This window comes from Triticum aestivum, chromosome 1A (genome assembly GCF_018294505.1).
Source record: "Triticum aestivum cultivar Chinese Spring chromosome 1A, IWGSC CS RefSeq v2.1, whole genome shotgun sequence".
Taxonomy (NCBI): domain Eukaryota; kingdom Viridiplantae; phylum Streptophyta; class Magnoliopsida; order Poales; family Poaceae; genus Triticum; species Triticum aestivum.
In genome coordinates this window covers 52,035,669-52,107,757 of record NC_057794.1, presented here as the reverse complement: position 1 = coordinate 52,107,757, position 72,089 = coordinate 52,035,669, and the positions used below count along the sequence as shown (strand labels likewise).

The following is a 72,089-nucleotide window of genomic DNA, read 5'->3' as shown; positions in this document are numbered from 1 at the left end:
ATGTGTGAGTAGTTCAGTAAGGTATGGGTTGAGGCAAGAGCCTTGCAACCCTCTATATTTGTTGTGGGGATCAATCGGAGTGCTTTGAATTAACATCCCGTATGTGTGAAATAAAATTGTTCCATAGATGTCTCTTGTCTCGTGTGCATTCTTCATCCCTGCAGGTACCCAGGATTATGGAGAGCAAGCCACGGAGAGGCTAAGGGCAGGGAGATCATGAAGTGTTATTCTGAACACCAATGGGAGAAGGGTTTAGTACGGTAACACGGATCCAATCTCTGGGGATTCAAGAGGTGTAGTCATTAAACGTCCAAAGCTTTTGTCTGATTATTTCAATATTAATTATCAAGGCAACCCCACGAGATGGATAGGCCCTTTGGTTGTAGGCCATCTAACTACTGCTATGGACCCATAGGTCTTGAAGGAACTACTCGCACATCATCATGGAAGAAGCAAGGTTGATGAAGATTGCCTCCCCAATGGTTTCCCCCTCCTGCGGAGTATCGGAGAAGGCCTCTAGATGGGATCACGGAAGAAAAGAGCTTGCAGTGGCGATAAAACCATTTTGGGTATCGCTTCGGGTGTAAGGGCATATTTATCCCTAAGGTGTTTTGGTGATTGATGACAATGCTTTTGCGGACTAATTGTGTGCCTTGAGTTTCCCAGATGTTTCATCGCTAGGCACAAGACGATTTGGGGCCCCTCAAAGACTGTTGAAGATGGCGTTTTTTCTACGTTTCTTTTTGGTGAATTTGATTCGTAGGAAAGCTGTACTATTAAGAGGGGGTCCGCATCGGAAAGGTTTTGGTGGAATCTTCACGTACACGTTTTCTTCCTTGTCCCCTCCTTTCCCCGGCACCTTAGAGCATCCTCTGTTTATCCTCTTTACCTTGTCCTGGCTGCTGTTGATGGGCTTGCCGTAGTACTGCTCCTTGTTGAGCGGTAGTACCGCAGGCACCCGTGGTAGTACCGTACTTCGGCGCGGTAGTACCGCAGGTGCCCACGGTAGTACTGCTCCTCAGGAGCTGTAGTACCGTGACCCCCCGGCCAAGTACCGCTCCTTCACGGTAGTAGGGGCGGATATAAATTTTTACACCCGCGCCACCGCAGTAGTACAGCATCCCTTGCGCGGTAGTACCGTGCGTGGCCTGGCTCAGCTGCCAGGAGGTAGTACCGCTTCTCTGTGGTAGTACTGTATCGGATTTTTGCTTCGTCCGTTTTCCAATGGAAGTAGGCACGGTTGTATTTTTATCCGCGCTCTTCCCAGGCTAGGTGTTTCCTGCCTTGCGGTAGTACCACAAGGGGGAGCGGTAGTACCGCGCCTGCGGCAGTACCGTCCTCAGCCCTTGTGCATTAGGTCTGCCCTAGCTACTGCTGCTGCGGTAGTACCGTGGTTCCTCACGGTAGTACCACATGGCCTTGCGGTAGTACCGCTGGTCTGGGGCGGTAGTACCGCTGGTCGCGGGTTGGTAGGTGGATAACGGTTTGATTTTTGTCCTAAGCTATAAAAGGGGTGTTGATGACCCACAAGTATAGGGGATCGCAACAGCTTTCGAGGGTAGAGTATTCAACCCAAATTTATTGATTCGACACAAAGGGAGCCAAAGAATATTCTCAAGTATTAGCAGCTGAGTTGTCAATTCAACCACACCTGGAAACTTAGTATCAGCAACAAAGTGTTTAGTAGCAAAGTAATATGATAGTGATGGTATCGGTAACAAAAAAGTAACGAAAGCAAAGTAATGTTTTTGGTATTTTGTAGTGATTGTAACAATAGCAACGGGAAAGTGAATAAGCGTAAACCAGTATATGGAAAGCTCGTAGGCATTGGATCAATGATGGATAATTATGCCGGATGCGGTTCATCATGTAACAGTCATAACATAGGGTGACACAGAACTAGCTCCAATTCGTCAATGTAATGTAGGCATGTATTTCGAATATAGTCATACGTGCTTATGGAAAAAAACTTGCATGGCATCTTTTGTCCTACCCTCCCGTGGCAGCGGGATCCTAATGGAAACTAAGGGATATTAAGGCCTCCTTTTAATAGAGAACCGGAACAAAGCATTAGCACATAGTGAATACATGAACTCCTCAAACTACGGTCATCACCGGTAAGTATCCCGATTATTGTCACTTCAGGGTTAACGGATCATAACACATAATAGGTGACTATAGACTTGCAAGATAGGATCTAGAACTCCCATATATTGATGAAAACATAATAGGTTCAGATCTGAAATCATGGCACTCGGGCCCTAGTGACAAGCATTAAGCATAGCAAAGTCATAGCAACATCAATCTCAGAACATAGTGGATACTAGGGATCAAACCCTAACAAAACTAACTCGATTACATGATAAATCTCATCCAACCCATCACCGTCCAGCAGGCCTACGATAGAATTACTCACGCACGGCGGTGAGCATCATGAAATTGGTGATGGAGGATAGTTGATGATGACGACGGCGACGAATCCCCCTCTCCGGAGCCCCGAACGGACTCCAGGTCAGCCCTCCTGAGAGGTTTTAGGGCTTGGCGGCGGCTCCGTATCGTAAAACGCGATGAAATCTTCTCTCCTATTTTTTTCTCCCCAAAAGCAGTTATATAGATTTGGAGTTGGAGTCGGGAGGTCTCCAGGGAGCCCACGAGGTAGGGGGCGCGCCCTAGGGAGGGCGCCCCCCACCCTCGTGGCAAGGGTGTGGGCCCCCTGGTCTTCATCTTTGGCGAGGATTTTTTATTATTTATTGTAAGATATTCCGTGGATTTTCAGGTCATTCTGAGAACTTTTGTTTTCTGCACATAAAACAACATCATGGCAATTCTGCTGAAAACATCGTCAGTCCGGGTTAGTTCCATTCAAATCATACAAGTTAGAGTCCAAAACAAGGGCAAAAGTGTTTGGAAAAGTAGATACGACGGAGACGTATCAACTCCCCCAAGCTTAAACCCTTGCTTGTCCTCAAGCAATTCAGTTGACAAACTGAAAGAGATAACGAAAAACTTTTACAAACTTTGTTTGCTCTTGTTGTTGTAAATATGTCAAGCTAGCATTCAAGTTTTCAGCAAAGATTATAACTAACCATATTTGCAATAATTCTCAGGTCTCATGATTACCCATATCAATAGCATAATCAACTAGCAAGCCATAATAATAAATCTCAGATGACAACACTTTATCAAAACAATCATAATATGATATAACAAGATGGTATCTCGCTAGCCCTTTCTGAGACCGCAAAACATAAATGCAAAGCACCTTCAAAAATCAAGGACTGACTAGACATTGTAATTCATGGTAAAAGAGATCCAATCATAGTCACACCCAATGTAAACTAACAATAATGAATGCAAATGACAGCGGTGCTCTCCAACTGGTGCTTTTTAATAAGAGGGTGATGACTCAATCATAAAAGTAAATAGATAGGCCCTCGCAGAGGTAAGCGGGGATTTGTAGAGGTGCCAGAGCTCGGTTTTGAAATAGAGGTGAATAACATTTTGAGCGGTATACTTTCATTGTCAACATAACAACCAAGAGATGGCGATATCTTCCATGCTACACACATTATAGGCGGTTCCCAAACAGAATGGTAAAGTTTATACTCCCCCTCCACCAACAAACATCAATCCATGGCTTGCTCGAAACAACGAGTGCCTCCAACATACATCAGGTCCCAGGGGGAGTTTTATTTTGCAATTATTTTGATTTAGTTTGCATAAAGCATGGGACTGGCCATCCCGGTGACCAGCCATTTTCTCGTGAGTGAGGAGCGGAGTCCACTCCTCTTGAGAATAACCCGCCTAAGATGGAAGATACAGGCAGCCCTAGTTGATACATGAGCTATTCGAGCATACAAAACAGGATGATTATTTGAAGGTTTAGAGTTTGGCACATACAAATTTACTTGGAACGGCAGGTAGATACCACATATAGGAAGGTATAGTGGACTCATGTGGAATAACTTTGAGGTTTAAGGAGTTTGGATGCACAAGCAGTATTCCCGCTTAGTACAGGTGAAGGCTAGCAAAAGACTGGGAAGCGACCAACTAGAGAGCGACAACAGCCATGTACATGCATTAAGATTAATAAACATTGGATGCAAGCATGAGTAGGATATAATCCACCATGAACATAAATATCGTGAAGGCTATATTGATTTGTTTCAACTACATGGGTGAACATGTGCCAAGTCAAGTCACTTAAATCATTCAGAGGAGGATACCACCCTATCATACCACATCATAACCATTTTAATAGCATGTTGGCATGCAAGGTAAACCATTATAACTCATAGCTAATCAAGCATGGCACAAGCAACTATGATCTCTAATTGTCATTGCAAACATGTTTATTCGTAACAAGCTGAATCAAGAACGATGAACTCATCATATTTACAAAAACAAAAGAGGTTGAGTTCGTACCAGCTTTTCTCATCTCAGTCAGTCCATCATATATCATCATAATTGCCTTTCACTTGCACGACCGAACGATGTGAATAATAATAAGAGTGCACGTGCATTGGACTAAGCTGGAATCTACGAGCATCCAATAAATAGGAGAAGACAAAGCAATATGGGCTCTTGGTTAAATCAACAATAAAGCATATAAGAGCCACTTCAAAAATTTAATCATGGTCTTCTCCTACTGACCCCAAAGAAAAGAAAAGAAATAAAACTATTTACACGGGAAAGCTCCCAATAAGCAAAAGAAGAACAGGAAATATTTTTGGGTTTTCTTTTTAATTACTACTACAAGCATGGAAAGTAAATTAATTAAAAGCTACAACTAATTTTTTTTGTTTTTCTTAAGGTTTATTAAACACACAAGAAGAAAGTATAAAAGGAAATAAACTAGCATGGATGATACAATGAAAAAGTATGAGCACCGACATCTAGCAATGAGTGTGTGTGAACATAAATGTAATGTCGGTGAGAAATACGTACTCCCCCAAGCTTAGGCTTTTGGCCTAAGTTGGTTTATGGCCACGGCTGGCCTGGCTGATATCCATAATAATAGTTGGGGTCGTACTACGATGAGGAAGAAGAAGGCTCTGATTGCCACTGGCTAGCAATCATCTCCGGATCCCACTAATAGTTATACTATTGTGAAGGATCAAATTGTGGTTCCAGTTATGGCTCCTCGGCTGTTGCAGGGTTCCGGTAGGCGTGAATGGCCGTCAACGAAACAAGATACGTGCCTACAGTCAAATCAAACAACGAAGGAGCAGGCAAGGTAACAATCTCAGGATGATGTTTATTAAAGAACAATTGATATTTAAGCTCTCCTGCCCTATTCTTAACAATAAAATCATGTTCCACCATACTTTTATAATCTAAATAAACACGAGGCAACACTTTTTCTTCCTTCTCAGCATGCCTAATAGGTATGTTAAAATGTGCAGCTAGGTGTGTAGCATAGATGCCTCCAAAGGTGGGACCCTTAGTATGGTTCATACTTAACCATCTAGCAATAATGCCGCCCATACTAAAAGTGTTATCACTGTATAAACCTTGGAGCAAAATAATAATATCAGGGATACTAAGGTTTCTACAGTTTTTGCAACCAATTAAGCAACGACTAGCAAATAATGCAAAGTAACGTAAGATAGGAAAATGTATGCTAGTAATTCGTGCATCGGAAACATTCCTAGTTTCTCCTACAGTGATAGTATTATAAATCCCTCCACATCATCACGATGTGGTTCTTCTGTCTTGCCCTCAAAAGGGACTAAACAAATCCGACAAAAATCATAAAGTGACATCTCCTTATGCTCATCATATAAATGAAACTCTACCGTAGGTGGTGAGTTCCTAGAATGAAAATGAAAGTTTTGCACAAAGGTATTTGTGAGTAAGAGATACTGATCGCGTTGGTCGTGGTGGAAAGTGATGAGGCCTGCATTATGAGCCAATCCATGAAAATCTTCATAAATTCCGGCTGCTCTTAAGAAATCCTCGGAAGGCCATTCACACGCCCGAACCTCTGCGGTGCGCGGAAAATTATACTTAGGCTTCGGTGCCTTTTCCATCGAGCTTTGGCTCGATGAGCCCCTCAATAATCTCCTCATCATTTTCTGAAAAATTCTGAAATTTTTAGTAACTTCAAAATAAAAGTAAACCAAACTCAATAATATTGATAGCAACTACTCCTACAAGTGCCTAGAGCCTATATCATGCATCAAAACTACTTTTGACCATATAAATTTGACATGCAAGCTCAAGAACAGGGTCACCTAAGCAGCAAAATTTTGCAATGAATAAAGCACTAGAACAAAAACTAATTGGACCAATGAAGGAGTCACATACCAAGGAACAATCTCCTCAAGCAGTTTGTGAGAGGTGCTTTGAGCAAGGAGATCGAAAATGGCAGCAAAACGAGCTTGGACTCGGGTTTGAGCTGGTTTTTCGTGTTTGGGGGAGGAAGAAGGAGTGTGTGGGTGAAAGAATAAGTGGAGGAGGGCCACCATGGGCCCACGAGGCAGGGAGCGCGCCCTAGGGGGGTGGGCGCGCCCTCCACCCTCGTGGCAGGGTGGTTGGGCCCCCTGGTGTGTTCTTTGTTCCATAAATCCTCAAATATTCTAGAAAAAATCAAATTTAATTTTCAGGGCATTTGGAGAACTTTTATTTTCGAGGTATTTTTATATTGCACGGATAATCAGATAACAGACAGAAAATTATTTATTTTTACTTTATTTAATATAAATAATAGAAAGTAAAAGTGGGGTACAGAAGGTTGTGCTTCTAGTTTCATCCATCTCATGCTCGTCAAAAGGAATCCACTAACAAGGTTGATCAAATCTTGTTAACAAACTCATTCCGATTAACATGAAACCAGAGAAATTTTGAATAACACTAGGTTACCTCAACAGGGATATGCACATCCCTAATAATAAGTATATCATATTTCTTCTTGACAGTAGGAAGAGGAAATTCAAAACCTCCAAATATAATTGATGGAATTTTTCCGATAGAATTGATACTATGAACTTGAGGTTGTTTCCTCGGAAAGTGTACCGTATGCTCATTACCATTAACATGAAAAGTGACATTGCCTTTGTTGCAATCAATAACAGCCCCTGCAGTATTAAGAAAAGGTCTTCCAAGAATAATAGACATACTATCGTCCTCGGGAATATCAAGAATAACAAAGTCCATTAAAATAGTAACGTTTGCAACCACAACAGGCACGTCCTCACAAATACCGACAGGTATAGCAGTTGATTTATCAGCCATTTGCAAAGATATTTCAGTAGGTGTCAACTTATTCAAGTCAAGTCTATGATATAAAGAGAGAGGCATAGCACTAACACTGGCTCCAAGATCACATAAAGCAGTTTTAACATAGTTTCTTTTAATGGAGCATGGTATAGTAGGTACTCCTGGATCTCCAAGTTTCTTTGGTATTCCACCCTTAAAAGTATAATTAGCAAGCATGGTGGAAATTTCAGCTTTTGGTATCTTTCTTTTATTTGTAATAATATCTTTCTTGTACTTAGCATAAGGATTGGTTTTGAGCATATCAGTCAATCGCATACGCAAAAAGATAGGTCTAATCATTTCAGCAAAGCGCTCAAAATCCTCATCATCCTTTTTCTTGGATGGTTTGGGAGGAAAAGGCATGGGTTTCTGAACCCAAGGCTCTCTTTCTTTACCATGTTTCCTAGCAACAGAATATCATAGTGTTGATTCTTTGATTGTGGGTTATCAAGATCAACAGCAGGTTCAATTTCTACATCATTATCATTACTAGGTTGAGCATCATTATGAACATCATTATTAACATTTTCATTAGGTTCATGTTCATTGCCAGATTGTGTTTCAGCATCAGACATAGAGATATCATTTGGATTATCAGGTGGTTCAGCAATAGGTTCACTAGAAGTTTGCACAGTTCTATCATTTTTCTTTTTCTTCCTTTTAGAAGAACTAGGTGCATCAATTTTATTTCTCTGGGAATCTTGTTCAATTCTCTTAGGGTGGCCTTCAAGATACAAAGGTTCCTGAGTCATTCTACCAGTTCTAGTAGCCACTTTAATAGCATAATCATTTTTCTTACTATTCATCTCATTGAGCAATTCTTTTTGAGATTTAAGTACTTGTTCTACTTGAGTGGTAACCATAGAAGCATGTTTGCTAACAAGTTTAAGTTCACCTCTAATATTAGCCATATAGTCACCCAAGTATTTAATCATATCAGCATCTTGTTTTAATTGTCTACCAAAATAAGCATTGAAGTCTTCTTGCTTAAACATAAAATTATCAAACTCATCCAAGCATTGACTAGCAATTTTAGTAGTAGGGATTTCAGATTTATCATATCTATAGAGAGAATCTACCTTTACTACCTATGTCGGGTTATCGGGGTCTGGAGGTTCTTCAATAAATAAAGGATTAAGATCATATGTTTCTTCAATAGGCGGTAAATTAAGACCATGTATTTCTTCAATAGGAGGTAAATTCTTAACATCTTCAGCTTTAATACCTTTTTATTTCATAGATTTCTTTGCCTCTTGCATATCTTCGGGATTGAGAAATAGAATACCTCTCTTCTTCGGAGTTGGTAATTGGAGCAGGAGCTGGCTCAGGAGGTGCCCAATTATTTTCATTTGTCAACATATTATTCAATAAGATTTCAGCTTCATCCCGTGTTCTTTCCCTGAAAAGAGAACCAGCACAACTATCCAGGTAATCTCTAGAAGCATCGGTTAGTCCATTATAAAAGATATCAAGTATTTCATTTTTCTTAAGAGGATGATCAGGAAAAGCATTAAGTAACTTGAGAAGCCTCCCCCAAGCTTGTGGGAGACTTTCTTCTTTAATTTGCACAAAGTTGTATATTTCCTTTAAAGCAGCTTGTTTCTTATGAGCAGGGAAATATTTAGCAGAGAAGTAGTAAATCATATCCTGGGGACTACGCACACAACCAGGATCAAGAGAATTAAACCATATTTTAGCATCACCATTTAATGAGAACAGAAATATTTTGAGGATATAAAAGTAGCGGGATCTCTCATCATTAGTGAACAGGGTGGCTATATCATTTAATTTAGTAAGATGTGCCACAATAGTTTCAGATTCATAGCCATGAAAAGGATCAGATTCAACAAAAGTAATTATATCAGGATCAACAGAGAATTCATAATCCTTATCAGTAACACAGATAGGTGAAGTAGCAAAAGCAGGGTCAGGTCTCATCCTAGCATTTAGAGATTGCTTATTCCATTTAGCTAATAACCTTTTGAGTTCATATCTATCTTGGCAAGCTAAAATAGCTAAAGAAGCTTCGTGATCAAATAAATAACCCTCAGGAATAACAAGTGATTCTTCATCATCACTTTCATCATCATAATCAGATTCAATATTTTCAATCTCTCTAGCCCTAGCAAGTCATTCCTCGAGAAAATCACTAAGTGGCATAGTAGTATTAGGCATAGAGGTAGTTTCATCATAAGTATCATGTATAGCAGAAGTAGCATCATCAATAACATGCGACATATCAAAACGAATAGCAGAAGCAGGTTGAGGTGTCGCAAGCTTACTCATAACAGAAGGTGAATCAAGTGCAGAGCTAGATGGCAGTTCCTTACCTCCCCTCGTAGTTGAGGGATAAATTGTTGTCTTAGCGTATTGCAAATTCTTCATAGTGTCCAGCAGATATAAATCCCAAGTGACTCAAAGAATAGAGCTATGCTCCCCGGCAACGGCGCCAGAAATTGGTCTTGATGACCCACAAGTATAGGGGATCGCAACAGCTTTCGAGGGTAGAGTATTCAACCCAAATTTATTGATTCGACACAAGGGGAGCCAAAGAATATTCTCAAGTATTAGCAGCTGAGTTGTCAATTCAACCACACCTGGAAACTTAGTATCAGCAGCAAAGTGTTTAGTAGCAAAGTAATATGATAGTGATGGTATCGGTAACAAAAGAGTAACGAAAGCAAAGTAATGTTTTTGGTATTTTGTAGTGATTGTAACAATAGCAACGGGAAAGTGAATAAGCGTAAACCAGTATATGGAAAGCTCGTAGGCATTGGATCAATGATGGATAATTATGCCGGATGCGGTTCATCATGTAACAGTCATAACATAGGGTGACACAGAACTAGCTCCAATTCGTCAATGTAATGTAGGCATGTATTTCGAATATAGTCATACGTGCTTATGGAAAAAAACTTGCATGGCATCTTTTGTCCTACCCTCCCGTGGCAGCGGGATCCTAATGGAAACTAAGGGATATTAAGGCCTCCTTTTAATAGAGAACCGGAACAAAGCATTAGCACATAGTGAATACATGAACTCCTCAAACTACGGTCATCACCGGTAAGTATCCCGATTATTGTCACTTCGGGGTTAACGGATCATAACACATAATAGGTGACTATAGACTTGCAAGATAGGATCTAGAACTCTCATATATTGATGAAAACATAATATTTCCAGATCTGAAATCATGGCACTCGGGCCCTAGTGACAAGCATTAAGCATAGCAAAGTCATAGCAACATCAATCTCAGAACATAGTGGATACTAGGGATCAAACCCTAACAAAACTAACTCGATTAAATGATAAATCTCATCCAACCCATCACCATCCAGCAAGCCTATGATGGAATTACTCCCGCACGGCGGTGAACATCATCAAATTAGTGATGGAGGATGGTTGATGATGACGACGGCGACGAACCCCCCTCTCCGGAGCCCCTAACGGACTCCAGATCAGCCCCCCGAGAGGTTTTAGGGCTTGGTGGCGGCTCCGTATCGTAAAACGCGATGAAATCTTCTCTCCTATTTTTCTCCCCGAAAGCAGTTATATAGAGTTGGAGTTGGAGTCGGGAGGTCTCCATGGGGCCCACGAGGTAGGGGGCGCGCCCTAGGGGGGCGCCCCCCCACCCTCGTGGCAAGGGTGTGGGCCCCCTGGTCTTCATCTTTGGCGAGGATTTTTTATTATTTATTGTAAGATATTCTGTGGAGTTTCAGGTCATTCCGAGAACTTTTGTTTTCTGCACATAAAACAACATCATGGAAATTCTGTTGAAAACACCATCAGTCCGGGTTAGTTCCATTCAAATCATACAAGTTAGAGTCCAAAATAAGGGCAAAAGTGTTTGGAAAAGTAGATACGACGGAGACGTATCAGGTGTCTTCTTCCTCTAGTTGACCACCTCTTCCAACCCTAAGCTCCATTGTTGCTTCAAGCTCCATTTTCGCTCGATCTCACTCCCTAGCCAATCAAACTTGTTGATTTGCTCGGGAGTGGTTGAGAAGGCCCCGATCTACACTTCCACCAAGAGAAATTTGATTCCCCCACTAATCCCTTGTGGATCTTGTTACTCTTGGGTGTTTGAGCACCCTAGACGGTTGAGGTCACCGCGGAGCCATAGTCCATTGTGGTGAAGCTTCATGATGTCGTTGGGAGCCTCCAATTGAGTTGTGGAGATTGCCCCAACCTAGTTTGTAAAGGTTCGGTCGCCGCCTCCAAGGGCACCAATAGTGGAATCACGGCATCTCGCATTGTGTGAGGGCGTGAGGAGAATACGGTGGCCCTAGTGGCTTCTTGGGGAGCATTGTGCCTCCACACCACTCCAACGGAGACGTACTTCCCCTCAAAGGGAAGGAACTTCGGTAACACATCCTCGTCTCCACCAGCTCCACTCTTGGTTTTCTCGTGCCTTTACTTGTGCAAGCTTATTTGTGATATATCTCTTGCTTGCTTGTGTTCCTATCTTTGCTGCATCATATAGGTTGCTCACCTAGTTGCATATCTAGACAACCTACTTTGATGCAAGTTTAAATTGTTAAAGAAAAGCTAAAAATTGTTAGTTGCCTATTCACCCCCCCCCCTCTAGTCAACCATATCAATCCTTTCAATTGGTATCAGAGCCTCGTCTCTTTATTAAGGACTTTACCGTCCGAAGAGTATGGTTGACGTCGTAGAAGGTGAGGAGGAGCACTCCGGTGCAAATCCAGTATCTTCTACGGGAGATGGGGGAACCGCGGTCTCTCGTGAGGAGTTCAATGTGGCGTTGGACACATTGAAAACCTCCATGACGACCGAGGTCAAAAGCATGTTTAAAGATTTCTTAGAAGAGCTTAAACTTTCCACCGCACCGTTGAAAGTGGGTGATCCCGCCAACAAGGTGACAGATGCTACCTCCGACAAGGGGGAAGCTACTAGAGAGAAAGCCTTCCTACGAGTGGTAAGAGTGGCACCGGCATCTTTGCCCATGTGGAACCTCCACTTGTCTATGGTGGACCTCTCCCTTCCACTCATTTGAATAATGTCGGGCCGGCCCCTAAGATTGAGAAGAATGTTGAATTTGACTCTTGGGTCTATCGTTTTAAGCGTCATTTAAATCATGTGAACACTAACCTTTGGAGAATCATTGAAGAAGGTTTCTATCCGCATGACCAAAGCAACTTCACTCCTAGAGAAGCCGTGGATAATCAATTCAATGAGAATGCTCTCTTCATCATTCAAGAAGCTATCCCACCCGAAGACCTTCCTCATCTCCGGCCTGATTCCTTGGCCAAAGATGCTTGGCACCAAGTGGTTTCTCTCTACCGGGGAAGCGCAAGCATTCAACGCTCCAACTATGAAGTGGTGCAAGATGAAGCCAATGAGTTTGCAATGAAAGAAGATGAAGAACCTCGTGAGCTCTATTGGAGGGTAACCAAACTCGCGGTCTCGCTTCGAGGTCATGGAAGCAAGGACACGGATGACAATTGGATCAAGCGCAAATTCCTCAAGGCAATGATGCCCTACCACAAAGCCATGTCCTCCGTCATTCGTTAAAGGTCGGACTTCCACACCTTGTCCTCAAGTGATGTGTTGGATGAGTTCGTTGCTATGAGCATCTTGGAAAGACCGCCGACAATGCGGTACTTCGCTCCCAAAGAGTAAAGAAACCCAACCTTGCTCTAAAGGCCAAGGTTAGTATGGAGGAAGAGGATGAAGAGGAAGAAGAGGAGACTAACCTCGAAGATACGAAGTATGCCTATCATGAACACATGGCCCTTGCTTCAAGGCAATTTTGGAGCAAGAAGAACTCAAGGCCCAACTTCAACAAGAACAATTCAAGTGGCACAAAGGGCAAGCAACGAGTGAGGACTTGTTTCAATTGTGGCAATGTAAGCCACTTTGTTGCGGAGTGCCCTTATGAGAAGAGGGAAGACAATGGTGGCAAGCTCATCCGAAAGGACAAGGCCAAGTCGTTCCCCAACAAGAGCAATTTCACCAAGAAGACTCCTCCCAAGGCATTGGTGGTACAAGAAGAGTACAATGAGGATGATGACGATGATGAAGATGGTGAGTCGGTTGCCATGGCCTCCGTTGCCATTGCGACGACTCCATGGGTGTCTCTCTTCGACTCACCCAATGAGAGCATCACCGCCAAGTACCTCATGGCTAAAGCCACCAACAAGGTAACCCCCAACATCAAAACTACCATCATTAATCATCCTTCTTCGACGGATATCATTGATGAACATGAGGGAAATAATGTGGAGGTGAATGAGTTTGAGGCCTTTATGGGTAAACTCAAGGGTAAATCCAAGAAGCACTTTGTTGGTCTCTTGGAACAACTTGGTGAAGCCAATGACATGATCGAGGCTCACGAAGATACCATCTCCAAGATGGAGGGGTATAGTCGTGACTATGCCGATGAGATTTCGGATCTTTCCAATGCTCTTGAGGAAGATCGTGGTCTTCGTTTGGCTCTTGAGGAGTCTCACAATGATGATCATGCTAAATTAAAGAAAGATCTTGATCATGCGCTTGTTGTTTCTCGTGTGCTAAACTCCGAGAAGGCAAAGCTTGGGGTTGATCTCGCTAGACTCAAAGAGGAGTTTGACATTCTCGACAAGGCTCACAAAGTCTTGAAGGGTGTTCATGCTACCCTCAAGGAGTCTCATGATCAACTCCAAGTGAAGCTAACCAAGGAGAAAGCCATTTTTCCTCGTATGGCGTTAATGGATAATGCAAATGCTACTAACCCTTGTTGTGAGCATGTGCATCTTATTGAGGAGAATGTTAAGTTGAAGGAGCAACTTGAGAAAGGCCTTGTGTCATGAATACAAGGTGAGAAGAACCTAAACGACCTTTTGAGAAATCAAAAGGGAGTTGTGGCCAAGGAGGGGATTGGGTTCGCACCCAACCCCAAGAACAATAAGAAGGAAACAAGACCAAACGACCTCCTCCTCTCAAGCAAACGTTTGTGAAAGAGGGAGAGAGTGCTTCCAAGGAGAAGAAGAACAATGCGAAGGGTGGCGGTGTCAAAAAGGGCAATGTCACCCCTCCCAACAAAGCCGGCGACTTTAATCCTTCTTATGTGTTATGTCGTGCTCGTGATGGGCATGTCTATGCCAAATTTGTTGGTTCTCCTCATGAGTACATTGAATGGTCTATTTGGGTTCCCAACACCCTTGTTACTAACATCAAAGGACCCATTACAAAATGGGTACCTAAAACCAAGCATTGATCTCTTGTAGGTGTTTGCTTCCGATGGGGGATCATGGTTGCTTGATAGTGGAGCTACAAATCATATGACCGGAAGCAAGGACTTGGTGGTGGACGTGCACAAGATTCCATCTATGCCCACCAATGTCTAGTGGGGTGATGCCTCATCTTCTAAGGTATTGGGACTTGGCAAGGTTGTCATCTCTCATGATCTCACGATCGAGAAGGTCATGCTTGTCGAGTCCCTTGCATACAATTTACTTTCCGTTCGTCAACTTGCAATCATGGGCTTTGCCACTTTCTTTGATATTGATATCATGGCCCTCTTGTGGAGCAAGACTCTTAAAGTAGCCTTTGTTGGGCATGTCGAGAACGGTCTATATGTGATTAACTTTTTGGTGACCCACTAAGACCGCGACGTGCCTAATGGCTAAAGTTGATGTGGGATGGCTTTGGCATCACCGTTTAGCCCATGTCAATATGAGATCTTTGCAAAGTCTTCTCAAGGGGGACCATGTCCGTGGACTAACGAATGTTAGTTTTACTAAAGATCGTGCTTGCAGTGCTTGTATCGAAGGAAAGCTTCATGAGAAGGCTCACCCTCCCACGACTATCATTTACTCAAAGAGGCCTTTGGAGCTCTTTCACTTGGATCTCTTTGGGCCTCCATCCTTTGATAGTCTTGGGGGTAGGAAGTATTGCTTGGTGATTGTGGATGACCACTCAAGATATACTTGGGTGTATTTCTTCAAGAGGAAGAGCGAGACCCAACAAACCGTCATTGACTTTGCAAATGAAGCACAACGTCAACACAATGCAAAGATCTTGACAATAAGAAGTGACAACGGCACTGAGTTCAAGAACTACACCTTGGATGAGTTTCTTAGTGATGGGGGGATCAAGCATCAATATTCCGCACCTTACACCCCTCAACAAAACGATGTTGCGGAGAGGAAGAATCGGACATTGATGGATGCGGCAAGGACCATGATGGCAGAGTTCAAGTCTCCATACAACTTTTGGGCCGAAGCCATCAACACCGCGTGTCATGCATCCAATCTGCTCTACCTCCGCAAGGTCTTGAACAAGACTCCATATGGGATACTCACCGGTAACAAGCCCAACCTTAAGTACTTTCCGGTGTTCGGGTGTAAGTGTTTCATTCTCAAGAAAGGTGTTTGGTTGTCTAAATTTGAGGCTAGAGCTTATGAGGGCATATTTGTTGGTTATGCTACAAACTCTCATGCTTACTGTGTCCTCAATAAATCCACGTGACTTATTGAGGAGACGTGTAACATGGAGTTTGATGAGAATAACGGCTCCCAAGTGGAGCAAAGTGGCACTTGTGATGTAGGCGATGAAATTCCTCTTCAAGCCATAAGAATAATGGGTGTTGGTTTTATCCTACCCATTGAGGAACCCCTTGTGGCCGAAGGAGAAGGACAATGCTCCACTCAAGTGGATCCATCACCAACCCAAGGCCCACACGCTTCCGAAGAACAAAGTGAAGGCCCTCATCCTCGTGAACAAGACCAAGGGCAAGATCATGCTCAAGACGGTGTTGACACACCAAGTGATGCCCAAGGTCAAGTTCTCTCCTCCGAGCAAGTTCAAGATCAAGAAAAAGCTCAAGACGTCGCTCAAGATGATCAAGTGACCGCTCCTCAACTCACCACCGAGGAGGAATTGGAGCGTCGTGCCGCCATGATTGCTTCCAAGCTCTCCACCAAGGGTCATCTCATGAAGAATGTACTTGGAAGCATTCAAAAGGGGGTAAGCACTCGTAGACAATTGGCAAACTATTGTGAACATCACGTGTTTGTCTCTTGTGTTGAACCCCAAAAGGTATATGAAGCACTCAAAGATCCGGATTGGCTTAATGCCATGCATGAAGAACTCAACAACTTCGAGTACAACAAGGTGTGGAGATTGGTGCCAAGGCCAACGGGGAACCACAATGTCATTGGAACCAAGTGGATATTTAAGAACAAGCAAGATGCTCATGGGACCATCATTCGCATCAAGGCAAGATTGGTGGCACAAGGCTACTCCCAAGTCGAGGGTATCGGCTACGTTGAAACCTTTGCTCCCGTTGCTCGCCTTGAATCCATTCTTTTGTTGATTGCTTATGCTTCTCATCACAACTTTAAGTTTCAACAAATGGATGTGAAGAGTGATTTTCTTAATGGTCCTATTAATGAGTTGGTCTATGTTAAGCAACCCCCCGGGTTCGAGGATCCCTACTTTCCCGATCATGTGTATCAACTCAATAAGGCACTCTATGGGCTTAAAAAAGCCCCACGTGCGTGGTATGACCACCTTACCGAGTTGTTACAAGATCGTGGGTTTGAAGTTGGGCTAATCGACCCCACTCTTTTTACTAAGAAGGTCAAAGGGGAGTTGTTTGTATGCCAACTATATGTTGATGACATTATCTTTGGTTCCCCTAACAAAGCTTTCAATGAGGAATTCGCCGCTCTCATGACCTCAAAGTTCAAGATGTCTTCCATGGGAGAGTTGAAGTTCTTTCTAGGGTTCAAAGTGAAGCAAAGAAGAGAAGGAACCTTCATCAACCAAGCTAAATACACTCAAGACATGCTCAAGAGATTCAAGCTAAGTGATGTCAAGCCGGCTTCCACTCCAATGCCCACCAAGTGCCAACTTGACATAGATCCCAATGGTAAAGCGGTGGATCAAAAGGTATATCGCTCCATGATTGGATCCTTGCTTTACCTTTGTGCATCTAGACCGGATATCATGTTGAGTGTGGGAATATGTGCACGGTTTCAAGCTGCACCTAAGGAAAGTCACTATGTGGCGGCCAAGCGAATCTTTCGATATTTGGCTCATACCCCAAACTTTGGCTTATGGTACCCAAGAGGATAAAACTTCAAGCTTGTAGGGTATCCGGACTCCGATTGGGCGGGAGAAAAAGTGGATAGGAAGTCCACTTCCGGAGGGTGCCAATTCCTTGGTTGCTTTTTGGTGAGTTGGTCTTCCAAAAAGCAAAGTTGTGTGTCTCTCTCGCCCACCAAAGTGGAGTATGTAGCGGCCGGTAGTTGTTGTGCACAACTCTTATGGATGAGGTAAACTTTAAAGGATTACGGTATCATTTGTGACAAAGTGCCTCTTTGGTGTGATAATAGAAGTGCCATCAAGATTTCTCTCAACCCGGTGCAACACTTCAAGACGAAGCATATTGAGATTCGGTATCACTTCATTCGGGATCACATTAGGCGAGGGGAGATCGAGCTCAACTACGTCAACACTCATGATAACCTTGCAGATATTTTCACGAAGTTGTTGGATGAAGCAAGATTTCGCGAGTTAAGGCATGAGTTAAATATCATTGATTCGAGCAATGTTGTTTGAACCCTTGCACACCCCACCATACTCAACTTATTATCTTGTTTATATGTAGGTATGGACATAGGGGGAGTGTTGTTCTCTCAATGAACTCTCCCTCCCCCCATTATGCATAAATTGATCAAATATTTCACATTAGCCATTTTTTATGGTACTTGTGCTTCAAAGACGAGTTTTGGTCATGGGCCCAAGGATAATTCTTCGCGGTGCCATACCAATTGACTCAAACATAGGTGGCTCCAGCCACTGCCCTCTCTTTAGAGATGTTGTGTCTCGTGGTCGTCTCTTGTTGTCATTTTGCCCCTTCTTCCCTTCGTGTTTGAGCTTGTTGTGAGGTGTCTTGTTCGTTTGAAGTTTCCTTGCGAAGACCTCTCTTTTCTTGTGTTTGGAAGTGGCTTCTTCTTGAGCTCACGATACTATCGCGGCCTGCCACGGTACTACCGTGCATGGAGAGTACGGTACTACTGGCCCAGCGCGGTACTACCGCCTAGGAGAGCGGTACTACCGCTTTGGTATGGATATTTGGCTGCAGGAGACGCGTGGGGATAAGGACGGGAACATGGGGGTTCTAACTCCCCCATACCCATTCGTCAGTTTTCCCCACTTCGTCTCTCTCTCTCTCGCTCAAGAACGGGGCCGGAGTCCCTCGCTGGATCTCCATCTCCGGCTGCTCTCCTTGGATTCCGACCGGTGGGATCGTTCCCCACCACTTCCTCTTGCCATGGACCAAGGTTTTTCCCCAAATCCCTCTCTTTCTAGTTTGTTCTCTTGTCTCTAGGTTTTTGGGGAGATGCTTGTGTTCTTGAGATTTTAGGCCAAGTCTTTGCAAGAGAAGGTTGTAGGAGAGTAGTGTTGCGTAGAAATTATACTTGATATATTGTCCCGTGGTAGATTTGATCAACCGTAGTTCCGCCGTGGTTTTGCGCGTCTTGTCAGATTCAAAAGTAGGTTTGGATCTGACGCGGTACGGTACTACCGTGCTTCTGGTGCGGTACTACCGCTTGTCCGATACTACCGCCCGTTCGGTGCGGTACTACCGCACGTTCTGTGGCACTAAGGTCTTACTACCGCTCCAAGCCACGATACTACCGTATCCTCACATGGTACTACCGCGACTAGGAGCGGTACTAAAATTTTAGTACCACATGACCAGGCGGCACTACCGTTGTTGTCCCATCTTCCTCGTGGCAGTTATCCCATATGCTTTCCACCTGTTTCCCTTGCTTTGCCGTGGTCTTTGCATTGATTCTTCTCGCTCTTTGTGTGTGCTTTCTCTTGTGTCTTAGGTGGTGGCTCTCGCCGTTCCAATCCCAGTCGTGACACTGGCTCCAAGCGACTGCGCAATCCTCAAGATGAAGCACCAGAGAGCTCCAATGCCCCCAAGCGCAATGTCAAGACCACTGCCAGCAAGCAAAAGGAACCTGCTAAGGGCATGGACGAGATTCCCCTCACTGAGTACATCGAACTCCGGAAGATCAACCCTTATGTGAATGCTCATGCTATCTTCAAAGGCACTGAGTTGTTTTGGACCAAGCAGCAGGCTCTCCTTTATCTGGATGTAATCAAGAATAAGCAAAACACCTACGTGGATGTCAAGTGGATAGACATGAATCACTTGAGGAAGGACAGGTTTTGTGACTACTTTGGAGAAGCTCTGGATTTGGTGGAGCAGTTCGGTATTGAACATGTGATCTCTTTCCACCTTGACTATGACACTGAGCTTATCTGTTAGTTCTTTGCCTCAGTTCACTTTCACCCCGGGGATGAGCGGAGGATGACCTGGATGACCAATGGCCGTTAGTTGTCTGCTACCTGGAAGGAGTTCATGAATCTGCTCCACGTTCCTAATGACGGGCTCCACACACCCGTTGGTGTTCACCCCCACGCCAATTCTGAGTCTGCTAGCAAGAACAAGCTTCAGCCGTTCTATGTTGAGAAGGTGATTCCCAATGTCAAGTTGACTTGGGTGCTGAACTCTTTTCTGGATATCATGCATCGCATCTTCCGCAACACTCAGTTCCCTCGCATTGGCGACAAGGACAAGGTTCATTCCTATTTGGTGGACATGATGCTCCTGTGTGAGGAGGCTCGTACATCTCAGACTCAGCCACTTGATGTCTCACACATCATGTGGTGTGAGCTTCGGTTTGTGGTGTACACCCGCAAGGTACCTATCTATGGACCATACCTGTTTCTATTGATCTCCACGACTTGGGAGAAGCTGTACCCTGGTGATGAGTTCCTTGCTCCAGACTGGATTCGGCATGAGTCCATCAGTCTCCGCGTCAAGCCCAACTGGGCCAACACTACTACTCGTGCTGAGGCGTCTGCTGCAAGGAGGGGTGTTGATGAGGAGGAGGCTCGAGCAGAGGATGTTGCTGAGGGCCGTGCTGCTAGGTCTTCCCAACCTTCCTCTGAGCCCTCGTGGGCCAAGAAGCTGAAGGACAAGATGAAAACTCTTTTCTGCATGCAAGCAAAGGGGCAGTACAGGACTCATGTGGCATTCAAGGAGAGTCGCCGCCGCGACAAGAAGGTTATGAGGCTCTTTGGAGAGGACGTCTCTGGTGGTTCTGAGGATGCCATCACGCCAGAGTCTGAATGGATGGCGAAGCAAGGCTTCAAGTGGACTAGTTCTGAGAAGGACATCAAGGAGACCGTCCCCGCCGCTGAGTCTGACGTGGAGCACGAGGAGCATTGGGATGATTTCTCTGCCTGAGCCACCCCTTGTGTGTAGGTGTCCTCTCTGCCTTTTTGGCGTCTCGATGCCAAAGGGGGAGAGAGTGTAGGGATTTGCGTGCTTGCGAGTCGTGCCGTGTTTGGTGTTTGCTTTGTCGTTTGGACCTCGTTTGCTTTGGTTTGGTTTGCGCCTTTGAGACTTATCTTTCATATGGTGTAAGACATATTCCCTCTATTCTATCTTAGTGAGCTTATGATTGTGCTACTTATGTTATGCTCGTATTTGCTATCTTGTCTAGTGTTAGCCTTACTTTTGCAAGATATGCCTTGTCTCAATAATATAGGGGAGCTTTGATCTTAGTATGTGTGTCGTGCAGTCCAAAGCACCCATCTAGTTGGCACACATCTAGGAGGAGCCCGTCTATATTCTAGAGAGGAGGGGTTTGCGTTTGCTTAATATTATTTCCTTTGTGCAAATCCCGTATTGTCATCAATCCACCAAAAAGGGGGAGATTGTAAGGGCATGTTTATCCCTAAGGTGTTTTGGTGATTGATGACAATGATTTTGCGGACTAATCGTGTGCCTTGAGTTTCCCAGACGTTTCATCGCTAGGCACGAGACGATTTGGTGCCCCTCGAAGACTGTTGAAGACGGCGTTTTTTCTACGTTTCTTTTTGGTGGATTTGAGTCGTAGGAAAGCAGTACTATGTTTGGGTGGAATCTTCACGTACATGTTTTCTTCCTTGTCCCCTCCTTTCCCCGGCACTTTGGAGCATCCTCCGTTTATCCTCTTTACCTTGTCCTGGCTGCTGTTGATGGGCTTGCGGTAGTACTGCTCCTTATTGAGCGGTAGTACCGCAGGCACCCACGGTAGTACCGTACTTCGGCGCGGTAGTACCGCAGGTGCCCACGGTAGTACCGCTCCTCTAGAGCCGTAGTACCGTGACCCCCAGGCCAAGTACCGCTCCTTCGCGGTAGTAGGGGCGGATGTAATTTTTTACATCCGCGCCACCGCGGTAGTACCGCATCCCTTGCGCGGTAGTACCGTGCGCGGCCTGGCTCGGCTGCCAGGCGGTAGTACCGCTTCTCTGTGGTAGTACTGTATCGGATTTTTGCTTCGTCCATTTTTCAGCGGAAGTAGGCACGGATATATTTTTATCCGCGCTCTTCCCAGGCTAGGGGTTTCCTGCCTTGCGGTAGTACCGCAAGGGGGAGCGGTAGTACTGCGCCTGCGGCAGTACCGTCCTCAGCCCTTGTGCTTCAGGTTTACCCTAGCTACTGCTGCTGTTGCGGTAGTACCGTGGTTCCTCACGGTAGTACCGCATGGCCTTGCGGTAGTACCGCTTGTCAGGAGCAGAAGTACTGCTGGTTTGGGGCGGTAGTACCGCTGGTCGTGGGCTGGTAGGTGGATAATGGTTGGATTTTTGTCCTAAGCTATAAAAGGGGTGTCTTCTTCCTCTAGTTGACCACCTCTTCCAACCCTAAGCTTCATTGTTGCTCCAAGCTCCATTTTCGTCCGATCTCACTCCCTAGCCAATCAAACTTGTTGATTTGCTTGGGAGTGGTTGAGAAGGCCCCGATCTACACTTCCACCAAGAGAAATTTGATTCCCCCACTAATCCATTACGGATCTTATTACTCTTGGGTGTTTGAGCACCCTAGACGGTTGAGGTCACCGCGGAGCCATAGTCCATTGTGGTGAAGCTTCGTGGTGTCGTTGGGAGCCTCCAATTGAGTTGTGGAGATTGCTCAACCTAGTTTGTAAAGGTTCGGTCGCCGCCTCCAAGGGCACCGATAGTGGAATCACGGCATCTCGCATTGTGTGAGGGCGTGGGGAGAATACGGTGGCCCTAGTGGCTTCTTGGGGAGCATTGTGCCTCCACACCACTCCAACGGAGACGTACTTCCCCTCAAAGGAAAGGAATTTCAGTAACACATCCTCGTCTCCACCGGCTCCACTGTTGGTTATCTCGTGCCTTTACTTATGCAAGCTTATTTGTGATATATCTCTTGCTTGCTTGTGTTCCTATCTTTGTTGCATCATATAGGTTGCTCATCTAGTTACATATCTAGACAACCTACTTTGATGCAAAGTTTAAATTGTTAAAGAAAAGCTAAAAATTGTTAGTTGCCTATTCACCCCCCCTCTAGTCAACTATATTGATCCTTTCATTGTGGATTTTGGAATATTAGGGAATTTATAGGCCCCTCCATGGGAGTCATGTGAGCTTGTGGCTCCCTCGTACGTCTTCTGGTCGCTCGCCGAATCTTCTAGGACCTCTTGTAGTCTAAAAAAATCACCGTAGAGTTTCATCGTGTTTGGACTTCGTTTGGTATGGTTTTTCTGTGAAACAAAGAATAGGCAAAAAATAGGAACTTGCACTGGCACTAAGTTAGTAGGTTAGCCCATAAAAATAATATAAAATGACATATAAAGCATATAAATAATAATAATATAATAGCATGAAACAATCAAATATTATAGATACACTGGAGTCGTATCAACCTTCACTATCTAGGACATATGTGAAGAGCCTTGTACAAGCTAGCAATTTGATTGATTTTAATTTTTATTCTTGTGTGAACGACACTCATGTATTCTATGTCTGTGTGCCACATCCTGTATACTAATCATTACCTTCTTATTTATCAAAAAAATCCAAGGTAGATGCCTTTCCATACTCGTTTTGAAAGCACCTTTCGTTGGGCATCCAACGACTCGGTTTAGTATACACGCCTTCTAGACACTGATGTACCTACCAACCGACAGCTGTATTACATAATGGTGTATAACATCTAGATGTGTCTCGTCGTGCCGCTTATCCTTTTCTGTTTCTTATCTCTTTCCTTTCGCATCCCAATCTCCACCTTGTCACATAAAAGAGCAATCCTCCTCCGCCCCCTCTCCATCCTAATGAGGCTTCCCTACGCAAAAATTCCATGGCGGGGTAGGCGCCCTTCCGACATGGGTCATGTCGGTTTCACAAGAGTCCAGGCAAGTGGCGGCCAAGATTGAGCTTCTAAAACACTCTCTAGATCTAGCGACAAACAACCAAACCACCACTTACTCGAGCCTCCCCACCATGATTGCTACATCAAGAGGTCGGTAGAGGGGGTGTGGAGTCATGCTACAAATCTTGTAGGCAAATCGTCTGAAGTGGAATGTTCTTGAGTGAGGGCATACATGGATCACAATGACTAAAATGAGCTAATGTGAATATTTGTTTTTGTTTCTTTTATGCATGGGAAGTTTAGGGGATCTGAAAATCATCATAACTGGCTTTTAAACTAAAAAGTGAGAATCATTTCCATATTGTGTACCCACATGACCAAAACTTCTTTGACGAAGTAGGCGTAGTAGAGTTATCAAGTCATGCCATTAAAATGTATTTTATTGATCTAAGACATTGGCGAACATGTTCACTGTGTGATATATCTCCCATTGTATGCGACAAATCTGACGTATCATCCTTACTCACAAAAGAAAGTTGCTAAGACCTTTTCCTTGTAACCATGCATGAGTGACAGTCTGTTCTTGGACACATGTGAAGTACTCTAGAAGCTAGCAATTCAGTTATTTTTACCTTTTCTCATCGTGGTAAAAAAACTCATGTGTTGCATGTCCTTGTACCACACTTTCTACATATTGATCACCTTTTCATTTATTTGTTAGTTCTGATATGGTGTTACTGTTTGGTCACACTTGTTATTTTTGGGAAATGACTTATTTACCTCATTTTCGAAAGCAACTTTCATCGGGTGTGTGACAACTTGATTTACTATACATCTTTTCCAAACATTAATGTACTTACCATCTCACATCCAAATTATACGATGGTGTAAACTATCTAGATGTGTCTTATTGCACCAATTCTAATTGTTTGCTCGTTTCTTATCTCCTACATTTCACATCTCCAAGCTTTGCAATGTCACATGAAAGAGCGCTCCCTCTGCTACCTTAATGACAGATTGCTCCCTCTCCATTAATGATTCACCCATCCAAAAAACTTTCCTAGTCGGTCTGACATGGGTCACACATGGGAGTTCAGGCAAGTGGCATATCGACCTAATTGATCTTCCAAAACACACTCAAAATCTAGTGACAAACGCCCCACCTACCACTTAGTCGAGGCTCCCCAGCATGGTTGCTATGTCAAGAGGTCGATGGAGGGGGTGGGTTATGCTTTAGACCTTGTGGTCTACAAACCTCCCGAGTGGAAGCTCCCATAAGTGAAGGAATACATGGAGCACAACGACCAAGGTGAACTTTGAATGTTCTTTTGGCGTGCTCTTGGGGAGATATGCTTGTGTTTTGTCAACCATTGAAACCTAATTAGGGGATTTAATAGCGCATCTCGACATTACTAGTAGTTTACATAATGAATAGCAATTTTTGTTGACTAGTATTTTGTTGAGTCATATACAAAGTTATGTTTATATAGGTAATCCATGAAGAATATCATATGGATTTAAGAGATGAACATTATTAGGTCTATGTATGTATCAATGTCACTAAAGTGGAGAGATAAGTTTATTATGATCAAGAATAAACACATGGAGTGAAATGCAAAATACCAAGATTGAGTTAACTGGATGAATGAAATATGATGAAGGTGAAATTATAGGGAATATTAAAAATAACTTGAACAAAATACAATGTATGACTGAAAGATGGTCATGATTGGAGAGATCATGAGCCGAGATGTGAAAAAAAAACAAGAACTTAAGCAATAGAAAACAAGTGAATGACTAAATATCTTCAAGGAATGTGAAGTTTGAGTTTATGAGTTTATATATTGACAATCAAGGATTTGTCAGGTGTTTCAAGAAGAAAAATTAATTGGCTCTTAGGAGATCCAGGTAGGGCTTAAGAGGACAATGGTTGATCATTCAAGATTGGTAAGCACTAATGTGTCACATGAGACCAAGCAATCTATAGGTGTAAACAAATTTTAGTTATGCTCTCTGAACTAACTCAACATATGTACAAAATGTTGTTGAAGGTCAGGTACCACCCATTGACTTGCGTAGAAAGGATGATTTCAATCACCCATGTGAGAACCACATTATCTGGAAAAATGTCACCGAGGTTGCGAAGAGGAAATTCAAGATATTCACCTTGATAAAATATAGGCTTGAAGCACGCATACATTTTGTGATAATGGCCAAACGGAGAAGGGCTTAAATGAAAAGGCTTTCCATATTGTTAGATGAATGGACAAAACTGAAGGTGTTCGATTGTGACCTGAAGAAGGCTTCCAACTTGGAGCAAAGATTGATGCTGCCATCAAGTTCAGGTGGATTAACGCAAGACAAAGGTATGCATACACTTTAACCGATTTATGAGTGAAGCCAACCTCACCAATGACAAAAAAATACAATATAAAAACATTTGACGATGGACAGATTTACCAGTACTGATTTGATATTGCAAACGTTGACATATTTTCTTCAAACTTGATCATATGTTATAAAGTTTATCTTCAGACTAAATATATAGGCTTTAGGTTTTGAAGCGGGAAAGTATGTTGCAACCTGTAATCTTCATATGACATAAATAAATTGCCTATGTTGCAAAAAAAATGTCCAACATAGACTTCCACAAATAATTCAACCAGGAGCCATGTTTTCATGAAAGACAAAGTAGAAACAACTTACACATGCTAAGTGATAAATGGGTGAGTTATAATTGGAGTCTCCAAGTGATCAAGACAAACCTAGAAAACATACAGATACGCTCAACCTTCACACTAACTTTTGGCACAAGAAGACGCACAAAACCCTATCTTTTTATAACTCAAATAGTTGAACAAGTATAGGTAATCATACTACTTTCATATTATGCACATTCAAGTTTCCATCACACTAGAATAATTACTGAGACCTTGCAGCATGGATTATGTGTCGAGCAGCTAGTCAATAGTAGTTATGTTACAGTCATCCAATCGTAACATGATTGTCGACTAGGTGTCTCGACTCGACTCATAGAGGTAGCCGATCGACTACTCAATTAGCCAATGACTAACCTAACCAATCGAGATTTTTGCGCTGAGCAACTTCCTTTTGTAAGAGGGGCACACTGTCCGGTGTTTGGGCCAAGAGGATAAGGCCATGCTCATGGAACCCTAACTCCAGAATGAGCTCACTTGTCCAGCACCCATCTAGCCGCATCTCCCCTAGCCACCACCATTGTCGATGGGCATGTGGCAACGACGCGTTGTCGCCTTTACCGCCATACTGTCCACCACAATTACTCGAGTCAGCACCCCGCCAACTCGTCTCGACTCGTATTTCTTGCTTTGTATTGCAAAAATCACAAATATCTATCACAATAATGGACTATGACCAACTGCCGAATTCACATGGAAATCGCGAGCCCCATTAAGATGACGGTTCTTTGCTTGTCCTGCGACCAAGAACCGATGACATGAGGAGACAATTGACCATCTACACCTGCATTGCGTATTTGCACGGGATCTATGGGCCAGGAGGCGATCCGCGTGTGGGGGAATCACTCTCAAAAAGGTGTGCTAGGCACGGACAACAGGGACGCCGCACGAAGATGGTGCGCATCGTATGTCTACTGGCCATGTGGGAGCCATGGAAGCATCGAAGCGCCATTTGTGTTTGACGGGGGATCGCCATGCCTGCGAGAGGTACCCCGTCGGATTACGAGTGAGTGCAAAGTATGGCGATATAAGCGGGACTGCTGCGAGGAGAGGGACCATTGGATGCTCGCTTCGTAGGCAGCAATACAATGGGCGCAGGGCGAGTAGTCCTATAGTTTTTAGAGCATGGAGTGAGGTGCGATTCACTTTGTAACCATACCTCATAAACCATTGACGAAGGGGCTCTTTCCCTCTTCTTAGTTAATATATGATACCCATATGTCATAGACATGAAAAGTGTGACAAAATTCCCTTAGGCAAGCCAGTACTCTCAAACAACCCCGCGAGAATAATTTTCAGGAAAATGCGAATATTACTATTTGGAACGAGCAGTAGAACGTTCAGGGCGCCGAGCGAGCGAGTAAACAAGCCATCAGAGCGGCGGGGCCCACGGAAGCCACGTCCATGAGCGGCCACCAACCAATTTTTTTTTCCCTCCCAATCTCCGCCGCAAAGCCCGATCCGTCGTCAGAACCTACCCCCGGACCGCCTCCGTTACCAAATATCCCATCGATCGCTTTGCTACGCCACCCCAACCGGCCCCGGGCTTGTTCCTTTCTCCCCCTGCCAGGGGCCTCATCCTGGCCGTCCGTCGCCCGACGGAGCGCCCAGATTCACCCTGATCCCGCTCCTCCCCTGTCACGGCGGTGGAAATTTCTCGGTAAACATGGCCTCTCCCCCGCCGAGCTTCACCACCGCCGCTGCCTAACCAGACCAGACTCCATCCATCCATCCATCGACCGCCTGCTACTCCCCTCAGCTCCGATCGATCTGCTCCGGCTCGCCCTCCCCCCCCCCTCAGCTCCGATCGATCTACTCCGGCTCGCTCGCTCCTTAATGCATGCGGAGATCGGCCGCGGCCTCGCCGGCGGGGGACCCGGATCGCTCGCTCGTCGCCGGCGATGGCCTTCACCGTCGTCGTCGGTCGGGAGAGATGCCGATGCCGATGCCGATGGCGTCGTCCCCGATCCGGACTGCTGCGCCAGCGGTGCGGTGGGAGCCCGTCCGGGGCGGTCAGGGCCGCTGCCAGCGCGGGCCCACGCGGGGCCGGTGGCAGCGCCCGTAAATCCCGCGGCAGGGCAGGGGCCGGCGAGGTAACCCCGGCCAGTTGCTTGCGTCGCAGACTGCCTCCCGCTCTCTCTCTCTCTCTCTCGTTTATCCTTTCCTTTTCGCCTTTTTTTTCTCCCCCTCCCCCGTGCAATAAATTAGTGGAGCAAGCCGATAAAAAAGATTTTCTTGGTCTGGGGCAAAAAAGATTTGTTTTTTCTTTCCACCCCCTCTCAGTCTCCGGGGTAGGGCGGGGCGGGGTGGGGCACGCGGACGCGAGGGGGGTGCGAATCAAATGGGGTTAAGTCCCGGCTGCGTCCGCTTTATCGGCTCACGTTGCCACAGCCTCCGTTCCCTTCCCTTCCCTTCCGCCTCTCTCTCTTTCTCTCGTCTCTCTTTCTTCCCCCCACCTCCTCCCCTCTCTCCCTCTCCCTCCCCCGCCCGCCTCCGCCACCGCCGCGCCTCCTCCGGCCCGCCCCCGCAGATCACACCCTGCCCCGCCCGCTCGCCCGCCCACGCCTCCCTGCTCGTGGGACCCTGGGCGCCGGGCCTCCGCTACGGTTCGCATCTCCCTCCGCCGCCTCCACACCGGTGGGCGGCCCTCGACGGCCTTCCCCGCCCCGTTCCTGGAGCCTCCGCGTGGCGCTCCTCCTCCGGGGACCGACGCCCTGTGACCTCCTGTGCCCGCTGGCCGCCGCCTCCGCCGGGATTGTAAGTCGCACGCCTCTGAATCCGCCTGCCGCCGGCCGTCTCCGGCCAGGGGTTTCTTTTTTCCTGACCTGTGTGCCCGCTCCCCTGTAGGTTGCTCCTGGATAGGAGGCCGGCGACGCTGTGGACTTGGTTCGGCCGCGCGTATGTGATTTGCGGCGCCCGCCGGAGCTGGGGATACGCGCCGCTGGGACGACGACCGCAACGACGCCGTGGATGCCTCCGCCTCCGCCGGATCGGAGGGAGTTCCTCTACAGGGACGGCCGCAGGCACGACGTGGCCGCCGGGGACCCCCTCCTGCCGGCGCCCCCCGCCACGCCGCGCTGGAGGGATTCCCCGTACCACCCGCCGCCGCCGCCGCCGCCCCTGCGCGACCACGCCCGGCCCTCGCCCCGCAGGACCGCGTCTTCGGCCTCCTCAGGTAGGTTTCCGCCTCCCAGGCCCTCAGATCTGATGCGGCCGCCACCTCCGCTGCCGTGCTGCAACGCTTCTCCTCCTGCCCCGCTGATTCCCCCCCACCCTTTCTGCTGTTTCAGAGGGCTATTACAGGCAGGGCGCCGGCGCCTATGACCGCTCCTACCCCGACGAGCCGCTGGGCTACACGCCCTCGCGCTCCGACCGCTACTGGCTGGAGGAGGACCCTCCCGCCGGCTATAAGGGTTTCAGCCGCTATGGTGGCGGCGGCGGCCGGAGGGACGGCCGTGACTTGCGGGGATCCTACCGGAGGTCTCCGTTTAGGAGCTATGGAGGCGACTTCCCAAGAGGCCACCAGGAGCCCCCGCCTCCCCCACCCTTGAGGAGGTCTCCTCTGAGGTCAGTTGCTGTGCCGATCTGTTACGACCCTCCCAGTGATAGGGCTGACAGGGAGGATAGAGACCACCAACCCCGTGCGACTCCTTGGCGGCCGCTGCGCCGGAGGGAGAGCAGATCTGACGCTGCAGACGCAGCTGGTGCTGGACCTTTGTCAGCTCGTCAGAGCGCTACTGCAGGGGCGGCTTCAGAGAAGAACGCCCCATCGCAGTCTGCGGCTGTGGCAGATTCACAGTCGGCTGAGGAGGAGACACCCAGGAAGAAGCCCCGGCTTGGATGGGGGCAAGGCTTGGCCAAATATGAGAAGCAGAAGGTGCCTGGTTCTTCAGAATCTGCTGAACCTGTTGCTGAAGGGAGCCCAGGCGGCGTTGAACAGAAGGAAGTTGATGGCGCACCTGCACCTGCACTTTGTGCATCTCCAGTGGCAGCACCGGCTGCACCACCACCTGCACCTGCACTTTGCGCATCTCCAGTGGCTGCACCGGCAGCACCATCTGCACCTCCATCTAGTTCTCCTGGTATGCAACCCGTTTTGACCTTTTCCTTGGTTTATCCCAGTTGTTTTCCATGTGAATAATTCCTGTTTTAATCTAGGTCAACATGCTGTTGCTGAATCAGTTCTATTAGGAATGAATGAAAAAAGTATAGTTTATTTGAAAACAATGCTCTGCTTGAACTTCATAAATGAGATAGCATTTGTACTTCATTCATCTTGCTCGATCCCCCCCCCCCCCCCCACACACACACACACACAAAACAAATGGTCCTCCACTATACATCTTTTACCCTTGGTTTTGCATTCACCATATCCACAGTATGTCTGTTCAATCCACTAATAGACACCTTCCTGTTAGATTTATATTGTTGCGGCAGTACATTAGTTGCTGGTCCTCAGCATCTTCATTTTGTCATGCTACGCTAAGACACTTTGTTCATTTTTATAATGGAACTGAGCCGGGAGAGACCATGCACATCAAATGTCTTGAAAACTGACTGTTACCTTCACGTTTAACTGCAGTGCCTGAAGATAAATCCTGTGAACTGACGACAAATACAGTCACAGTTTCCAATAAAGATATCCCCGGGGCGGAGGTCCAGGCTTACAACGATGAAATCCCCATTAAGTTAGGTCAACTTGATGGTGATCGCATTGGCTCCCTTGCCAATGTCCTTGCTGAACTACTTCAACATGAAGATTCTTGTTCTGGGGATTCGAGAAGACTGACAAATAGTAGTAAGTTATTGCTACTGAAAGAAAACATAGCCAGGGAGCTTGAGAAGACCGAGCTTGAGATTGATTTATTGGAATGTGAACTTAAATCAGTGAGTACTGAATCGGAAAACAAGGCTCTTGAAGATGCACAAAATCCTTCACCTTCTAGTGGGACATCAAAAACTCTAGCCAAGCCTGCGACATCAAAAGTTCTAGCCAAGCCTGAGACATCAAAAGTTCTAGCCATGCCTGAGATCTGTGGAACATCATCTTCCCCTAAAGAACAAGGGGTGCTCACTCCTTGCAAGCTTTCTGTGGGGCAGGAAGCTGATGCTAACGGTGTAGACTTGATGGATGTTGTAACAGCTCCTGTTCGCAGTGTAACAGCAGTCTCATCGGGGGAGAGTGTTGCATGTCCTGGAGTTGTTGCTGAAGCTCAGGTTGCTGTAGCTGCAGATGTGGCCCCATTGAAGCCTTCTGAAGGAACTGGGTCTGAAATTGATGCCCACTGTCTGACGCCGGAGCCTGGTTTGTCCCATGATAATGTTAGTTCCATGAAAGCTGATGGCAGCAATGCCTTGTCAACCAGGCAGTGCTCACAGCATATCGACAGCCATAACTTAATCCCTTCAATTATTGCTGTGAACAATGATATAGCAAAAGAATTTAATGAACTGGTTTTCAAACCTTTGCCTTATGGTCAACCATGTCTTGGTTTATCCAGTGAAATGAAGAATGACCTGAGTGTCAGAAAGAAGCTTGGCATACATAAAAATAGACTAAGATTCAAAGAGCAAGCACTTACCTTCAAGTTCAAGGTGCTGCGACACCTGTGGAAAGAGGATGTGCGGCTCCTCTCTGTAAGAAAGCAGCGCCCAAAGTCTAATAAACGCACTGATCAGAGCAACCGTGCATCACAGAGTGGATCTCAGAGGCAACGCTCGTCTAATCGCTCTCGATTGGGCATGCCTGGTCAGTATTTCCCTCTACTTACTCAAAGTATATATTATCACATTATTTACTTGTAGAAAATATAGTTTCAACGGTGCTTTTTTACCTTTCAAAAGTTCTGTGTGGCGTTTAGCCGTCAATCAAATAAATGTGCTATGATATTTAAGTTATAAGGGAACATCCTCTGAATGTTTTGGTATTATGCTAATATATACCCTGCCTTCCTGTTTGTTGAAGCTGCCACACATTTTTCTGTGGCACTTCAAAGAAAAGCAATTCGTGCATAAAAAGTTGTGGACGATGATATTTGATAATATGTCACAGATTTAGTCCCTTGGACGTATGGGAATTCTTGGAAAAGAGTCATTCCTAGAAACCGATGACACCAGCTGTCATCAAAATGTCACTAGTACCCGCCATTTTGTCTTTATCAGATATACAAAATTGCAAATCTACTATGTATGGAATAATTTCTTGAAATCTACACATGGATGAGTTGGATTTAGATCATATACTTTAGCCTTTTCCCCCCTTGATATCTACACATGGATAAGTTGGTTTTAGAACATATTATACTTTTGGCTACCTCCTACGAAGTTACTGCAGTAGGCCTTATTGCCTTAATGTTTGTATTGCCTTAATGTCTGTATAAAGGATGACTTAGTGAATTCAGATTGATACTTTATGGCATGATGATAGACATAAAGGGATATGTTGTACAAGTTTTCCAATGTTCTGCTTTCTTTTCTCTTTGCACTGCCTTTGCATGTCTTTGGTGTGCCTTTGAATATACTTTTGTTTGCAACTATCTTGTCTTACTTCTATCTGCCTTTGCCGCTCTTATGCATTTACTCACCACTGTTGTGTTATTTACTTATGAGTGTCTATGGTATGCATGCAATTTCATACCATTTGTATTTGTGCCCTATTTGACTTGGTGTTCTTTTCGTTTACAGCTGGTAATCTGAGTACGTTTCCTACCACAGAAATATCAGATGTTGCAAACAAGATGTTTACAGAATTTCAGTTTAAGCGTTGCAGAAATTACTTGAAAATGCCAGCATTAATTATAGATGAAAAAGAGAAAGAAAGTGCTAGCTTTGTCAGCAAGAATGGTTTGATTGAGGATCCTGTTTCAGTTGAGAAGGAGCGGTCAGTGATAAATCCATGGACGCATGAAGAGAAGGAAGTTTTTATGCAGATGCTTGCTTCATTTGGCAAGAATTTCTCTAAAATCTCCAATTTTCTACAGCACAAGACAACAGCTGATTGTGTTGAGTTCTACTACAAGCACCATAAATCTGACAGTTTCCGAGAAGTGAAGAAACTTCTGGATCTTCGGCAGCAACAACCCACTGGCAATTACCTAGGAACAAAATCTGGAAAGAAATGGAATCCTGAGAATGCTGCATCTCTTGATATGCTTGGAAATGCTGCATCAGTCGTGGCTGCCCATGGTCTTGATTATGCAAACAGAGTAGAGAAAGATACTGCAAAGTCTATCATTCGGACTTCTTGTAGGTCTGATGTTTCGGCTGTGGCCAAAGGATCTTTGGATAAGGATGGCATTGCTAATGTATCTCTGCACGAGAGGGAATCTGTAGCTGCTGATGTCTTGGCAGGTATATGTGGAACTCTCTCCCCTGAAGGAATGGGCTCATGCATTACCAGTTCTGCTGATCATGGCCAAAAGATAGGTGCCACAAGAATGGAGTATCTTATAGCAACTCCAGAGGCAGACAAGAGCTTTGATGAGGAAGACGATCTCTCAGACCAGGAATGCGAAGTTGACTCAGTTGATTGGTACGACAATGAGAAGTCACTGTTCATCGAGGCTCTGAATAACCATGGGAAGGATTTTGCTCGAATTTCTTCGTATGTGAAGAGCAAGTCATATGAGCAGTGCAAGGTATTTTTCAGCAAGGCTCGCATTTCACTTGGTTTGGATTTGATCTATCAGCAGACTACCGATGCTGGTTTGCCGACAGGTGATGCCAGTGGAGGTAGGAGTGATACTGACGAGGCATGTGCTGCTGAAATGGATTCTCCTATTTGTAGCACACAGTCTCCTGTGGAAATGGAGATGGAAGTTTGTCCTTCTGCTGATAAAACCCTTCAGGGGCATCTTCTATCTGGTATCGCCTTTAAACAGTCAGAAACTGATAGATCAGATGGGCCAGATATTGTGGACCTAACATTTGAGGAAGGTGAGATCAAGGCAGAGGATACTAATAATTGTAACATTCCTGTTGATCATAGACAGTCAAGTGAAGCCACTCATGAATCGACACCTTCATGTGCTCCTATCGATATCAATTCTTCTGAGAGCACAGGGAGTATGGAGAACAGAGAGCACAGTAACCAAGTGAGTGCGCATGGCAACGGAGCCATGGCCTCTTCAACTGAGCTGCCTGTGGGAGCACACCTGGAAATCAGCTCCAGTCTGCACAATGTTGAAGTTATTGAGCCGAGCAAGGTGTCTGAAATGATTTGCACTCAGGTATCCAGCAGGGAACATGCTCCCGAGAGTGGTGCACCCATCAGCGCTGGAAATTTAACCACCCCGGTTTTCTTACCTGGAGTCATCCAGTCGAGCAAGGTGTATGAAGGGATTTGCACCAAGGAATCTAGTGTGGAAGGACCTTCTCAACAAGCACCCTTGAGTGCACACATGAAGGCTGGAAATTTGACCCTCTCTGTTTGCTTTACCTGGGGAACACTGTAGTAAGGTATCCAGTATCGAAGGACCTTCAGAACATGCACCTGAGAGTGCACACGTGAAAGCTGGAAATTCGACTCCCTCTGTTTGCTTACCTGGAGAAAGTGGCAGCAAGGAAAATGTCACCCATTTCTCGGACATGGCCGGTGTTTCCTGTATTAGGCCTGCATTTACTTCGAGTTATCAGCAAAGCGTGCCAACAGATCTGCTCCCAGCAAAGCCAAAATCACAGGTTACCCCTCTTACTCCAAAGGATTTGATGCCTGTTCAGTTTAGTTCTGACCTTCCTGATCCTACCTCAATTCGTTTTGAGGGCATAGCCTCCATAACTTCACCAAATTTTGGTGATCATGCCAACAGAGTCAGCAATACTCCAGGGCCCAAGGACATGAACAAGTTCCCAGTATTTAATGAACAATCTCGGAGCCAGCATGATGTTCTGTTCCGCAATATTGATGGATACTTACAGCACAGACGGAATCATCATCTGGCAGTTGATATACCTGCTTTTTCTGATAGCACTGTAAGTGGCAGTGTGGGAATTTCTCATCCGGATCAGTTCACAATAACGAAATACCAGAATGGCAGGTCGGGCAGCTCAGGTCTCTCAAGCACATCTGCTGGGTTTCTGATGAATGGGAGCAGCAAAGAATTACGGGAAGGCCAGTTGAAGCCCTGTTCCCACAAGGCAAGCACTGAGAGTTGTGATCAGGTGAAGCGCCCTGGTGATGTCAAGTTATTTGGGAAAATTCTGAGCCATCAATCATCCTTGCAAAGTTCTGGCTCATCATCGAATGTAACGAGAAGCAAGCCTCCCCCGCCAACGACAGCAGCAGGATTGTTGGGCAGCGGAATGGATCGCATGGTTTATTCATCTAGGCCCACAAATACTGCCCACTTTGGGCAGGACGAGCGAGTGGTGAGGAGCTACACTCACCTGGATGGGAGCACAGCACAGCCCGAGTCATCTTTGTTCAGGGTGGCAAAATGCCAGAGATCATCAATGGCCAGCGTGCCATTTTACTCGGCTAAAAATGGCACACTGGGCGTATTTGGAGAGTACCAACAGCCTTTGCGGCAGCAGCTTCCATCAGATCCGAAGCGGCTGGAAAGCTATGCCGATCTGCAGAAGAGGAACGGAATAGAGCTCATCTCAGGGTTCCTGCAGCAGCAGCCCGGGAAAGCCGCGCGGCTCGGGGGTGCTGGGATCCTCGTGAGCCCCGTGTCGGACCCGGTGGCGGCCCTCAAGGCGCAGTACGGCTCGAGCTCGAAGTTCCTGGGCAAGGACGCCGACCACCCCTGGAAAGACATAGGAAACAGGTAGCAGCAGCAGGCACCAGTAGTAGCATTAGGCGGGCAAATAGTGCATGCTTTTCTTTTGCTCTCTCCCTGTACCATATTTAGTTTTTGTAACTTGGGATGGAAGGAACTGAAACAACAGCAGGGAAAGCGAATGGCTTTCCTGTCCATATCGTCGTAGGGCTTTCTTTTGTCGTGGGATTAACTCTTTTCTGCAGCTCCGTCGTCATACTTAATTTTAGTTGTTTTTTGGATGTTGCCAGCAGTGGCTGTAGGTTTGCTAGAGGCGACAAAGGCGGTTTGTCGGTAGGGCTTTGTTATTTATTTATGTATCCTGTTTTTATTATGCTATGCAGAAACCTCACAGACAGATGATTGTAATATGGTAATGTTGATGATGCTCAACTCAGCAGATCCCTCTCCTGCTGGAGTTTTGGTTAATTGGTGCCTTTTGCTGTGCTTCTCTTTCTTTTGTATTGTACTCCCTCCGTTTCCTAAATATTTGTCTTTCTAGACATTTCAAATAACTACTACTCCCTTCGTCCGGAAATACTTGTCATCAAAATGAATAAAAGAGGATGTATCTAGATGTATCTTAGTTCTAGATACATTCTTTTTTATCCATTTTGATGACAACTATTTTTGGATGGAGGGAGTATATATGGATGTATGTAGATATATTTTAGAGTGTAGATTTACTCATTTTGCTTCGTATATAGTCACTTGGTGAAACGCCTCGAAACACAAGTATTTAGGAACGAAGGAAGTATTTCTGTTTCTGATGATCATGATTGTTGTGTAACTGTACCGTTTTTATTCTTTTATCACTTTAACCAGCTCCTGCCTGCAGGGAAATGCAATGTGCTCACTTTGCTGTCATGTTGGAACACGAGCAGCATCGGAACTGAGGGGCGCACGCTGCATGGCGTGCGGGTTAAAACGGTTTGCGCAATTCTTTCTTCTCGTAGTTTGTCGCTGGACATTACCATCAGTTCTGATGGTTTTGCGGCTGCTGGTATGAGCCATGTGAGCGCTGGGGTGAAGTTGACAGCGGCGTGCTTTCCTGTTTCTGATCCATGCCAAGTATCTTGTGCTGCCTTACTGATCTATCCCGTTTATTTTCCACGGTCTGCGGTGTCCGTGCCTGGATTCCGGTATGGTGCTTCGACGAAGAAGTATCCATGGTAGATGAGATTGTGAAGAACTGATGGTGATTATGCCAGAGGAAGAGAACCTTGTGAACTATAAGCTCATCTCATCTCGGATAGTCTGGATGATGAACCTACGGAGGAGGCAACGTAGGGGAGGCCAAGAGAATAGCAGCGTGAATGATGGGCAAGGTGCTTGCAGCAAGAGCAGTTACTTACTGGGTCACTGTGATGCTCCCGTCTGTGCCGCTGCTTGTTAAACCGGTCCCGCCTCCCTGTTTGACACCGGAGATGAGATGAACAGCGTCTCAGGTTTCTCGCCAGTCCGGCAGTCTGTCAACACAAGGACGCAGCGTGTAGTGTAGGGTCATATGGCTTGCCAGGAATGGCAGGCGCATCATGTGCTTGCTAGCTTCACCCCCAAGAAACCAGTACATTTGCAAGGCGAGATATTATTACTACCACGTTTCTAGCTGATTCCTTAAGGCTATGTTTGGTTAAATCTCTCCTGTAGAGGATTGGGGAGGTTTGGACGGGATTGAGATGGATTTTAGCTTATTGGGGATTTAATCCTCCCCAATTCACTCCAATCCTCTACAAAACTCTTAACCGAACAAGCCCTAAAATTGGCTCCTCTAGATTTTTTGTCTCGAGGAGCTAACCGCATCTAGCCAAACCCTATTTGCTGCAATAATGCTAGACCTACGTAATCTTACATTCTTTTCTTTCTAATAAAGTATTCAGCCCCCCACCCCCACGCCCGAGTTTCACGGTGTGGGCCTGGGCCTAAACTTTCTTCCAACCAAAGGCCTTGTCAACCAGTAGGTAAATCTCTACTACTTAAAAAGAACGCACCACTCAAAAAAAATGCTTAAAAAATATAAGGTTCTCATTTCATCTTTCTTCTCACCATCCATTCCTCCAACCTTTCATGTATATGATAATCAATTATCTTAATTACTTACCTTCTGAGTCAATTTCACTTTAATTTACTTACTAAACTTCTAATCAAAATATAACGTAATCATGGTTAAAATTTGATGAACATTTATTTACAAAATCGCATTATTATTAACAGGTAAATCACAAGCTAACATACTAGAATATTTATATCCCGTTGCAACGCACGAGCATTGTTCTAGTTACATCAAAGAATTTACATAGGTGTGGCAGCCTGCCTACCTCATTTTTAAGCGGTTGTGAACGGTTTTAGGAAAGAATAAATGTAACATCCCAAAATTCTAAATTTTGGAATGTTATAATAAATAGATAGATTGGATGGATTGTTTGATTGATTGACTGAAAGTGAGTGAATTTGAAACTTTTGAAAGTTAAATGAGAGGGAATAAAAGGACTTTCCCAAACTTTCATTTTTGCATTTTATGATCTCCATGAATTCAAATTCTTTTCACCACAAAACCCTGGAGAGAAGATGACATGACTTCTTCCATTTATTTAAATGACAAGGGGTGTTGAAAATATTTGAATTTCATTTGAAAATATTTTCAATTCTGAAACTTTATGCAACTCAATGATTTTCACGAGAGAAGATAAAATGACTTCTTCAAATTATATGAAATATGAGTTGGGAGTTTCAAAGAATTAAATTCAAAGTTCTTTTGAATTTATTTTCAATTTGGATTTATTTGAGTTTTATTCAAATTATTTTTCTCCAAAATAAAAAAATACATGGAAAATAGCGTAACATGATTCCCTACATTAGAAAATTGGAGAAAAAATTATTTGAAATCATTTTGGTATTTTTAAAATGATTTTTGTTGGATTTTAATAGACCAGTAGCACTCTTTGAATTATCTGATTTTGTGTGTATTTTATTTAATGCTAGAAAAATGTTCACCGTGTAGAAAATCTTTTTCTGAAAATTTTGATATATTATATGCCTATAGTATATTTTTTTATTTTGGTGGTATATTCTATTCTTTTTGTTTTCTCGAAAATGTTTTTTTTAAAATAAATAACTTCCCACGAACTGGGCCGGCCCAGATCCCAGCCAGGCCACGGCCGAGCCGGCCCACCGCTCGTCCCCGAGCTCGGGACGCAGTCCCAAGCCGCCACGATGCCGCCGCCGACCTTGGCGTCCGTGCCGAGGCCGGGCTCCTCCTGCCCCCTCCTCCACGCACCCGAGGCCCCGCCTCCTATAAATGCGCCGGCCCCGCCGCCCCTCTCTCTCCTCTCGCGCCGCCGCCCGCATCGCGAAGCCGCCGCTGCCGCCGACAAACTCCGCCGTCGAAGCCGATGCTCCGCCACCACCACCACCTCCGCCCCTTGCCGCCATCTCCGCCCCTCGCCGCCGACCTCGGGGCCACCGTCCCCGAGTTCGCCGGAGCCGCCGCCGCCGTCTGCCCGTCCTCACCGGAGTTCGGGTAAACCCTAACCCGATCTGCGCCGGTTTTTTTAAAAAAAAAATCATTGCCCCGGTCCGCTGGTTTTCACGGTTTTGTTTAAAAAAATGGTTTAGTTTTTTTGATCGATTCAATGAACGTTTTCTGTTTAGGTAGTTTCAGCGAACGTTTTCGTTCGTTAGGTTTTCGTAGCGAACGTTCGCTACTTAGTCTTTTTATTTTTCTGTTTTAATTTCGGCCAGGGACCTATCCATAGTATTTTATTTACAGATTAGTCCCTCTATTTCAAACGACTATAACTTTTTGCTCGTTAGTTCAAATCCAACGAAACCAACGCTCACGTCTTCGTTATGAACCCCTCTATCCATTAATCCAACTCAAACATGTTTTTGAAAAGTTTAAAATTTGAATTAGATCAGATCTGAATTCAAACTTCGTTTGATCGTAACTTGAGTTTCGTAGCTCCGTTTGAGTTGATTCTTTTTGCAAATCGAAGCTCTTGACCTAAACCTTCTAATAAGGCCAAATTCACATAATTTTGGTACTGTTAGAAATAGTTTTATGTTGCAAGAGCTATTTGCTTGGTTTTGATGTTTTCCGAATTGTCTTCTTCGTTCTTTCTGATCTTTGAGTGATTGCTTATGTGTGGTTACTATCGCTTGCTTACGATCAAGAGTTTTGAGTGCGAATCATCTTCATCAACATTGCAGGCAAGTAACACTTTGATCATACCCTTTTCTACAACCCAGTTTTATTGCATTAGATCAATCCTCACACATTGCATGATTAGGATCTAATTAAATTATGGGATGGGAAGTAGATGAGGTAGTACCTATTACCTGTTTATTATCAAACCTTTGGGAGTTACTTCTACGTTTACTTATTATGCCATGCTATGCTAGTAGACGTGGATTGGATGAGTGATATCCATGACAGATGTGAGATTGTTAATTAAGGGTTTATCTAAGGTGGCAACCTAACACACATCTGGGTGGATTGAGGCACCTGGGTATTCCAGGACTTGCCTGTTTTTATTTTGGACCGCCACCCAGGCCCAAAGGGATCATGAGATTATTCATACTAGAAACTTCCGTGTGCAGCCACAAGCCATTATGGGCTCTGGCATAGTTGATTAAGTTGTGCAAACTCTTACAGTGGTAGACTAGCAGATGTAGGGGATGTAGGTGGTACGGTCTACCCGATCGTAAGGTGCTAGCGCTTCTGAAAGACTATGTCTCGGTCATCCGTTTCTCAAACACCATGTAGTGCGAGAAATCCAACGAAGGCGATCGAGTCTTGTGGGGAAAAGTGCGCAAACCTCTGCAGAGTGTATAAACTAATCATGATTAGCCGTGTCCCCGATTATGGACATCTTGAGTATCTAGTTCTTGGATTATCCTGTTGATCTCATCATGTTACTTTAAATGAATATTGTTGGGTTTAATGATGTTACTTAATTGAGATTGAGAATGCTGTCAACCATTCTCAATGATTAACAACCACCATGATAGTTAAATAAATTTATTCCTTTGCAGTAGGGGAAAATTGGCTTTTCGCAAAAACATTATAACCATAGAGCTTTTCCACCAGCCATATATGCATATAGTGATAGCCATTGTTCATCATTTTCTTTATGGTGTGAATTTGCCAGTACATTCAATGTACTGACCCGTTTCGGGCTGCAATGTCTCATGTTGCAGGTTTCTTACGACGACTAAGTGATACGTTAGGGTTACGATTCTACACAACTTTGCCGTTGGTGTTGATGGGAATCCACAACCTTGTTGCTTCCGCTATTTTGGATTGAGGTAATAGTATTTACGTTACTTTTACATGTGATTTACCTCTGCTATAAATCCTCGAGTACTGTGTGTGTCAGCATACCGATCCAAGGATGACACTTAAGCACAGAGACTTGATCCATTCGGGTCAGGTCGCTACAATAAATCCCTTCCCTTCCTCTTCGCACACGACGTCTCCTCTCATGTCCCCGCTACTGCATGGTATGCCCTGCTCCCTGCTGGAATGGACACGACGCCACCCCATGGCCTCCTCACTTGGCGTGCCTACTTGCCAAGGCAACCAATTGCTGAAGCAAGACTACTTGCCAAGACAACCGATTCGATGCAAGGTTTCCAAAGCCGAGTTTTGATTGTACCTCGATACTTCGGTCACCTGTGATGTACTGCTGATACAGAGCGCTATTCGAGCGACATTGCTACCTATGCTATCTACGCTACTAGATGGTTGATGCCGTCTAGTCGTCGCCTTCGTCAACGTCTGTCACGTCGGCGTTGCCACCATCTAGGCGTAGGGATCAGACTCACGAGCGGCAGTTGCGAGCTGCCGCTCATCCTCCTCGTCGGTGAGTGTGGAGTCATACTCACAGAAGATTTGCGACTCGTTGCGAGCTTGGAGGGCGGTGATCTCGAGGACAACATCGATTGAGTCCTCAGGATTTGCCTACGGCTTCGGCTATATCACGACAGAGACGACATCATTCACCCAGATGAGAGGGTGGTGATCTCGAGCACAACGTCGATCGGGTCCTTAGGATTTTCCTCCAACTTCAGCTATGCCACTATAGAGACGATGTCATTCACCCGGATGAGAGGGCGGCTGGATTGATGGGGACAGCGTCCTCCTCCTTCACCTGGACAAAGAGGCCCGGCTCCCTGACGCTGCTTTTGCTTCGCCACCTTGCTCAGCCAGTAGGTTGTGTTCCAGCACGACAACATTGCTGCCGAGAGAGGAGGAGGTGGGAGGTGGTAGAGCTTCTATGATGGGGACACTTGGCTGACATGCTTTATAGTCGGGGATGAAGCCGCGAGCCCATCCAAATGACTGCCTTGGGAATTGGGAGGGGGTGGGGGGGGGGAGGAGGTTGACGGCATGGCTCGACGGCTCCCGGGTCACATTGCTCCACTCACCAGTTATTAATTGGGACATGGAGATGCGTGAGCGGTGTCGTGCTTCAAACCCGACTGTGGCGCGAGGAATTAGAAGCTGGAACTTTCTCCCACGCCGCGGTTGGTATATGAAGCGAGCTCCAAGTTGGCCTCCCCAACCCTCAAATATGGAGGCTACGAGGTCGTTTATTTAGCAAGCTTCATAAACTATGCCGATCGACACCCATATGGTGAGACTGCTAGAGTGTCATTTTAGCACAAAGTCATTATATTAACAATTATTATGTCGATCAGGGTCATACACGACTCTACTAGAGTCGCTCTTAATATTGAGAGTTATTATGTCGATTGGGGTCGTACACGACTCTGCTAGAGTTGCTCTTGCTTCCCCCCTTTATGCAACGGTGACCATGTTGTTGCCCACCTCTACTCCTGGCCACACGCGCATAACTAGATTTGGGGTCGTCGTCCAACCCTTTTTGGACGACGACCCAATCATTGTTTCAGCATTATCCTAACTCCGATGATGTTTTTTCTTTGTTTGAGAAAAGCTTCGATGATGCTTTGAAAGAGAGACTCCTCCCATTCTCGCATTCTCGTGCGAGCCCATCAATACAAGCCCGGCCCACCATTTCCTCCACGAGTCAGAGCCAGCCGATCCGCCTCTCCTTCCGGAGTCCACCCGCACCCAACCCACCAACCCGCCGGGCTCTTGGATCCCCCCGCGGCGCCCCACCTTTTCCTCCGCCCTCGCCGCGCGGCGCGTGTCACGCCCAGCCGCCATGGCGATCGACCACGACTCCCCCTGCAAGGAGCTCCTCCCCAAGGACCGCCGCAGCTTGGTAAAACTCTACGCCATCCCCCATTTCTTGCCCGCTCCTCTCCCTCCTGTGCTCCGCGTTCTTGATTCCCCGTGCCCCACCTCCGGGAAAGAACGAAACCGTTTCTTGATCTGCCACCCTCCTCCTCCCTTTTCCGCGCGTTACTGCTGCATTGGGCCGATTGCTCGTGTCGAAAGCGGTAGGTGGATCCTGGGGGCAATGCAATGGCGATGGACGGAAGATCGATCTCGCCATCTCGGAAAGACGGGCGTTTTCCCCCTCTCCTTCAAAAACCCTCTCTTGCCCTCACCCACCCCTTCCAGGGGTTCGATTTTCGTTCTTGCGGTTTTTCATGCGTGGGTAGTGCCGCATTTGGTTGCGTTGGTTCGAAATGAACGGAATGAAATCCTGCCCGGGTGGTTAATCTGTTCGTAATTGCTCCTCCTTCGGCGGATTCCCACGGACGAACACGTTGCGTGCATGGCCATTCCCTGGTGATTCCCATTTTCAAGGAGGGCGATCTCTCTGACCGATCTTGCTGTTGTCGCCTGCAGGATGATGACGGCCCTGAGCCGGAGGAGGAGGACGAGAAGTCTGCGGAGGTGGAGGAGCAGGAGGACGAGGAGTCTGCGGAGGTGGAGGAGCAGGAGCAGGCGGCGTCCGCGAGCGGCGAGCGGTGGCCCCGGTGGCTGCGCCCCATGATGTCGGCGCGCTTCTACACGCCGTGCAAGACGCACCCCGACTCGCGCCGCGGCGGCGTGCGCGCCATGTTCTGCCTCGACTGCGCCGACGTCGCCGGCGCGCTCTGCTCGCTGTGCGCCGACCAGGGCCACCGCGGCCACCGCGTCATCCGGGTCCGCCGCTCCACCTACAGCAGCGTGCTCCTCGTGGCGGACGTCCGGGGCCTCCTGGACGTGGACGGCGTGCAGACCTACGTCATCAACGGCGCGCGCGTCGTCTTCCTCAGGGAGCGCGGCCCGCAGCTCAGGCACGCCCGCAGCGCCTCGAGCTTCGTCAACCAGTGCGGCTGCGGCCGCGGCCTGCTCGAGGCCTTCCGCTTCTGCTCGCTCAGCTGCAAGTTCCCCGGCTGCCGCCACGACGGCAACGCCTCCTCCCCCCCTTCCTCCCCGCCGCGCAATGCCGCCGACCGGACCTCGACGCCACCGCCGCCGCCGCAGCCTGCACACCGGCGCAAGGGCGTCCCGCACCGGGCGCCGTTCGGCAACCTCGCCGTCTGACTCCAGCCAGGGTTGCATTGCAGTGAAGTTTTGACAGGGAGAAGGGATTACTGAGTAGCCTTTGCCATCTTTAGGACTGAAAATCTTCTGCAGCTAAGTTATGCAGATGATCCTGCTCTGCAACTTCCGATCTTCAACTTCTGGTAATTGTTCTTAACTTTTTGGTAATGTCCTGAGAATTTTTTTGGATGTCATGAGAAAGTAGTCTAATAGTATGACCAGCCAGGTAACAATGGAATAGTTTTGTGGTGGCTTTTGAGTCTTGATTGCTGCTAGCTGCAGCTGATCTGTCTGTAAATATGGTTGCCGGCGGCAAGATGGGGGGATTGGGGATGGGAGCATGCTTGCTAATTGAATTCAGCTATATGCTTCCTGATTGTGTTTCATCGTGCAAATGTCCAGATGCTGTTGGTTGACATTGATGTCGCCATTTTTGCCAATTATGTTGCTAATATGAAATTTGAATCCTTTTGCTCTGATTATTACTTGTACTGATCATGCTTTGATCTAGTTCTTCCTTCAATCATGGGTTGAGTTAAATGAAACCGAGATACTTTGATATGAATTTGCATAGGTGGTATATTTGGTTTCTGAGTGCAAAAACACATGGGCATCTAATCTGCAATGCTCTGCTTCAGCAGCAGGACCTAAGATTTTTACGCTGCTTGCACACATTGGGAACACCGCGTGTTGACTGAGATCATCTTCGTGTAATTTTCAACAAAAGAGCACACACGTGGAGATACATTGTTACTTGCGGCAATTTTGACTATTTTGACCTGTGATGAAATCAATTCACAAAATGAACTGCCCGTGAAACTATTTCACAGCACTGACCCTTTTGTGTAGCGCCCGCCACGCAGGCGCCACACCCTACGGTGCAGCGCCCAGGTCGGGGGCGTTGCACGCCAGTCCACCGTGGCAGTCCTTGGGCCCGCACCCAGCAGTGCAGCGCCTCCTAGCTAGGCGCCGCACATGTAATGTGCAGCGCCTAGCGTTCGGGCGCTGCACTATGATTTATCCAGCGGCTGGGCCCCCCCTCCCCCACTCCCCCCACCCCACACACCCCAACCCGAGCTTTGCCCCCTCTCCCACTCTCTCCCCCTCTCAAATCCTCTCCCAAAACTTGCAAATTTGAAGAATTTGTCCGTGGATTTCGAAGTCATACCCTCCCTCAAGGTAATCTTCTCCGATCCCTTGTTTTGATCCAAGTAATGCTAGTTTGGGAAACCCTAGTTTTGTTTGGATCTAGAGATTTGCATGGAGATGTGAGATCTTTGTTTGCCAATTTCCTATGATTAGGCTTTGTTAGTATGTTAGGGTTATTCTTATGGGTGTTCTTATGTTGGTGCTAGGGTTATGGTTAGGGTTATTGTTAGGGTTATGGTTAGGGTTAGGGTTATGGTTAGGGTTAGGGTTATGGTTGTTGTTTGATATATATATATATATATATATATATTAGGGTTTGTATTCCGTGTTAATCCTTAAATTAGTACTCATGGAAGCATTGTTACGATGTGTTGTTTGAATGCTTATAGGGATGGGAAGAACATGTGTGTTTGTTCATCATGGGGACAAAGACGCCTTCTTGAAAGGCAATATTGAACCGGATCCGGATGAGCTAGATATGTTGTTTGATAGTAGTCCTAGCTATGCGGAGCTCTTGCAACAAGTGAGGAAAGATTTGAATTGGATGGACCCTAGTGATATCGTTGAGTTGGAGGGAAGGCATAATGTAGGTTTTGGAATGCACATCCGTTGGAAGACAATGCGTATCAACTCGGAGCAACGTTGGGTTGCATACAAGGAAACGGTGGCCGATTCACTTGACAAGGCTCTTGAGTTATTTGCAACGAAGAAGGTTGATTCAAATTTGCATTTGGACTTGAACCGGAAACCCTCCCCTTTGGTTGCTAGTAGCCCCCCACCCTTGAAGCGAGATGAAATTGTTGAACCTCTTTTGACCCAAGAAGTGAGGCCAACATTGAGCCCGTTTACAAACAACCAAGATGAAGCTTTGCAAGAGGACAATGATGAGTATGCAGACGATGACAATGAAGTTGATCTCCATGACAACAATGTGGGTGATCTTGACAAATATCATTTGCAAGAGACAATGGACCATTCCATCCCTTTTTCCCGTGCATATGCATCGGATTCGGATGACGAAGGTCCCGATGAACAAGTTGATGAGGAGGGGTTCACGGTGAAGGAGGCCGAAGCTTTCGAGAAGGTATTCGGTCGGGATCACAAGACACCATTGTTCAAGGATGTTAGTCTCGCGGATGAAGCCGTTGTGGATGGTGGCAAATCTATATCTCTTGGGGTTAGGCCAAGCTCTCACCGTGATTTGGGAGACGACAAGAACCGGATTGCTAAAGGGTGTAAGTTCGAAACCTTCTTGGAATTGAAGATGTGGCTCGACAACTACTCGGTTACGCATTATCGTCCACACAAGGTGGTGCATTCGGACGTCAATGTGCGCTACACGGTTGCATGTGCATGTGAAGATGAAATATGTCCGTGGATTGTGCGTGCAAGACCATGGAAAGGAGGTCCCGCTTGGCACGTAGTGAGTTGTGTGCCAACTCACATGTGCCGAGGCAAAAGGGTGGATGGCAAGATTGTGTCCCAAGACCACAGACAACTCACGTCTGAGTTCATCGCTTACAGGCTCTCCAACTCAATATCCACACTTCCAACAATGAGCGTCCAACATGTCATTGACCTTGTGAAAGCCATCTTTCATTACAAGGTGAAGTACGGCAAGGCATGGAAGGCGAAGCAAGCCGCATTTAAGATGTTGTATGGTACTTGGGAGGAAGCATACAACCGAATCCCTAGGTTGTTGTTAGCCATGGCCGCCACAAACCCGGGCATGGTTCATGTTGTCGAGCCTCATGGGCACCAAACAACGGTTTATGAAGGAAAGAAAGTCCGAGTATTTGGCCGTGCATTTTGGGCGTTCGAGCAATGCGTGAGGGCTTTCGAACACTGTAGGCCGGTCATCTCCATTGATGGCACGTTCTTGACCGGACAATACAAGGGCACCTTGTTGGTTGCGATAGCAAGTGATGCCAATAACCGGGTGTTGCCATTGGCATTTGCTTTGGTTGAGGCGGAGAACAATGACAACTGGGAGTGGTTTATGCGTCTTTTGAGGACGAAGGTGTTACCCGCTCAAAGGGAAATTTGTGTCATATCGGATCGGCATGCAGGAATTCTTAACGCAGTGGAGATTGACATTCCCGGGCATGCTCCGTTGCACCATCGATGGTGCATGAGGCACTTTTGTTCGAACTTCTATAGGGCATGTGGCCTTAAGGAGTTGGCCGATGATCTTCAAGATTGTTGTCTTGCTTTCTCCGAGAAGCGGTTCGCCACTTTGTTGAACAAATTGCTCGCACACAAAAAACTTGATCACGGGGGTCAAGACTTTATGAATAGGCACATTCCCCACCGGAACAAGTGGGCACGTGCTTTTGATGAAGATGGCCGAAGATACGGTCAAATGACAAGCAATATGGCCGAATGCTTCAATAGGGTGCTCAAAGGTGCACGTGGATTACCCGTGACGGCAATAGTTCAATACACATTTGACAAGATGAATGCGTACTTTCTAAAGTACTCAATGAAAACTGATGCACAGATAGCGGGTGAGAACCCGCGCAAGTACAAGTACAAGTTCCCACCCAAGGTTGACGAATGGTTAGAATTTCAATCACGAAAGGCAGACTCAAAAGAAGCTATATTATATGACAACGAAGAGTGGAAGTATGAAGTGAAAGAGCCAGGAGGAACCACAAACGATGGCCGGCAACATGGAGGTCGGGCTTTCAAGGTGTCGTTAACACAATGTGATTGCTCTTGCGGGAGGCATTGTTGCTTCATCTCCCATGCTCACATTTGTATACCGCCGGTCGCGTTAGAAATGTGGACATCAATCACCCACGCACCGTGAGGGAGTTGGAGTTCTCAATCATGACGGTCAAGAAAACATGGGCTCCCCGCTTTCACCCATACTTTGACCAATCACAATGGCCGGAGTACCATGGAGTTCAACTATGCCCGGATCCGGAGTTGAAGGTTGTTAAACGTGGCAGACGTAAAACAAAGCGTTTTAGAGGCGACATGGACGGATGGGGCCATGGTGGCCGCCGCGAAGCGGGAAACGATCAATTCCAAGAGCCTCGTGAGAGCTCCCGTTGTGGGGAATGCAAAGGTCATGGCCACAACAAAAGAAAATGTACGAAACCAAGGAAAAGGTCCAAGAAAAATGATGCAAGCACTAGCCAACAAGAAGCTACACAAGGGAGCCAACCAAGTGGTAGCCAACAAGTGCCAAGCCAACCAAGAGGTAGCCAACAAGTGCGAAGGCAACAACGTGGTAGCCAACAAGTGCCAAGGCAACCAAGTGGGAGCCAACCTAGTGGTAGCCAACAAGTGCCAAGGCAACCAAGTGGGAGCCAACCTAGTGGTAGCCAACAAGTGCCAAGGCAACCAAGTGGGAGCCAACCTAGTGGTAGCCAACAAGTGCCTAGCCAACCAAGTGGTAGCCAACAAGTGCCAAGCCAACCAAGTGTTAGTCAAAGAGGATCTAGGCAACAAAGAGGTCGGCAACTAGGACTTGCAAGAGGCCGTGGTGGTGGTAGAGCTCGTGGTGGTGGTGTTGGCCGTGGTGATGGTCTTGGCCTTGGTGATGGACTTGGCCGTGGTGATGGACAAGGGCAAGGTCGTTATAGAGGAATGTTTGGATACCTCGATGGACCATTTCCGTATGTTGCTCACTAACTATAATGTTTCAAATGTTCTTGTTTTCCATATGTTCTTTTTTTTCATATGTTCCATTTGTTTGTATTGTCTTTACTAACCATTATGTTTCACTCATTGTAGGTATGGCGGCTTCCCAACCCAACAAACCAACAATGAAGGAGGATGGCGAAGATGAGATGGCGGGATGGTGGGAGAAGGCTGCGAAGAAGCTTAGAGAGGAGGATGTAGCCAAGCTAAAGAAGAAAAAGGAAGAGGAGCTTGAGGAGAAGAGGAAGGAAGAAGAGAGAGCGTCAAATGCGATGCGCGCTAGGGAGCAAGCATTGGTGAGGAAATGTGAGGAGGCACGAAAGAAGCGTCAAAAGGATTTTGAAGAAGGAACCATGAAGCTTTGGGCAATTGCAGCTGAAAAAAAAGAGAGGGAGGAAAAGATATTCATGGAGAGGGTGGTTAAGGAGGCCCACCTCATAAGGAAAAGGGAGGAGGAAGAGGAAGAAGAGAAGAAGAAGAAGAAGGGAAAGGGGCCTTGCTCTATGCAATAGAGCTATGTCATCTTCAACTTGCTTGTGGACGATAATCGTGTTATCCTCTAAACTATGCTCTTCGATTTGGTTGTGAACTAGTATGTGTCATGAACTACTATCTCTCCTCTTCGATTTGGTTGTGATCTACTATGTGTCATGAAGTACTATGTATTATGAATTAATATGTGTCGTGAAGTACTATGTGTCGTGAAGTACTATGTGTCGTGAACTACTATGTGTCGTGAAGTACTATGTGTCGTGAACTACTATGTGTCACAGTTCTTTGCTTGCTATGTGTTGTGAGCTACTATCTCTCCTCATCGGAATATGTGTGCGTGTGCCCAAAAATTTGCTAAGTACAGGTGCAACGCCTAGCTACTGGGCGTTGCACTGCACAGTGTGGCGCCTCGGTGCTAGGCGCTGCATGGGCTGTAGCTTGCAAACAGAGTGTTTGCTCTCTGTTTAGCTCAGTCCATGTGGGCAACGCCTCAGCACTAGGCGTCACACTGTATAGTGCAGCGCCTAGAGCTGAGGCGTTGCACACATGGACTGAGCTAACCAGAGAGCAAACATACTGGTTGCAAGCTACAGCCACTGCAGCGCCTAGCACCAAGGCGCCACACTCTACAGTGCAACGCCTAGCTGCAGCCACTACAGCGCCTAGCACCGAGGCGCCACACTGTACAGTGCAACGCCCAGCAGCTAGGCGTTGCACTGTAGAGTGTGGCGCCTCGGTGCTAGGCGCTGCATGGGCTGTAGCTTGCAAACAGAATCATTATCAGGTAGAGATGAGGAAGGGAGAGGGGGACTTGGTGCACCCAGAGGGTGATTGTCATGGTTCAGAGTTCAATGTGGTTGAGCAGGGAGTTGAGGTCACCCTCGAGGATCCAGACCAGTTCAAACATGTCGAGACTGCCAATGTGAATGATCAAGATGAGGGCTTTAATGGTGAAGCTAATGAAGATCAAGTTCAACATTATTAAGACAACAAGTGCAACATAGAGGATCAAGTTCAACATTGCTAAGACGTCAACTCCAAGTTCAACATAACTAAGACATACAAAGAGGATCAAGTTTAACATAGAGCTACCACAAATAAAGGACTATGGCTGGTTCCTAAGAAGAGCTAGTTCCTTGAGCGCTTTTTGGCTGCTCCCCCCTCTTGCTGGCTAACTTCTTGACCTTCCTAGGAAGAGGAACATGCTCCCGCTCCGGCTCCGGTTCCTCCACGTCATCGACATCGTCATCCAAATAGTCATCCAAAGCCGCCATCCGCAAGGTGCCGACCGTCCTTTTGCCTCTTTCGGTGAAGTCTTCAGGTGTGTACTTGTTGATTCCCTTTCTAGGCTTTAGCATGTATGCAGACCTAACCTGGTACGCCCCCAAGGTCATATCATCATCAGCAACCTATGCATCAACAAAAGATATGGAAAGACCGTGTGTGAGGATATAGTTAGCAATGCATCAACAATTGGATATATATGCTCATGCCATACCTCTTGGGTGACCACACCCACATCCTCATCCTCCAAATGATCACCATGGCTCTGGCCCGAAGCGGGATCTGATGGTGTCGCCGACCTAGACCGTTCTGGTGATACATACTCGGGGTCACGACAACCAAAAAGGTTTGATAGCCGCCTTAACTTTTGGCCCTGGCGCTGCAACATGTACAAGTGAATGAGACATCGAACATAGCAACACATGTTAAGTGCTAGTTTGAAGGAGATGTGAACCTTGATGAATGCTCGAAGTGCACCTTCTCCATCGCTTTTGCCAGCCGGGGTTGTTTCAAGAATAGTCTCGGTCTCATCAGCTGCTTTCTTGATCTGGGCACGCTATGAACAGAAATGGTATTAATGTGTTAGGCAAGCGAAGATGTGAATAGTGTGAATGAAAAGCAAAGAGGGCAAATACCACAAAGTTCATCATTGGAGCTGAAGGGATCACTGAGTTGCCTTTCCTGACTAATGCGTTGTACTGGTGTTGGGCTACCTCATCAAAAACAGTGGGTTCTTCCAAAATCTCCTCAGCATACGCCGGCTTGCATACCTCCACACGGGTACTTGCAAGAAACCATGTGAGATAGTTGTTGAACGCTACAGGGCAGTGCTCACGAAGCTGGACTCCTTTTCCAGCCCTAGCTTGCTCCACACTAAGCGCAAACTGTACGACATACTTTCTGTGATGCTTGGCCCAATCCTTAATCTTCCGCTGCCTTTTTCTATCCAACCTGCAAGTTAGAAACATAATATTAGTAGCATCGAAACCGCCGAGAAGCTGCTAAGTACTCAAGGTTAATTATATCTTATGCGTGTAGCAACTTGTTCGTGTCCTCCCACTCCGGCGGATGTGCCTGGAACAAACCAAACTGATGGCGCACTCGATGTGGGAGGTGAAGCTCAACCGCCCAGTTGCATATGAGTGGGCACCGCATACGCCAGAGATCCCTATCCCTAGTGCACATCGGATTCAGCCTGAACTCTAAAGGGTTACCAAAACTATCTCCTGTTCCATACGGCTCCCATATCACCTGCAAAATGGGATAGAATACAAAATTGATATCGAGTTGCAATAGAAGCATCATAATCACTTATGCCATGTCAATTCACCTGCTCAGGCGTGATCACGTCAAGCTCACTCTGGTACAACTTGTACATGACCGAGGGATCATCTGTCGTCTCATTTATCACATCCCACTTGTAAGCCCAAGTGGGTAGCCATAGTAGGTCGCCTTTGTCGTCCCAATCATCGTACTTCACCTTCTTCGGACGTCCAACCGGCAAACGCTCCCAGCTCCATATGGAAAGTGTGAGCAAACAACCACCAATACCTTCAGATGACCTACAACAGGCTTCGTCCAACTGCACATAAAAGAGAACATGGTTCAATTAAGAGCAAGATCGCATTCATAATGTAGCAATGAAGTGAAAAAGAAACAACTTCATACCTGTCTATACAAGTAAGCCAGTGTCGCCGAACCCCAACTCCATTTGCTATCGAAGATGGTCAACACCTTCAGCCACATCCATGGAGCATTCTTGCCTGTGCCATCAGCAAACATAGTCCTGGATATCACATACCACATGTAGACACGAGCATATATCTTGACCGTGTCCTCATCAGCTTCCGGTGGGCAAGTACCAAAGTGCTCAGTAATCCACGTGAAAGTAGCACCGGCTGCGACTCTTTCCTTCCTCTTGTTTTCTGCTGCTGGTTCCGGAGGCTCCGAAGGAACCATACCGATAAGGGCATGCATCTGCGCGCGCCACCCATCGGAGTCGGTGCTCATACATAGAGGATTCCCATCGATAGGAAGACCGGTGATCATAGCAATATCCTGGAGCGTCACTGTCATCTTCCCGGTCCGTAGATGGAAACTATGTGTCTCCGGCCGCCAATGATCAATAAGCGCGGTGAGTGCTGGAGCATTGTTGGGTGGCGTCGACCGTCTGACCATATGAATGAAAGGGAGAAGTCCTGTCTCCCTTACATACGGTGTGTATCGCTCATCATAGTGCATCCACCCAAGGGTGACCCCGTGAGAACGAAGCTTCAAAGGTGCAAGCGCCTACAAACAAACAATTCATAACATTACATATGGGGCATTTGTGTTTGAAATAAATACGAAATTCATAAAACAGACCACTTTCATTATTACCCGCTGCTCCACCGCCATAGCGTACGACCAGTGTTGTTTGTCCCAGTGATCATCAAGAAGCCAAACCATCCTAACAATTTTGAAAGAAAGCTTTCTTGTCAACACGATTATCTTTTCAATACAAATAAACTAAAGTACGCCTACTAGATGCAAAATACAAAGCATATGTATCCAAACCTTTCTTGCCAATACAAATGTAATTTCAATAAACTAAACTAAGCCTACCTCATGCAAGATTCAATACAAATATCTTTTCCATATAAATAAAATGTCAACCTATGTATACAAACTATATAAATAACATGTCAACCTATGTATCCAAACCACATTCTAGTCTAACAAGGGTTCCGCAAATCTAATACATGCAAGATTCAAACAAAAATTCCCTAAATCTAATACACACAAGATTCAAACAAGGGTTCCTCAAATCTCCGAAATAGCATACATTCTATGGATAGAAAGAAGGGGATCGGAGAAAAGTACCTTCTAGGATGGATTGGTGAAGGAATTCACGGGCCAAATCGTCAGATTTGAAGATTTTTTAAGAGGGGATTGAGAGGGGGAGAGGAGGAAGCCGCCGGCCGCCTGTTCTGTAACTCCTCTGGAACGAATGGGTGGGGTGGGGGGGGGGGCAGCGGGCGGCTGGCATCTAAGTCACAGTGCAGCGCCTGCGGGCCGGGCGCTGCACATTACGGTGCAGCGCCTAGCTCTGAGGCGCTGCACTGCTGGGTGCGGGCCCAGGGGCTGCCACGGTGGACTGAGGTGCAACGCCCCCGAGCTAGGCGCTGCACCGTAGGGTGTGGCGCCTGCGTGGCGGGCGCTACACAAAAGGGTCAGTGCTGTGAAATAGTTTCATGGACAGTTCATTTTGTGAATTGATTTCGTCCACAGATCAAAATAGTCAAAATTGCCGTTACTTGCGCAAGAGCTTTTTCTTCAACTCATTAGCCTGCCCAAAAAGAAAGAAAAAGGATCATCTTAAGGGATAATGCAGGCAACAACCGCAACATGTTTGCACATTTTGTTCCATAGGCCCCACATCTATTTTCCTTTTTTTAGAAGAACAGGGAGGCCTCTCTCCGGTTCCATTAACCAGAATGAAACCATACAGCGTCTTGTTTGAAGAAACTACTGAAACTAAGGTTCACCAGTCTATTTTCCTTTCCAATGGCAACATGTTTGCAAATTTTGTTCCACAGGCCCCAATCTGTTTTCCTTTCCCATGGCAATGAGCATGCACTTGCACGAAGTTGTCGAACGTGACACTTTCATAAGGTGCGATTTTCCTTTCCTTTTCGGGGGTTGTCTGATGAGCATTTGAAACTCAACACATGCGGCACTTTCGTAGTTTAGCTTACCAACGAATAAATTGCTCAAATATTCTACTCCCTTCAATCCATATCAATTGCCAAGTTTGTACTAAATCAACGACAATTAATATGGATTGTGGGGGAGTAAAACGTATATCAAATTGAGTACGCATTTTTGTTCTTGTATGAATTCGGCACTGTAGATTGCCTAGAGCTTCCGAAGCAGGGCAGAATGCCTGGATTGAGCGAGAGGTATTGAAGCGATTGCTTGCTCGTTGTATTGAACAAGAGTGAAAGTTGAGGGCAGATAATATGAGTGACCCAGCTATTAATTCGTGAAATCATCATGTGATTAAGCATTGGATAGTCTTACTTAATTCATGAAAATCGGCGTGCAATTAATCCTTTTGTCAAATGTATGGGTTACACTGTTAATTAAGCAAAACAAGTCCGATAGCTAGTATTCTGCAGTCCACCTTAGCAATATACATTCTTTGATCGTTCAATCTTTTGTCAAGATCGTGTTTTTTTTCCCTTGAGTTATTTCATAACTTCCTGGGCTGAATTTTTGACTTGCCCCTGTTTTTGCTTATTGGGCTTCAAGCCCATTACCCGTTGCCTTTATTTTCTTCTTGTTTTTATGTGCTTTTGCTTTTGTTTTTGTTTTTATTCGTTTTTCTTAATTTTAATGAGTATTTTTGAGATGTTGGTGTGCGAAAATGTACACACACAAGTACTATAAAATATGTGTATATATTAAAATGCGAAGTTACACTATTATATGTTACCTATGTACTATTACAAAAAGTGTAATTTCAGTACAAAGTTGTCTGCAGCTTTTTTTTTCTCATGTTATTTCTTTCTTAAATGATAATACCAATGTCACTAATTCATTTTCTTTGGAAAACATATTTTTTTAATTTTGTTTCATTTTATTTCTTCTTTAGGGGCAACACCAATGCCACTAACTCATTCTTTCTTAACTTACTTTTTGTGAATTTTTTTTATTATTATATGGTTATTCTTGCATACTATAGAAAGCATAATATATGTGTAAAATGTGTGCAAATTATGTAGGCGATGTATCAAGTGAAAACTGGGTTTCAGTGAAAATCTAGAAACTTTTCGTGTGGGTCATCTGATCCGTAATGAAGGATACAGATTCAAGGTGGGATCCCTAACCTGCCACTTAAACACTAATTAGCAGATAAACCCCTGTTATCCACCACTAAGGTGGAAAATCTTTTGAGTGGTCGCGGCTGTATCAGTTCGCCTTCCATCTCACGGGTGTGTTGTGGTGGGGTGTGTTTGTACTTGGGGTGTGGTTGATCATTGTTTTATATATAAAGCGGGGCGAAAGCCTTTTTGGGTAAAAGTTCGTCTTTCGTCTCGCCCGCTGCAGCGGTGATGGATTCTCCAGCTGTTTGCACTTGCGCTCTGCCGGCCCCGACAGGGTCTCCGTCGACAGTAGACTGGACCTTCATCCGGGCTGCGGCCCACCATCCATCGGACAGAATTCGCGCCATGATTTGCTCTCTCGCCCTTCGCCGGCCACGACTCACCCTTCGAAGCGTGAATGTCCAACAACTTCTCATCTACCTGCACAAAGAGCTCGTTGCCGCGCCTGTGTAGTACATGCGTGATTTTTGTTGGTGGTTAGATGTTGCCTCTTCTTCTCTCGTACTGTTGCGTGAGGCAGCACTGGGTCGCCGTAGCGTGGAGCAACACTGCGGACTCCAAATTGCCCTCAGTGGGGGAAGAGCACTTGTTTCCTGCCCGTTGATTTGCGAGACCAAGTTCGCCGGCGCCGCGGCAAGAACCTGGTGCAGGTAGATGAGAATCCGGCGAGATCTTAGTGTTACTAAGGTTGAGTCGTGGCAGGCGAAAGGCAAATCCTGGCGCGAGTTGTGGCCGGTGGAGGGTGAGCCGCAACCCGGTGAAGGTCTAGTCTAGCACCGACAGAGGCCCTGTAGCGGCCGGCAGAGCGCAAACGGCCGGAGACTCCATCGCCGCCGGAGCGGACAAGAGACGAACTGATACAGCCGCGAGCACTCAAAAGATTTCCCACCTAACAGGGGTTATCTGCTAATTAGCGTTTAAGTGGCAGGTTAGGGATCCCACCTTGAATCTGTGTCGTTCATTACAGATCCGATGACCCGCGCGAAAAGTTTTCAGATTTTCATTGAAAACCAGTTTTCACTTGATATATCGTCAATTATGTAATGATTTGTTTTTTTATTTTCTTTGCCCTTTAAGGGTAATACTAATACTACTAATCTATTCTTTTTCAGAAAACATCATTTTATTCTTGTGTGTGAAATATACTCACAAGCAGTATTCAATATGTGTGTAAATTATGCTAGAGTAAGAAACTTGCACTATTATGTACTTATTTTTTGCATATTTAAAAAGTAGAGTTTTAGTTTAAATTTGTGAGCAACTTTTTTATTTTATTTCTCTTTAAAAGATAGTACAAATGCCAGTAATTCATTCTTTTGTAGGAATTTTTATTATTTTATTTAATTTTGGTTTTAATTTCCTTTTTTTTCTTTTTAAGGGTGATACCAATGTCACTAATCCATTTCTTCTTAGAAAATTTCTTTTTTTTCGAAAAATCCACTATTATATGCTTATTCTTGCATAAAAAGCACAATTTTCCGAGTGTGCACAAATTTTGTCCCTTTTCCCCTTTTTTTTTGAGAAACAAGAGTAACGGTAAGCATTACTCTAGGGGGGGATTACATTCAGCCCTAAAGAGCGAACACATGCAGTCTGGCACGTCGGCTATCTTCATGAAATTGCGTTCTCTTCTCGCAACCGCCGCAGCTTCATGTGCCATGGTGTTGCATTTCCTCCCCACAGTAGCAATTTTGAACGACTCAAAACAAGTCAGAGCCTCTTTAATATCCATTACTAGTCCAAACTGGGGTGATCTTCCTCGTACTTGTGTAGGAAGCACACTGATTGCCCAATAGATTCTCTGCCTTCACTATGCACACAATCATCCCGCAAGTGCCAGCACCTCCATAACAGTAACATTATTTTGCGACGAGATTCCTCAGGTTCCGTGCCTAGCAACAGCTGCAGCCAGTCATCACCTGTGTGCCAAAATTTCTCCTCTGCCGGCAATTACCACAGTTTCCTAATGGCAAATCTTAGCGCCCTGCTTTTCGTGCACCTTACCACAGCATGATACTCATCTTCCACTCTATTGCCGCAGATATTGCATGTGGCATCGTGTGTTATAGTTCTTCGGAACCTGTTTGTAGGAAGGGTGTTCGTTGCAATCCTCCAACAGAATATTTTGACCTCTTCCGGAACTTTTGCTTTCCATATTATGTCCCAAATGCTTCGATCTCCCGGGGAGCTAGATGAGCTGGCAGGGGTATGCCTGTTTTGTTGTTCAATGGAGGCAGCCACTTTGTATGCGCTCTTGACCGAGAAAACCCCATTGCTCTCATAATGCCATGCAATCCGGTCATCCACCACTGCATTGGGGATCTTAATTCTGCAAAATTCATCAGCATCAAATGGGTAAAAGATTTGTCTTATCAATTCCTCGTTCCATGCTCTTCTGTCAGGCAACATAAGTTGGTTGACCCATCTTCGTCTTGACCTTCTGATAAAGCTTGCCGAGCCGAGCCCTTCTTCCCTTGGTATCCACTGATCTCTCTGGATCTGATTTTTCCTCCCATCACCCACACGCCATACAATGCCTTTTTCCAGCAGCTGTAGATCGGCTTCAATGACCCTCCACGCCGGTGAAGCATTAGTCGCAAAAAAGGGTATCCAGTAGGTTCCCGTTTGGGTAGTACTTGGATTTCAACACTCTCGCACATAGGCTGTCTGGTTTTTGGATAAGTCTCCAGCCTTGTCTTGCTAATAAGGCTAGGTTGAAAAGGTGCATATCCCTAAATCCAATTCCCCCTGCTCTTTTCGGTTTTATCATGCGTTCCCACGACATCCAGTGCACTTTCATGTGCCCTTCATCGTCTCCCCACCAGAACTCTTGAATCATCCTCTCATACTTCTCGCGGAAACCTTTAGATAGGAGGAAGACACCCATCGTGTAGGTTGGGAGGGTCTGGACCACCGACTTGACATGCACTTCCTTAGGAGCAAAAGACATAAATTTTTCGGACCAATCATTGCAACGCTTTCGGAATCTGTCCATGATGGGCTGGAAATGTTCATCCTTCATTCTCCCATCAGGTGTCGGTAACCCAGGTATTTACTCTCAAATGATGTTGTTTCTACCTCCAGACCACCTTTGATTCCATTTCTGGTCTCCTTCGGACAGAATTCGTTAAAAAGAAGCGAACATTTGTTTGCACTCAGTAGTTGACCCGTGGCCCTTTGGCAGGTCTCCAAAACTCTCTTGATAACCTTTGCTTGATCTACTGATGCCTTGAAGAAAAACAAACTATCATCTGCAAAAAGGAGGTTAGAGATACCAGGGCTGTTTCTAGCTATTTTGATGGGTGTCAAATTTCCTTCCATGATTTCTTTCCTCAGTAATACAATGCCACTAATTCATTCTTTATTGAAAAACTTCATTTTTTTCATTTAGTATTATTATAGGTGGACTAAGAAGGCTAGAGAAAGTAGAAGGCGACTGAGCCTTTGGATCTTGATTGGGAGGATGGAGAGCGATTTAACTAAATGCCCAAAATAATTCAGGCTCCTGTCAAGTTGTTGTATTATTTAATTTTCGCCTATGATATGATCATGTGACACTATTAAATTTTGTATTAGAAATTTAAAGAACATCATCATGAATCTCAATTCAAGATTTGCTACGTAGTAGGATCACCTAGTGTAAGGGCATATTTATCCCTAAGGTGTTTTGGTGATTGATGACAACGCGTTTGCGGACTAATCATGTGCCTTGAGTATCCCAGACATTTCATCGCCAGGCACAAGACGGTTGGGTGCCCCTCGAAGACTGTTGAAGACGACGTCTTTTCTACGTTTCTTTTTGGTGGATTTGACTCGTAGGAAAGCCGTACTATTAAGAGGGGGTCCGCGTCGGAAAGGTTTGGGTGTCATCATCACGTACGCGTCTCCTTCTTGTCCCCTCCTTTCCCTTGGAGCATCCTCCGCTTTCTCGCCGCCTTGTTTCTGGCTGCTGCGTTGGCTCGCGGTAGTACTGCTCCCAGGTGAGCGGTAGTATCGTAGGCACCAGCGGTAGTACCATGCTGCGGCGCGATAGTACCGCAGGTGCCCACGGTAGTACCGCTCCCCTGGAGCTGCACTACCGTTGCCCACCAGGCTAGTACCGCTCCCTCGCGGTAGTAGGGGCAGATGTAATTTTTTACATCCGCGCCTACCACGGTAGTACCGCTTTCGCTCCGCGGTAGTACCGTGCTATGTTTTCAGGCAGTAGTACCGCCCCTCGGCAGTACTACTGTGTCGGGTTTTTACTTCTTCCGTTTCTTTGCGGAAGTAGGTACAGATGTTTCCTTCCCCCTGGCTAGCTAGGGGAGTCCTGCCTTGCGGTAGTACCGCATGGTGGCGCGGTAGTACCGTGCTCGCGGAAGTACCGCCCTCAGCTCCTGTGTCTCAGATCTGACCTTACTGTTGCTGGGGTTGCGGCAGTACCGCGGGCCTGTACGGTAGTACCGCATGACCGTGCGGTAGTACCGCGCGGCCCTGCGGTAGTACCGCTGGCCTGGAGCGGTAGTCTCGCTGGCCACGGGCTGGTAGGTGGATAACGGTTGGATCTTTGTCCTTCACTATATAAGGGGTCCCCTTCTTCCCCGTTGACTCATCTCTTCCAAACCTAAGCTCCATTGTTGCTCCAAGCTTCATTTTCGCCCGATCTCACTCCCTAGCCAATCAAACTTGTTGATTTGCGCGGGAGTGGTTGAGAAGACCTCGATCCACACTTCCACCAAGAGAAATTTGATTCCTCCCACTAATCCCTTGCGGATCTTGTTACTCTTGGGTGTTTGAGCATCCTAGACAGTTGAGGTCACCGCGGAGCCATAGTCCATTGTGGTGAAGCTTTGTGGTGTCATTGGGAGCCTTCAATTGAGTTGTGGAGATTGCCCCAACCTTGTTTGTAAAGGTTCGGTCACCGCCTTCAAGGGCACCAATAGTGGAATCACGGCATCTCGCATTGTGTGAGGGCGTGAGGAGAATACGGTGGCCCTAGTGGCTTCTTGGGGAGCATTGTGCCTCCACACCGCTCCAACGGAGACGTACTTCCTCTCAAAGGGAAGGAACTTCGGCAACACATCCTCGTCTCCACCGTCTCCACTCTTGGTTATCTCGTGCCTTTACTTGTGCAAGCTTATTTGTATCATATCACTTGCTTGCTTGTGTTCCTATACTTGTTGCATCATATAGGTTGCTCACCTAGTTGCATATCTAGACAACCTACTTTGATGCAAAGTTTAAATTGTTAAAGAAAAGCTAAAAATTGTTAGTTGCCTATTCACCCCCCTCTAGTCAACCATATCGATCCTTTCAATTGGTATCAGAGCCTCGTCTCTTTATTAAGGACTTTACCGTCCGAAGAGTATGGTTGATACCGTAGACGGTGTGGAGGAACACTCCGGTGTGAATCCGATCTCGTCTATGGGCGATGGGGAAACCTCGGTCTCTCGTGAGGAGTTCAATGTGGCCTTGGAGACATTGAAAACCTCCATGACGACCGAGGTTGAAAGCATGTTTACTAAATTCCTTGAAGGGCTTAAACTATCCACCGCACCGTTGAAAGTGGGTAATCCCACCGACAAGGTGACGGATGCTACCTCCGATAAGGGGGAAGCTAGTAGTGAAAAGGCTCCTTCTTCTAGTGGTAAGAATGGCACCGGTATCTTTGCTCATGTGGAACCACCACTTGTTTATGGTGGACCGGTTCCTTCCACTCATTTGAATCATGCCGGTCCTCCCCCTAAGATTGTGAAAAATGAGGACTTTGATTCTTGGGTTTACCGCTTTAAACGTCATTTAAATCATGTGAACACTAATCTTTGGAGAATCATTGAAGAAGGTTTCTATCCGCATGATCCAAGCAACTTCACTCCTCGAGAAGCCGCGGATAATCAATTCAATGAGAATGCTCTCTTCATCATTCAAGATGCAATCCCACCCGAAGACCTACCTCATCTTCGGCCCTTCGCCTTGGCCAAAGATGCATGGCATTGTGTTGTCTCTCTCTACCGGGGAAGCGCAAGCATTCAACGCTCCAACTATGAAGTGGTGCAAGATGAGGCCGATGAGTTTGCAATGAAAGAAGATGAAGAACCTCGTGAGCTTTATCAGAGAGTAACCAAACTCGCGGTCTCACTACGAGATCACGGGAGCAAGGACACGGATGACAATTGGATCAAGCGCAAATTCCTCAAGGCAATGATGCCCTACCACAAGGCCATGTCCTCCGTCATTCGTCAAAGACCGGACTTCCACACTTTGACCTCAAGCGAAGTGTTGGATGAGTTTGTGGCCATGAACATTTTGGACAAGACCGCCGACAATGCGGTGCTTCGTTCTCAAAGGGCAAAGAAGCCCAACCTTGCATTGAAGGCCAAGCTCACCGTTGAAGAAGAATAAGAGGAAGAAGAGGAAGAAGAGGAGAGCAACCCCGAAGATACAAAGTATGCATATCATGAACACATGGCACTCGCTTCAAGGCAATTTTGGAGCAAGAAAAACTCGAGGCCAAACTTTAACAAAAACAACTCAAGTGGCACGAAGAGCAAGCAACGTGTAAGGACTTGCTACAATTGTGGCAATGTGAGTCATTTTGTTGCGGAGTGCCCGTATGAGAAGAGGGAAGACAATGGTGGCAAGCTCATCCGAAAGGACAAGGCCAAGTCGTTCCCCAACAAGAGCAACTTCACCAAGAAGACTCCTCCCAAGGCATTGGTGGTACAAGAAGAGTACAATGAGGATGATGACGATGATGAAGATGGTGAGTTGGCTGCCATGGCCTCAGTTGCCATTGCGACGACTCCACGGGTGTCTCTCTTCGACTCACCCAATGAGAGCATCACCGCCAAGTGCCTCATGGCTAAAGCCACCAACAAGGTAACCCCCAACATCAAAACTACCATCATTAATCATCCTTCTTCGACGGATAGCATTGATGAACATGAGGGAACTAATGTGGAGGCGAATGAGTTTGAGGCCTTTATGGGCAAACTTAAGGGTAAATCCAAGAAGCACTTTGTTGCTCTCTTGGAACAACTTGGTGAAGCCAATGACATGATCGAGGCTCACGAAGATACCATCACTAAGATGGAAGGGCATAGTCGTGACTATGCCGATGAGATTTCGGATCTTTCCAATGCTCTTGAGGAAGAGCGTGGTCTTCGTTTGGCTCTTGAGGAGTCACACAACGTTGATCATGCTAAGTTAAAGAAAGACTATGATCATGTTCTCATTGTTTCTCATGTGCTAAACTCCGAGAAAGCCGAACTTGAGGTTGATCTTGCTAGACTCAAAGAGGAGTTTGATCTACTCGACAAGGCTCACAAGGCCTTGAAGGGTGCTCATGCTAGCCTCAAAGAGTCTCATGATCAACTTCAAGTAAAGCTAACCAAGGAAAAAGCCACTTTTCCTCGTATGATGTTAATCGATAATGCAAATGCTACTAACCCGTGTTGTGAGCATGTGCATCTTGTTGAGGAGAACGCTAAGCTAAAGGGGCAACTTGAGAGAGGTCTTGCGACTTGCATACAAGGCAAGAAGAACCTCAACGACCTCTTGATCAACCAAAAGGGAGTTGTGGCCAAGGAAGGGGTTGGGTACGTGCCCGAGTCCAAGAACAAGAAGAAGAACGACAAGACCAAACGACCTCCTCCTCTCATGCAAACCTTTGTGAAGGAGGGAGAGAGTGCTTCCAAGGAGAAGAAGAACAATGCGAAGGGTGGCGCTGTCAAAAAGGGCAATGCCACTCCTCTCATCAAAGCCGGCGACTTTAATCCTTCTTATATGTTATGTCGTGCTAGTGATGGGCATGTCTTTGCCAAATTCGTTGGTTCTCCTCATGAATACATTGAATGGTCTATTTGGGTTCCAAAGACCCTTGTTACTAACATCAAAGGACCCATTACAAAATGGGTACCTAAAACCAAGCATTGATCTCTTGTAGGTGTTTGCTTCCGGTGGGGGATCATGGTTGCTCGATAGCGGAGCTACAAATCATATGACCGGAAGCAAGGACTTGGTGGTGGACGTGCACAAGATTCCATCTATGCCCACCAATGTCGAGTGGGGTGACGCCTCATCTTCTAAGGTATTGGGACTTGGCAAGGTGGTCATCTCTCATGATCTCACGATCGAGAAGGTCATGCTTGTTGAGTCCCTTGCATACAATTTACTTTCCGTTCGTCAACTTGCAATCATGGGCTTTGCCACTTTCTTTGATATCGATACCGTGGCCCTCTTGTGGAGCAAGACTCTTAAAGTAGCCTTCGTTGGGCATGTCGAGAATGGTCTATATGTGATTAACTTTTCGGAGCGACCCACTAAGACCGTGACATGCCTAATGGCTAAAGTTGATGTGGGATGGCTTTGGCATCGCCGTCTAGCCCATGTCAATATGAGATCTTTGCAAAGTCTTCTCAAGGGGGACCATGTCCGTGGACTAACGAATGTTAGTTTTGCTAAAGATCGTGCTTGCAGTGCTTGTATCGAAGGAAAGCTACATGAGAAGGCTCACCCTCCCACGACTATCATTTACTCAAAGAGGCCTTTGGAGCTCCTTCACTTGGATCTCTTTGGGCCTCCATCCTTCGATAGTCTTGGGGGTAGGAAGTATTGCTTGGTGATTGTGGATGACTACTCAAGATACACTTGGGTGTATTTCTTCAAGAGGAAGAGCGAGACCCAACAAACCGTCATTGACTTTGCAAATGAAGCACAACGTCAACACAATGCAAAGATCTTGACAATAAGAAGTGACAACGGCACCGAGTTCAAGAACTACACCTTGGATGAGTTTCTTAGTGATGAGGGGATCAAGCATCAATATTCCGCACCTTACACCCCTCAACAAAACGGTGTTGCGGAGAGGAAGAACCGGACGTTGATGGATGCGGCAAGGACCATGATGGCGGAGTTCAAGTCTCCGTACAACTTTTGGGCCGAAGCCATCAACACCGCGTGTCATGCATCCAATCGGCTCTACCTCCGCAAGGGCTTGAACAAGACTCCATATGAGATACTCACCGGTAACAAGCCCAACCTCAAGTACTTTCGGGTGTTCGGGTGTAAGTGTTTCATTCTCAAGAAAGGCGTTCGGTTGTCTAAATTTGAGGCTAGAGCTTATGTGAGCATATTTGTTGGTTATGCTACAAACTCTCGTGCTTACCGTGTCCTCAATAAATCCACGGTACTTATTGAGGAGACGTGTAACGTGGAGTTTGATGAGAATAACGGCTCCCAAGTGGAGCAAAGTGGCACTTGTGATGTAGGTGATGAAATTCCTCCTCAAGCCATAAGAAGAATGGGTGTTGGCTTTATCCTACCCATTGAGGAACCCCTTGTGGCCGAAGGAGAAGGACAATGCTCCACTCAAGTGGAGCCATCACCAACCCAAGGCCCACACGCTTCCGAAGAACAACATGAAGGCCCTCATCCTCAAGAACATGACCAAGGGCAAGATCATGCTCAAGACGGTGTTGACACATCAAGTGATGCCCAAGGTCAAGTTCTCTCCTCCGAGCAAGTTCAAGAACAAGAACAAGCTCAAGACGACGCTCAAGATGATCAAGTGACCACTCCTCGTCTCACCCCCGAGGAGGAATTGGAGCGTCGTGCCGCCAAGGTTGCTTCCAAGCTCTCCACCAAGGATCATCTCATGACGAATGTGCTTGGAAGCTTAAGAAAGGGGGTAAGCACTCGTAGACAATTAGCAAACTATTGTGAGCATCACGCGTTTGTCTCTTGTGTCGAACCCCACAAGGTCTATGAGGCGCTCGAAGATCCGGATTGGCTCAATGCCATGCATGAAGAACTCAACAACTTCGAGCGCAACAAAGTGTGGAGATTGGTGCCAAGACCGACGGGGAACCACAATGTCATTGGAACCAAGTGGATATTTAAGAACAAGCAAGATGCCCATGGGATTATCATTCGCAACAAGGCTCGTTTGGTAGCACAAGGCTACTCCCAAGTCGAGGGTATCGACTACGGTGAAACCTTTGCTCCCGTTGCTCGTCTTGAATCCATTCGCATGTTGATTGCATATGCTTCTCATCATAACTTTAAGTTACAACAAATGGATGTGAAGAGTGCTTTTCTTAATGGTCCCATTAATGAATTGGTCTATGTCAAGCAACCCCCCGGGTTCGAGGATCCCTACTTTCCCGATCATGTGTATCAACTCGATAAGGCACTCTATGGCCTTAAACAAGCCCCACGTGCGTGGTATGACCACCTTACCGAGTTGTTACAAGACCGTGGTTTTGAAGTTGGGCTAATCGACCCCACTCTTTTTACTAAGAAGGTCAAAGGGGAGTTGTTTGTGTGCCAATTATATGTTGATGATATTATCTTTGGTTCCCCTAACAAAGCTTTCAATGAGGAATTTGCCGCTCTCATGACCTCAAAGTTCGAGATGTCTTCCATGGGAGAGTTGAAGTTCTTTCTAGGGTTCGAAGTGAAGCAAAGAAGAGAAGGAACCTTCATCAACCAAGCCAAATATACTCAAGACATGCTCAAGAGATTCAAGCTAAGTGATGTCAAGCCGGCTTCCACTCCAATGCCCACCAAGTGCCAACTTGACATAGATCCCAATGGTAAAGCGGTGGATCAAAAGGTATATCGCTCCATGATAGGCTCCTTGCTCTACCTTTGTGCATCTAGACCGGATATCATGTTGAGTGTGGGAATTTGTGCACGGTTTCAAGCCGCACCTAAGGAAAGTCACTATGTGGCGGTCAAACGAATCTTTCGATATTTGGCTCATACCCCAAACTTTGGCTTATGGTACCCAAGAGGAGCAAACTTCAAGCTTGTAGGGTATTCGGATTCCGATTGGGCGGGAGACAAAGTGGATAGGAAGTCCACTTCCGGAGGGTGCCAATTTCTTGGTTGCTCTTTGGTAAGTTGGTCTTCCAAAAAGCAAAGTTGTGTGTCTCTCTCGTCCACCGAAGCGGAGTATGTGGCGGCCGGTAGTTGTTGTGCACAACTCTTATGGATGAGGCAAACTTTAAAGGATTACGGTGTCATTTGTGACAAAGTGCCTCTTTGGTGTGACAATGAAAGTGCCATCAAGATCTCTCTCAACCCGGTGCAACACTTCAAGACGAAGCATATTGAGATCCGGTATCACTTCATCCGGGATCACATTAGGCGAGGAGAGATCGAGCTCAACTATGTCAACACTCATGATAACCTTGCAGATATTTTCACGAAGCCCTTGGATGAAGCAAGATTTCGCGAGTTAAGGCATGAGCTAAATATCATTGATTCGAGCAATGTTGCTTGAACCCTTGCACACCCCACCATACTCAACGTGTTGTCTTGTTTAGATATAGGCATGGACATAGGGGGAGTGTTGTTCTCTCAATGAACTCCCCCTCCCCCCATTATGCATAAATTGATCAAGTCTTTTACATTAGCCATGTTTGATGGTACTTGTGCTTCAAAGACGAGTTTTGGTCATGGGCCCAAGGATAATTCTTCGCGGTGCCATACCAATTGACTCAAACATAGGTGGCTACGGCCACCGCCATCTCTCTGGAGAGGTGGTGTCTCGTGGTTGTTTCGTTTTGTCGTTTGCCTTTCTGCCTTTGTGTGTAGCGTGGTCTTGTGGTGTCGTGTTGCCTCGGAGTGTTCGTGCAAAGACATCTTTTTCGTGTGCTTGAAACGTGCATCTTCTTGAGCCCACGGTACTACCGCGGCTTGCTGCGGTACTACCGCACCAGGGCACGGTACTACCGCTCAGGTGCGGTACTTCCGCCGAGCGGTACTACCGCGATGAGGCACGGTACTACCGCGCCATCGAGTGAGCATGGGGGTTATGACTCGGGCAGGGGAGTTCCAACTCCCCATACCCATTCACTCGTCTCTCTCCCCACGTCTCTCTCTCTCTCTTGCTCAAGAACGGCGCCAAAGGTCCTCGCCGGATCTCCGTCTCCGGCCACTCTCCTTGGATTACGACCGGTGGGATCGTTCCCCACCACTTCCTCTTGCCATGGACCAAGGTTTTTCCCCAAATCCCTCTTTTTCTTGGTTGTTCTCTCGCTTCTAGGTTTTTGGGGAGATGCTTGTTATTCTTGAGATTTTAGACCAAATCTGTGCAAGAGTAGGATGTAGGAGAGTCGTGTTGCGTAGGAATCATACTTGATATGTTGTCTTGTGGTAGATTTGTCCAACCGTAGTACCGCCGCGGTTTCGCGGGATTTTCTCAGATTTGAACTTGTTCGGATCTGACGCGGTGCGGTACTACCGTGTCTCATGAGCGGTACTACCACTCGTGTGGTACTACCGCCCATCCGGTGCGGTACTACTGCGCTAGCTCGTGCGATACTACTGCCCATCAGATGCGGTACTACCGCGCTAGCTGAGGCACTAAGCTCCTACTACCGCTCCTAGACCCGGTACTACCATGACCTTAGACGGTACTACCGCGACTAAGAGCGGTACTACAATCTTAGTACCGCAACACTTAGCAATACTACCGTAGGGGTCAAATCTCTCTCATGGCAATTATCTCGTGTGCTCTCTGCATGTTTTCTTTTGCTTTGTTGTGGTCTTTGCATTGATCCTTCTTGCTTGTCATGTGTGTTTTGCGCTTTGTGTCTCAGGTGGTGGCTCTCGCCGTTCCAATCCCAGTCGTGACACTGGCTCCAAGCGTTTGCGCAACCCCCAAGATGAAGCACCAGAGGGCTCCAATGCCCCCAAGCGCAATGTCAAGACCACTGCCAGCAAGCAAAAGGAACCTGCTAAGGGCATGGACGAGATTTCAGTCACTGAGTATGTCGAACGCCGGAAGATCAAACCCTATGTGAATCCTCGGGCTGTCCTCAGAGGCACCGAGTTGTTCTGGACCAAGCAACAGACTCTCATCTATCTGGATGTGATCAAGAACAAGTAGAATACCTTCGTGGATGTCAAGTGGATAGACATGAATCACATGCGGAAGGACAAGTTTCGTGACTATTTTGGAGAGGCTCTGGACTTGGTGGAGCAGTTTGCTATTGAGCCGGTGATCTCCTTTCACCTTGACTATGACCCTGAGCTTATCTGTCAGTTCTTTGCCTCTGTTTACTTTCATCCCGGGGATGAACGGAGGATGACCTGGATGACCAACGGCCGTCAGCTGTCTGCTACATGGAAGGAGTTCATGGATCTGCTTCACATTCCTGATGACGGGCTTCACACCCCCGTTGGTGTTCGCCCCCACGCCAACTCTGAGTCTGCCAACAAGAACCTGCTTCAGCCATTCCTTGTTGAGAAGGTGCTCCCCAATGGCAAGTCGACTTGGGTGCTGAACTCCTTTCTGGATATCATGCATCGCATCTTCCGCAACACTCTGTTCCCACGCATTGGCGACAAGGACAAGGTTCATGCTTATCTAGTGGACATGTTGCTCCTGTGTGCAGAGGCACGTTCATCTCAGACTCAGCCACTTGATGTCTCACACATCATGTGGTGTGAGCTTCGGTTTGCGGTGTTCACTCGCAAGGTACCTATCTATGGACCGTACCTGTTTCTGTTGCTCTCCACAACTTGGGAGAAGATGTACCCTGGTGATGAGTTCCTTGCTCCAGACTGGGTTCGGCATGAGTCCATCAGCCTCCGCGTCAAGCCCAACTGGGCCAACACTACCACCCGTGCTGAGGCTTCTTCTGCTAGGAGGGCTGTTGGTGAGGAGGAGGCTGGTGCAGAGCATGTTGCTGAGGATCGTGCTGCTAGGTCTACCACTCCTTCCTCTGAGCCGTCGTGGGCCAAGAAGTTAAAGGACAAGATGAAGACTCTCTTCTGTATGCAGGCAAAGGGACAGTACAAGACTCACGTGGCTGACAAGGAGAGTCGCCGCCGTGACAAGAAGGTCATGAGGCTCTTTGGAGAGGATGTGTCTGGCGGTTCTGAGGACGTCATCACGCCAGAGGCTGCCTGGATGACGAAGCAAGGGTACAAGTGGACCAGTTTAGAGGAAGACATCGAGGAGCCCGTCCCCGCCGCTGAGTCTGACGAGGAGCACGAGGAGCAGTGGGACGACTTCTCTGCCTGAGCCACCCCGTGTGTGTAGGTGTCCTCTCTGCCTCTTTGGCGTCTCGATGCCAAAGGGGGAGAGAGTGTAGGGATTTGCGTTGTGTCGTGCTTGGTGTGTTTGCTTTGTCTTTGTCGTTTGACCTCGTTTGCCTCGTTTGCTTTTGTTTGGTTTGTGCCTTCGAGACCTATCCTACATATGGTGTAAGACATATGCACTCTATCTACCTTAGTTAACTTATGTTTGCTATCCTGTCTAGTGTTAGCCTTCCTATTACTAGATATGCCTTGTCTCTATAATATAGGGGGAGCTTTAATCCTAGTATGTGTGCCATGCAGTCCAAAGCACCCATCTAGTTGGCACACATCTAGGGGGAGCCCGTCTATATTCTAGAGAGGAGGGGTTTGCGGTTGCTTAATATTATTTCCCTTGTGTAAATCCCGTATTGTCATCAATTCACCAAAAATGGGAGATTGTAAGGGCATATTTATCCCTAAGGTGTTTTGGTGATTGATGACAACGCGTTTGCGGACTAATCGTGTGCCTTGAGTATCCCAGACATTTCATCGCTAGGCACAAGACGGTTGGGTGCCCCTCGAAGACTGTTGAAGACAACGTCTTTTCTACGTTTCTTTTTGGTGGATTTGAGTCGTAGGAAAGCTGTACTATTAAGAGGGGGTCCGCGTCGGAAATGTTTGGGTGGAATCATCACGTACACGCCTTCTTCTTGTCCCCTCCTTTCCCTTGGAGCATCCTCCGCTTTCTCGCCGCCTTGTTTCTGGTTGCTGCGTTGGCTCGCGGTATTACTTCTCCCAGGTGAGCGATAGTACCGTAGGCACCAGCGGTAGTACCGTGCTGCGGCGTGGTAGTACCGCAGGTGCCCACGGTAGTACCGCTCCCCTGGAGCTGCACTACCGTTGCCCACCAGGCTAGTACCGCTCCCTCGCGGTAGTAGGGGCGGATATATTTTTTTTACATCCGCACCTACCACGGCAGTACCGCTTTCGCTCCACGGTAGTACCGTGCTATGTTGTCACGCAGTAGTACCGCCCCTCTGCAGTACTACTGTGTCGGGTTTTTGCTTCTTCCGTTTCTTTGCGGAAGTAGGCACGGATGTTTCCTTCCCCCTGGCTAGCTAGGGAGTCCTGCCTTGCGGTAGTACCGCATGATGGCGCGGTAGTACCGCGCTCGCGGAAGTACCGCCCTCAGCTCCTGTGTCTCAGATCTGATCTTGCTGTTGCTGGGGTTGCGGCAGTACCGCGGGCCTGTACGGTAGTACCGCATGACCGTGCGGTAGTACCGCTTGGCAGCAAGCGGTAGTACCGCGCGACCCTCCGGTAGTACCGCTGGCCGCGGGCTGGTAGGTGGATAACGGTTGGATCTTTGTCCTTCACTATATAAGGGGTCCCCTTCTTCCCCGTTGACTCATCTCTTCCAACCCTAAGTTCCATTGTTGCTCTAAGCTCCATTTTCGCCCGATCTCACTCCCTAGCCAATCAAACTTGTTGATTTGCTCGGGAGTGATTGAGAAGGCCTCGATCCACACTTCCACCAAGAGAAATTTGATCCCCCCCCCACTAATCCCTTGCGTATCTTGTTACTCTTGGGTGTTTGAGCATCCTAGACGGTTGAGGTCACCGCGGAGCCATAGTCCATTGTGGTGAAGCTTCGTGGTGTTGTTGGGAGCCTCCAATTGAGTTGTGGAGATTGCCCCAACCTTGTTTGTAAAGGTTCGGTCGTCACCTTCAAGGGCACAAATAGTGGAATCACGGCATCTCCCATTGTGTGAGGGCGTGAGGAGAATACGGTGGCCCTAGTGGCTTCTTGGGGAGCATTGTGCCTCCACACCGCTCCAACGGAGACGTACTTTCTCTCAAAGGGAAGGAACTTCGGCAACACCCTCGTCTCCACCATCTTCACTCTTGGTTATCTCGTGCCTTTACTTGTGCAAGCTTATTTGTATCATATCACTTGCTTGCTTGTGTTCCTATACTTGTTGCATCATATAGGTTGCTCATCTAGTTGCATATCTAGACAACCTACTTTGATGCAAAGTTTAAATTGTTAAAGAAAAGCTAAAAATTGTTAGTTGCCTATTCACCCCCCTCTAGTCAACCATATCGATCCTTTCACCTAGCATGCAAAACTTGCATTCATGTGGCTTATTGCTGCCAAGATAGGCCGTCATGGGGTGTCAACTCGAAGATCCAACATGTAAAATGCATGCCTGAAGCCTGGTCCCGATGTTGGGCTTT

The 72,089-nt window shown here is 46.5% G+C and overlaps 1 protein-coding gene and 1 pseudogene across 2 annotated transcripts; both read left to right on the top strand.

Annotated features, from left to right (window-relative positions):
• The first annotated feature begins 28,452 nt into the window (after positions 1-28,452).
• Positions 28,453-36,356, top strand: LOC123189381 (uncharacterized; annotated as a pseudogene). Its single transcript, XR_006495722.1, has 5 exons — positions 28,453-28,926; positions 29,017-29,344; positions 29,460-30,251; positions 30,752-31,918; positions 32,854-36,356. The product of XR_006495722.1 is annotated as an uncharacterized protein (transcript).
• A 6,649-nt stretch (positions 36,357-43,005) lies between these two features.
• LOC123090486 (protein RGF1 INDUCIBLE TRANSCRIPTION FACTOR 1) lies at positions 43,006-44,859 on the top strand. The gene is made up of 2 exons (XM_044511820.1): positions 43,006-43,177; positions 43,711-44,859. Exons 1-2 carry the CDS (start codon positions 43,118-43,120, stop codon positions 44,392-44,394), a joined length of 744 nt encoding a protein of 247 aa, XP_044367755.1. The 5' UTR covers positions 43,006-43,117; the 3' UTR covers positions 44,395-44,859.
• Positions 44,860-72,089: the final 27,230 nt, after the last annotated feature.

Coding starts and splice junctions, on each gene's coding strand:
- LOC123090486 (XM_044511820.1), top strand. CDS start 43,118: ATGGCGATCGACCACGACTCCCCCTGCAAGGAGCTCCTCCCCAAGGAC. Junction 43,178..43,710: donor CCAAGGACCGCCGCAGCTTG/GTAAAACTCTAC, acceptor TGTCGCCTGCAG/GATGATGACGGCCCTGAGCC.